The 72089-nt window shown below is 40.5% G+C and overlaps 1 protein-coding gene across 1 annotated transcript; it reads left to right on the top strand.

Moving 5' to 3' along the window:
• The first annotated feature begins 12466 nt into the window (after positions 1 to 12466).
• Positions 12467 to 39519, top strand: CBLN4 (cerebellin 4 precursor). Its single transcript, XM_070748797.1, has 3 exons — positions 12467 to 12757; positions 25463 to 25579; positions 39322 to 39519. The coding sequence occupies exons 1-3, from the start codon at positions 12467 to 12469 to the stop codon at positions 39517 to 39519; spliced, it is 606 nt and encodes a 201-aa protein (XP_070604898.1).
• Positions 39520 to 72089: the final 32570 nt, after the last annotated feature.

Here is a 72089-nt window from a genome sequence, read left to right on the forward strand (position 1 = left end):
TGATGGCATGCGGAAAAAAACCCTGTTCTTGTGTCTAGTTGGCTTGGTGTGCAGTGCTCTATACCGTCATTTTGAGGGTAGAAGTTGAATGTCCAGGATGTGAGGTGTCCGTAAATATTTTCACAGCCCTCTTTTTGACTTGTGCAATATACCTGTACGGATCCTGAATGGAAGTTAGGAACTTTGGATAGAGGTGAGGTGTGTTTCCTTTAATCCTTAGTGAAAGAGGTTTTAAATTCAAGTTCAAAAATGTATTTTTTTCTGGAATAAAGAGCAAAAGGTTGATTATAAAATCATATAAAAGTTACAAACAGACTAAGGTTCCATATAAATCTGAGATATTTTTTTTTAAATTAGCTCAGAGATGGGCTTCACATAATTTAACAATTGGGTTTCCTAGTGCAGAACTAAAAACGTGAGCACATGGCTACAAAAACAAGGTAATTTCATGCACATGGATTCCAGCACATCTTTTTGCTGTGAGTAGAGCATGCGATGTGGAAGTCAGTTGGCTGCATGAGCGGGGCGAGTGAGCCAAAGGGTGAGATATATAGGACAGGATAGCGCTGGGGCAAGTGTGCAGGCCCAGCCGATGGTCAGAACTACCGGTTTGCCTGAACTGGTCCGAACTGGCAGCAGCCCACCTCTCAATTAGCTTAAAAGAATACTTCCCTTGAGAAAAATGCATTTGCTTTGAATTAGTTTAAAAAATAAGATTAGACTTTAAACATTAGAGATTAGACTTTAAACACTCCGTGGCCTGCACTGGCTGCCTATCAGTTTCCGGTCACAATTCAAAGTATTGGTTATGACATTTAAAGCCCTACATGTCATTGGACCAGAGTACCTCCGGAACCGCCTGCTACTGCATGAATCCCAGCGACCGATAAGGTCCCACAGAGTTGGCCTTCTCCGGGTCCCGTCGACTAAACAATGTCATTTGGCAGGCCCCAGGGGAAGAGCCTTCTCTGTAGCAGCCCCGGCCCTCTGGAATCAAATCCCCCTGGAGATTAGAACTGCCCCCACCCTCCTTTTGTAAATTACTGAAGACCCACCTATATCGCCAGGCATGGGGGAACTGAGACACCTCCCCCAGGCTTTTATATTTTATGTTTGGTATGTATGTGTTGTTTGGTTTCAAATGATGGGGAGATATATATATATATATATATATATATATATATATATATATATATATATATATATATATATGTATGTGTGTGTATATATATATATATATATATATATATATATATATATATATATGTATATATATATGTGTGTGTGTGTGTGTGTGTGTGTGTGTGTGTTTTTGTAGATTTTCACGGGTACAAGTATGATGTTCTTGGCATATTTGGGTTTCTTCCCATGTAGGATTTAGAAATTTCTGGCGATGTTTCCACAAGCTCGAAAAAAGAAAAAACCTCCTCCCTTTTCCAACACTTCAAAACTACAGGACATGAAATTGATTTTGACAGTACTAAATTAATTTCCAAAACAGAACACTACAGCAAAAGAATAATCATGGAAGCCATCAAGATAGAAAAACATCCCAAAAATATGAACAAGCGGGATGATACCTCCCGCCTACCAGACATCTCATCATCTTCAGGCTGGTGTTTCTGTATATATATTCTCTTTTAATATTAGATTTGTTCTACTGTAACATTATTTTTATTATTGTTGTGAGCCGCCCCGAGTCTTCGGAGAGGGATGGCATACAAATCTAATAAACTATTATTATTATTATTATTATTATTATTATTATTATTATTATTATTATTATTTATTACAATTTTAAAGATTACAGTTAAATGAGAGGAATGCTCAAACTTGACTTGCCAAAATGAAGCAAAATATTTTAAAATTGAACACAGTGAAATTTTTTTTTTGAACAGTGAGCTCAGAAATTAATTTTAAGAGTGTCTGCTTCTAGAGATAGACTGTGTTTAAAAGTTGCTATGGAGGAGCTACAAGTATTACCTTAAATGACTTGAAATTGATTTGTGGATTTAAAGTGGATTTAAAAATAATAGGCTACAAGAATGATATGGAAGGATGTTGCAATGGACATACAAAAGACACCATATGTTACCAATTAAAAATAGTATACAGATAACAGAACAAAATAGTGACCTGGATAATATTCCTATATTGGATCTACAAAAGAGGCTTTATTTGAAGAATTTTATGAACAAGAAAAAAATATATAAAGTTGATTTATTTAATCAAGCTTAGAATAGATGTGTTGTTATCTCTGTTAAGCCTGGAAGGACTTTGGCTGACATCAAGGCTGAAATGACGATGGTTTCTTTATTTGTTTATAGATAAGATATAGAAAATAGAGATCATTTGTTGCACTTGACAGAATGATAAACTACTAAAATTGTTTATAAGGGAAGGAGGAAGTCACTTTTTTATATATTTATTTTCTTCACTGTATTCTTGTTTTTTCTTGTTCTCTAATTTATTTTCTGCACATTCTTTTTTCTTTTCTTTCTTTGCATTGGTTTTTATTATTGCAAATTGTAATGTTAACTAAAATTTCTATTAGAAAGAGAGAAATTAATAGCATGCCTTTTTAGTTTGTTTTCATGCTGATGCTTTCTTAAGAGTTGAAACAAAAGACATTAGCATGAAGAGAGAGAGAGAGGAAAAAAAATGCACAAATGCTCCTGCCTACTATAATTTCCTGATTCTTGCATTTTTCAACAGCTCTTTAATGCTATTCATATGGATGAAAAGCTCATATATGCATATATTATTTCCTTGGCACTAAATGTTTTAATCACCAAACCCCCTGGCATTTTATTAATATTCAGCATCAGAAATATTCCAATCTATAATGGCTGTCAGGATTAGTGCGTTTTGGAAAATCTTGCACCATATTTCACCAAATGAGCCACTTTCTTCTTGATTCACATCCCTAGCTATTTTCCTATCCCATAAGCCTAAAATTATATTACTATTATTAGGCAGAAATTATCACTGAAAACAATAAGAGGTAAAATTTAGCATAGCAGTGGATGCTAAAAGGCACCTTCCTGATCTTTGCAAACTGCTGAATACAGCTTAGACACCTTAGGGGAAAAGGTTTCTCTGTATTTATTGGGCGTAGCCTGCTGCTTATGTCAAAAAAGAAAGAATAAAATCACAGCCTTATTGCTAAACTTTATATTAATTCAGCTGCAGTCACTTGCTCGATAACAGCAGGCCCTGATGGGGCGATGGATCTCCATCTGCATCAGAGTCTTCAGCAAATTGGTTTAATAATGATAACCTGAGTGTAATAAACTGACTGCAGAGTTGCCTCACAGATTGACATTTATTGTCATAATAGATGAATAGAGAAAACTGTCCTGATTGCATGAAATACAACATTAAACACATGATACAATGCAAGCTGTCTATTGCTGGGCGAAACCTCTGGTGTCTCTGGCCATCTTTATTATCAATTTTAGTAGAGTTTCTGTCCAGTCCCTTAGATCTCTATCTAAGAACACTGTCATTCTGGTGGAGAGGGGGCCTTGGTGCAGGGGCAGGCTACTCCCAGGATGGGTGTGTGTGTGCTGTTCCAGTAGCGGAAATGGAGCTGGTGGTCGGGCACGTACGCCAGGCACAAGATTTGCTTCCTGCGTAAGCACAGAAATCAAAATCTGACATGAGGACGTGCACAGCCATGAAATTTTGGTGATTTTCACCAATTTTTTTACTACTGCTCATGTGCAGAAGCAAAAAAACAGCAAAAATCGACAAATTCTCATGTTCGCGCACACCCACACATGAGATTTTACTTCCTGCCCATGCTCAGGAAGCAAATCTTGCACCAGAAGCACATGCCCGACCCCCACCTGCATGCCCGCAAGTGCCCACAAGTAGTGATGGGCAAACCCAACGGTGTTCGGGTTCGGCAAGTTCGGACGAACTTTACGCAAAATTCAGCCAAACCAGAACCAAACCCGAACCCGAACGGGGAATCCCACCAAGAGATTCTGGGGGTGGAGCTTTGATGTCACGTATACCGGCAGGTTGCTAAGGACACCAAGGTGATCACTTCCTGGATTCCATGGAATCCAGGAAGTGATCACCTTGGCGTCCTTAGCAACCTGCCGGTGACGTCAAGGCTCCGCCCCCGGAATCTCTTCATGGGAGGGATTCCCCAGCTCCTTCAAAGGGAGGTCTTCATGTAAAAATAAACATTGTTATTTTTACGAAAAAGGACACCACAGTGACGCTGCAAGCAAAGGGCAGTCCTTTCATGTAAAAATAAACCTTTCCCTTTGGGGGAAAGATCAGAAGCAACATGAGAAAATATTATTTTACTGAAAGAGTAGTAGATGCTTGGAACAAACTTCCAGCAGACCTGGTAGGTAAATCCACTGTAACTGAATTTAAACATGCCTGGGATAAACATATATCCATCCTAAGATAAAATACAAGAAATAGTGTAAGGACAGACTAGATGGACCATGAGGTCTTTTTCTGCTGTCAATCTTCCACGTTTCTATGTTTCTAGAGCCACGATGAGGATAGAGGATCATTTATAGGGTTGATTACTGCTTTAAAAAACACTTTAAAACAACACTGTGAAGATGATGATCAATTAAGAAAGGTTTAACGTGATTGCCATTTGATTCAGCTTCTCAGTTGCATCAGCATGCATATTTCTCCATCTTGGGATATTTATGCACAAAAATACTACGGGGAAAAACTGAACTGGAAAACAGTAACTATAAAATTTAATTTCTTAATTGGTTTGCAACTTGCTCCCCAAAAGAAAATATAGAGTCAGGAATTTAAACACGTTAGCACACGTCTATTGATCTTACAGTTTGTGTGTAATGAAAATGGGAAATTCAGAATGGATCACATAAACTGATTAGGCATGTTGTCTCTTTAATTAATCCAAAAACATTATTCAATTCTTCCAATGAAGCAGTTGTATTCACACCATTTTTCTTCTCTGGTCTAAAGTTTGTATGTTATTTCCTAAACCTGATAAATGCATTGCCTCAAATGGACGTTGGGTTTTTATCATTGCCGATGCATCTGCTTTTGCATTTGCAATTCTAAACATTAGTATGGGTGCATAGATGTGAATTTAAACACATAAGTTCATATTTTTTTTCTCCCTTGCATTTTAGATACATTCAGCTGTATCTATTTGACTAGAAAGGTGATGTAGAAATTAAATTTAAAAAATTAATTTAAATGCTCTGTCAAATCTTCTGTCCTGGGGTTAATTATAAAGTAATAAAGGCAGGATAAAAATCAAATAAAAAATTAAATTAGTGCTGTTTGCCTTCCAGGTCAGTACTTACACATCTTGCCCATAGACATTCATTGTTTTATTCTCTGGGAAACTATAAACAACTGTAGAACTAAGATTTTGAAAGTTCACTTGGGGCTACATTAAGAACGTGGTTTGGGTGCAGTTAACAAACTGACATTTTTTTCTAAAGTCAACCTTTATTTTCTCTTCATATGACAGCAAGGGATAAATTTATTTTATGGCATTGCTGACACACAAGACACTTAAGAGGAAATCAATGCTCTTTTTGAATATAATGATATAATAACATTGCTTTCTCCTTTTACAAATACAGCTTGGGGCATTCTAAAATCCACAATCCTGTGAATTTTAAGCCGAAAATATTGTTTATGGTGATGATCTCATCTGCAAAGTTCAAGAATAAAAGGCTGTGCTAGCTAATTGGACTGTATTATATATAAGCAGTTAAAGGAATAGAGAACCAACACTTTCATGGAAATTCATTGCAGCCATATTTTATTATATGAAGATGAGCCATATTTTATTATATGAAGATGAGCCACATTTTATTATATGAAGATGAGCCAGGTTGGGAGAATAAAGGAAGAGCTGCAGTGACAACTGATGCTGCGTCAGAGAAGAGAAGACAAGAGGACAAAGAGGATTGGCAATGACATCATTATACACTGCTCAGAAAAATAAAGGAAACACTTCAACAACACAATATAACTCCAAGTAAATCAAACTTCTGTGAAGTCAAACTGTCCACTTAGAAAGCAACACTGACAATCAATTTCACATGCTGTTGTGCACATTCAACTTTGTACAGAACAAAGTATTCAATGAGAATATTTCATTCATTCAGATCTAGGATGTGTTATATGAGTGTTCCCTTTATTTTTTTGAGCAGTGTATATTAGTGATGCTAAGGTCCTTGGTAATAGCTAAAGTCACATCCCATCATGCAACGGGCAGCTCTAATGCACTGAACTTTAACTCTGCAAATAAACAGAGGTATTTCAAATAACTACCTATAGAAGAAGGATAATTAGAAAAGGGAAGGAGAATGAACTAAAATCAATTTGATCTGTATTCCCACAACACATCTCAACTGGTTATTGACTTGGGCTTATTTTCTGGCTTTGTCCAATGGTTTGATTAAATTAACCAAGTAGGATGAATTAACATAGAATTCTAAACTATCACAGTCTCACCAAAATAACCCAAACACATAATTTTAATGTGTAGGGCAAATGCAGACAAGAGATGTTTTCCTGGCCTGGTTAAGTATGTTGTGTGCATATAGGGTACCTAGCATATAAAGGGGAAAACCAACCTCAAGGAGTCCTTGACTTATGACCAGTTGATTGATGACTGTTTGACATTACAATGTCCAGGCCCCTCTTGCATAACTGTATTTTGGGTGTTGAGCAATTGACCTGCATTTATGGCCATTCACAGCACTCTGTAATCACATTACTGTAATCTATGATGTTTTTGCAAGAAATAGATATTTACTTCCAGTTTTGGACAAAATGTCCCCATAGTGAACATTGAGTTTCTTTGTGAGAGCTCCAACAAATGAGACTTTCAAGAGAAAATTGGACTGTCATTTGTCAGTAATTATGTAGGGTCTCCTGCTTGAGTGTCTCTCTGTGTGTGTGTGTGTGTGCTGTGTGTTGGACTAGATGACCTCCAAGGTCCCTTCCAATTCTTTTACTCTGTTACAAGAAGAATAAACCTCTCCTCCAAGAAGCTTTGGGTATAACAGGATGCATGTACGCATGTTTGACTCTGTGTGAAAACATCATATTTCTTTGCAATCTTTTAAATTTTAAATATATATATATATATATATATATATATATATATATATATATATATATATTTAAAAAATCATTACAGAGATGAATATAGCTGTTTATCAGCTCCTTACATAGGAAAATATGAGAAACAGGTCAGAGAAATTAGACTTCCAACTGAGAAATCAGCTGCTTCCAAAACTGAATTGATTAGATAGTCATCCCAAGAACAACCAGCCAATGCATACAGCAGCCACAAAGTACTGAACATTAAACCAGGGCTAAATGTAGAGTTAAGAGTCAATAAAGCCAGTAACATAATGCCCATTTCATGTAGAAAAAGACTGATCTGACCCAACTCATGATGCTGCATTGCAGATACTGAGCCTATCTATATTGAGAGCCGTTTTATTTGTCCTTTACTCCTTCCAAACTACAGGAATCACACTGCATGTTGAATAATGGACAGTTTGAACAGTTTTTATTGTTAGGTTAATTCCAAAGAGGTAAGTATGTCACTCCACTGTAATTATAATACACTGGCACATTTATTGAGGCAGAAATAAAATAGGAGCTCCTCCTTATTTCTAGGTTGAATCTCTCCTTGTTCAGTTTCCATCCATTATTCCTCTTCTGGCCTTTAGGTGCTTTGGAAAATAGCTTTGCACACAGTCACTCAGGCCCTCCTCACCTCCCATCTTGATTATGACAATGTGCTCTACATGGGGCTACCCTTGAAGAGTGTTCGGGGACTGCAGACAGTCCAGAATGCAGCTGCACCCATATAACATTGATGTTATATGGGTGTAACTAGGTACACCCATATGCTCCGTGTGTTGCATTGGCTATTGATTAGTCTCTGGTCACAATTCAATGTGTTGACTGTTCATCCTTGGCTCTGGTGGGTGGGGGGGAGAGAAATTGTCACCCTCAGAAGGGGCCAGCAATTTGGGTGTCCTCCTAAACATATAGCTAAGATTAGGCCAACATCTAACAGCTGTGGCTAGGGGTACCTTTGCACTGGTTCATCTGGAGGCTATTCTCACAGTCACTCATGCCCTCATCATCTCATGATTGGATTATTGCAACATACTCTACCTCGGGTAACCCCTGAAGAGTGTTTGGAGACTACAATTGGTCCAGAATGCAGGTGAGCGAGCGGTTGTGGGTGCACCTAGGTACACCCACATTACAACAATCCTCCTGTACTGGCTCCCTATTGGTCTCTGGGTTCAATTCAAGGTGTTGGTTATTACCTTTAAAGCTCTACATGGCTCAAGGCAAGGTTATCTTCAAGACTGCCTTTTACCACATAGTTCCCTGTGAATGGTAAGATTCCACAAAGTTGGTCTTCTCCAGGTCCCATCAGCTAAACAGTGTCGACTGCTGGGCCCGCGGGGGAGAGCCTTCTCTGTGGGTGCCCCGGCTCTCTGGAACCTGAGATCTGGACTGCTTCCACTCTACTGTATTGGCCTTTTGGAAAGCATTGAAGACCTAGCTTTTCCAGCAGGCTTGGGGCCATTGATCTCACAATTTGTGAGGTCTGACCTGAATGATAGGTATGTATGTGATTTTTAAACTGTTTTTTCATCTTTTATGATATTTTAAAATGTATTTTCTATATCTTTTTGTAAGCCGCCCAGAGTCCTTCAGGTATTGGGTGGCATATAAATACCATTTAATAAATTAAATTTAATAAATTAAATTAAATTAAAAGCAGTCTTCCAATATCTCAGGGGTTGCCACAAAGAAGAGGGAGCCAAGCTATTCTCCAAAGCACCTGAGGATATAACAAGAAGCAATGGGTGGAAACTAAACAAGGAGAGAAGCAACTTAGAACTAAAGAGAAATTTCTTGACAGAACAATTAATCAGTGGAACAGCTTGTTTCCAGAAGTTGTAAATGCTCCATCAGCTTTTAAGAAAAGATTGGATAACAATTTCTCTGAAATGGTATAGGGTTTCCTGTCTAAGCAGAGGATTGGTCTAGAAGACCTCCAAGATCCATTCCAACTCTATTATTCTATATTCTACTTGGATCATGTGAATACAATAATTACTCAGTCTTGCGGGAAACACAATGTTTTTCATGACAGTGAGATTTAAGTAATAATAATAATAATAATAATAATAATAATAATAATAATATATTATTATTATTATTATTATTATTATTATTATTATTATTATTATTATTATTAATTAGATTCGTATGCCGCCCCTCTCCAAAGACTCGGGGCAGCTCACAACAATAATAAAAGCAATCAAACAGTGGAACAAATCTAATATTAAAAGAAAAAAATATATAAACCCCCAACAATTAAAACCATACAACACATACATACCAATTATCTCAATCTTTAATTAGTAAGCATATTTTTCACATCCAGCCTAAGTCCTTCTGCTTAGATATGATGAATAATAATGCTGATAATGGGAAGGAATGGAAGGAAGGAAGGAAGGAAGGAAGGAATGGAAGGAATGGAAGGAAGGAAGGAAGGAAATGTATTATTTTTGTTTATTAAATAGAATTGCCCAGCCTAACTTTAATTATTACTGAAGGTTGAACATTGCTAGTTTAGAAAAGTTTGGAATAAATGTTAAAATAGCAACAATATAAAACAGTACCTTGTTTCTAAATTGTTATCAGTTTTATCAATAAACAAAATTAAGAACTTGTCAAAACTTATGTTGCTGTACTACTCAAAACCATACGATCTCAACTTGACATTATTAGAATATAACACCTTTGCTCCGCGAGCTGAAAGGGCTTCCTATTAGTCTCCAGACACAATTCAAGGTGTTGGTTATTACCTATAAAGCTCTATATGTCTCAGAGCCAGGCTATTTACGGGACTGCCTCTTGCCGCATACCTCCCTGAGACCAATAAGAGCTCACAGAGTTGGCCTCCTCTGGGTCCCATTGACTAAGCAATGCAGGTTGGCAGGACCATGGGGGAGGGCCTTCTCTGTGGCTGCTCCAGCTCTTTGGAACCAGCTTCCACCTGATATCCGTACTGCTCCCACCCTGCTGACCTTTCATAAGGCCACAAAGACCTGGCTGTACCGGCAGGCTTGGGGGCCATAAATTTTACATTCTAGATGGCTAATTTTATGAATGGTGTGCATGTGTATGACGGTGCCTTTTTTAAATATATCTTTATGGGGTTTCATTTTACAATGTTTTAGTTTAGAAATGTTTGACTTCTTTTATTTTTGAATCTATTTTATTGTATTTTTATCACTGTTGTAAGCTGCCCTAAGTCCTTCAGGATTGGGCAGCACAGAAGTCGAATTAATAAATAAAATAAATAAATAAATTTGCTTTCAGTCCTGCCTTGATCAAAACTGATAGTGGTATCAATAAGAAGCAAGGATTTGTAGTGGTGACCCGTCACCTTTGGAAAATTGATTGCCATTAAGCTATTGCAAAAAAATGTCCTTTTATTTGCTGTTACAGGCTCTGTATAGAGTTTTTGTGTAAGAAGGAAAACGATTGTGTAGTTTTGATGATTAGAAAGAATAGATATTATAGGTTATGAAAAGAAGGAAAATATAATGAAATCTTAGAGTGAAAAGTTTGATTAAAATTATATGTATAACAGAGAAAATGTATAACTGAGAAGAAAATTGGAGTATTATGTTTTTGTTATATTATTCAAAATATATTTAGGGACCTTAAATTTTTTTTTAGCTATAAATGTTTTAGTAAATGAAACATTTCAAAGTCTTTAACAAATATGAACTTTATTTGTGTCCCTTACTGGAAGGAAGATGCAAAGAATGAATAACCTAGGCAAGACAGAGAAAACGGTCTTGAAATGCTATTGTGCACAATTATATGGCTATTGTTATTTTTCTTCAAGATATCCTGCTTTCTGTTGTGCAGCATAAATAATTTAATGGAAACATTTTCAAAAAGAACCACTAGGCAGTGCACTAGAATACAAACCCACCAATCTCAACATGAAAGTGGGACAAACTATTACTTTTATTTCAGTTTAAAATCTGTCGTGTTGTTTCTTCAAGAAACTGAAGCATTTAATATATATGACGGCGTTTAGCCACGTCATGAATATTAAAAAGGGTTTTAATCAGAGGTTTTTGTGCACCGGTATTAAAACTATTGAAAACATTCTACTCTTATGACTGGGTGCAGGGTAGCGTATCCCAAATTTTGGGATAATGGTTGGTCAGTGACTTTCATACACCTCCTGCAGGTTGATATTTCCATAAACATTTTAAATGAAACTCGAAGCTTCAAATCTGTAAGGGAAAAAAAAAAGTGCCACCCGATTCCTTAAACTTGTGCTCGGAAACAAATCTCGCTGTTTCAGTGGGGTTTTTTTGCTTCCTCGAATTCACGTCGATGGTTGTCGTCTAAATACCGCATTGCAAGAAGCGTGTTGACTGACGATCCATCAATAGTTAAACCTGCAAAGGCGAGCGGAAAGGCCAACCGCTAGTTACCCCGGCGGAGAAAGAAATTGCTCCAACACGCGAGCCTTAAAACAACCGACAAAGTTATGCTCGGAATGAGTCGCCTCGGAGAATGCAACCGCCTGCATTGCTGCTAGACGCTCCGTTTAAAGAAGATTATAGCAAGCGAGCCGGAGCGAGAGGGGGGGGGGGCGAGCGAGAGCTGGGCGTGCTTTTGTATGCCATGACGCTGGGGGGAACTGTGGTAAAGAGCGAGGGAACTTCGCTTTTTTTCCCCAAAAGCATCCTGTCAAGCGAGCTCAACCACAGTAGCTGAGCCAGTTTGGAAAGCAAGTCTCCTGCTATCAATAGTTGAGCGAATCGGCGAAATCCCTGCAGGGCAAAGAACGGGGAAGCAAGATGAGACGACTCGTGGCTACGTCAACTGCTTTTATTTCTTTCTGATCTCGCTCTCGTTTTCTTTCGTCAATAATTCACCTTAGGGCTCCCTACTCCACCCCTCTCTCTCCCGCCATAGCTTTCTCCTCCCGGATTCTGGGAGGAATCAATGGCAAAGAACGAGGCGCCGGGAAGAGCTGATTTGGTCCAGGAGGTGTTTGGAAGCACATTGCCCATGGCTTTTTAAAGGATCCTTCCCTTCAAAAACAAACAGGGGGGGAAACAGACTTTTCCCCCTCTCTCCTCCCCATCCCTCGCTGGAAATGTTGAAAAATTTCAGGAGAAGCTTCTTCTACTGCTGCTGCGGTGCTAGTAGCAAGCGGCGTGCGTGTGCTTGTGTGCCTCTGTCTGTGTAAGAGTGGTGGTTTTTTTCACCCCCTCCGCTGCTGGTAGGGCTTGCTGCTAGAGCTGGCTTTTGTGGCGCGGTCTGTGTAAGCGTGGCGAGAGGTGGAAGGAGAGCAACGTTGGGGCGCTCCGCGCAAGGCTTCGCTGTCCGCCGCTCTTTGGTGCTGAACATGGGCGCTTTAAGCAGGGCGCTGTCCATGGTGCCCACCATCCTCCTAACGCTGGCTCTCTCCGCTTTCCCCGTCTGGGCGCAGAACGACACCGAACCCATCGTACTCGAAGGGAAATGCTTGGTAGTTTGCGATTCCAACCCAGCGACCGATTCCAAGGGATCCTCTTCTTCTCCTCTGGGGATCTCTGTACGGGCTGCTAATTCTAAGGTGGCTTTCTCGGCAGTCAGGAGTACCAACCATGAGCCTTCCGAGATGAGCAACAAAACCAGGATCATCTATTTCGATCAGGTAAAAGGAACATAAATGGGTGTAATAAGTGGAAAGACATTCTAATCGTTTCCTACCCATACGAGGAGCGTGGGGTTGGAGTGGGGAAGTTGGTTTTGCCCGAGTTTTGTTTAAGGCAGGAAAGAGGGTTTTTTTTTTTTAAAGTGCTTTCACCCCTGGGAAAGGGACTAGGTTAAAAGTGGAGGGGGGTGGGTGGAGGCAGCTGCTTACAGTACTGAGATGAGATAGGATAAGGACAGTAGGTGGGAATCAACAGGTGGAGTTGATTTGCAAACTCTTTAATCCTCCTTGGAAAGGAGTGGGTTGAATCTTAGGAATTGCAGACAGAAGCTTTTGATCCATTCATTCAGTCTGCTCAATTCATAGGTTTTCTTTTGCCTCTTAAGATGGATAGCAATTTCACACATGCTTTCCTCTGAGAATGAAGTTATTTTTTCCCTCTATTACTTATTGATTTCAGTTTCTACATTTCCACTTTACGTTTGAAGGCACACGGAGGGTTAAATAAGTTCCGGCAGTTAAGACTTCACAGAATAATAATAAAAAAAGAATCTGTCACACATTATGACATAAGTAACAATTTTACTATTCTTGGTGTGCTGGAATAAATGAGGTAATACCAGACATGATTTAATGCTTCAAAGAGGTTAATACTGAGGGAAGACTGCAAAAATCAAGTTACTTATGTATTATTGCACTTTATTCTTGAGAATGTTTACTTAAAAATAAGATTTTGGCATTTTAATTTTACCTTGATATCCTGAAGGGAAAAAAAAGCTGGAAATTTGTTAAAGGCTTCAAAGTGGAGGGTGGAGAGATAAAGCGAAGATATATATAAAGAAAACCTCCAAATCTCCAGAAGCTTTTCAGTTGATTAGCAATCAGATTTCCCAGCAGCTTAAATCTTTTATGAGTTTTGAAAATCATTCAGATCTTTCAATCTTAAATCTTTCAAATCTTGTATGAGGTTTCTGCACCCTACCGAACCCTTATCCTACACCGGACTTACTCTGTAGTTAAATTGGCATCTATTTGGCATGGATCTAGATAGTGTACTAATGAAACAGACTTGGATCTCACTAGTAAAATATGGAGGCACTCCTTTGGAAAATTCACTGCACCTTAGTAGCATCACTGCAGAATTTTGCAACCTTGGAAGGACTTTCTCCTCCCTTCTTCCAAATCCACTCCTGAAATAGACAATAATAATTCCTTTACCTATATCTTCTGGAAAAATAAGGGGGAAAAGTGTTCCTCTTACTTTTTAAAATAACATATTACATGTCCAGTTTTGATCTAATGTGTCTTAATATTATCAATCTGTTTCAATAGGACAATTAAACAAATGTGTCAGTTTCCCTGCTGAAAATGATGCCCTTTACAGGATGCGATTTTTGGACTGGCAAAGATCCATCTTTTGAAGGAGAAGACAGAAAGGCATTGGAGTTATATCATGCCAATGGTGGTTTAAAATCCATGTACTATATCTAATATCCTACCATCAGCTGTTTGTGCACTGTGTGTGCTTATAGAGCTGTAGATACAGCAGATTCTTGCAAATATTAGCTGAAGGGTTTAATTAAGCCCACAAGTTATTTTTTTTCCCAAGGGATATTCTTTGACAGTCTGACAGATCTGTGTTTCTTGCCAGTGCTAAGGATTCCTAGGAATCTTGTAACCAACTCAGTTACATTGTCATTAACCTTTTCAAGGGATCAGAAGTCAGGTGTATGTGTAGTGTAAGATACATAGAGATGGTGGAATCCCATGACAGCTACCTGTTTCTCAGGGGAAGAAATAGAAGGCAAAAGATTGGTATTTTCCACTTCTATCCAGATGCAAGATATAGAAGAGATTACTTTTAAAAGTATATGCTTCAAATATATTCTTCTCCCCTCTGCTAGGTCGGTACCACTTAAAAATGCCTCACTCTTTCTGCAAAGTTTTAACTTCCTGTTTTCCTATGAGATATCATCCACGTCTTGCCTTCATACTGTATGTTTCATTCACATCTTCACTTTCGTTACTGGACGCATTAGCCAGCATATGTTACTTATTATATGCAAAATATATTGCTTCTGGAATTGTCATGACAACTGAAGTATGTCCCTACCCTGACTGATCCCAAAACATATTGCTAAGGTACACTCTAATCCTATACATGTTTATTGAGAAGAAAGTCCCATTGAATGGTTTTTATTCTTCTTACAGCTCACAGAAATGTATTTAGGCAAGAGGTCAAATAGATGGGATGAAGTGGATCTATAATTTTCACTGATGTGGTTTGTTGCTGACATTAAGGCACAGGAGAAGGATTACAACTTGCCTTATAACAATGACCCAAGTAGAACTTTTACAATTTCCATTCTTCAGACCAAAGGAAAATATGAAGCTATTCTTCCTGTTACTGGTAGTAGCATATTTTTGGATAGTACAGTCAGAGAGAATGCAATATTACATTTCATTACTTTTAAGATAATATATCATTGTTTTTAAATAATATGCTTATGTAGTTTTTATTATAATACAATGATTTATCATTTAGTTGTTTGTAAAGTCTACTCTTGCATTGGATCTATAGCTTTGTGTTATTTGTTTTAATTTCCTAGTTATCTTTAAAGAAAATATTTTAGACAGGAGCATTGATAAATTTATGGTATAATATTCATTCAGGGACAGGACACACACACACACACACACACACACACACAGAAACACACACATTTTTTACTGATAAAGAAATAAAGAGAGACTAGATCTATTTCAAGCTATTTAGCTCTTATCAGCTAGCCATACCCTTCTGGGATTCAAACCTGGGCTGCTTGCCTTGTCAGGCAGCTGCTTAATCTCTAAGCCACAAGTTCTCCCTGTATCAGCTTTGTGTGTACACACACACACACACACAAACACACAAACTTGGGGATTATCTAGTTCACAAGACACAATCCTTTCCAATCTTTTGCAAATGATCGAAGAGTGTTTTCTGTTTCTCTGTCTTCTAGATACATTTTTTGTCAGTCCTTTTTAGTATGATTAGAGGTCAGAGTTTAATGGGTGTTATGGCCAGAAACTTTCAAGGGCATCACATTGAGAAAGGCTGTTGAAGAAAATAGGCCTTATATGCAAAGCACATGTTAGGTGGCTGTTATTCCATCAAAGTTTATTGAGAACTTCAGAGGGTGACCTGTTTATATGTAAGAAAGATTCGCGACCGTGTGGAATTTATTTGAAAGGCAAACTAAAATGTACAATATGCAAAACGGATATTTCACAGCACGTTACATTTATTTTGAACAGTGCCCTCTGGTAAAAGATAACAGGGCAGAGTTAGAGGCAGGCACATACAAAGCAGAATAAAATAATAAAGCAATTTTCAAGGCAACAAATTATGAAAAGGCAAATGATATTTTAAAAGGTCCAAAGCACATTGTTAATACATCTCTGGGGCTAGGAGAAGCTGGGAAAGGCATATTATGTTAGATTCTCTGATAAATTTGTGGCAGAGATGAGAACTGCATGAGCCATAGCTCAGGTTTTTATAAATTCCTCTGTATTATCTAGAAAGCCTTGGGATTCTACACTTTTATTTTTTTAAAAAGTGATTTAATTAAGTGGGGCTCATTCCTCAGTTAATGGATAGAGGATTGCAAAACTAGCCAGGCAGGTAATAACAATAATAATAAACTGTCAACATTAGGCACACTGAAGTCTAGAAGAAGGTTAGAATAGAATAGAAAATTGAAAAAAGATTTTAAGGTCCAAAATCAGTGGTGCAAATACTACCAAGGTGATTAATACCTGGGTAATTCCAATCATGAAATATATACAACTGGAATAGTAGATTTGACTCAAACTGAACTAGACGTCCTGGATAGGAAGTCCCCAAAAATAATCACAACAAATTATGTGCTTCATCCATGCATTGATCTTGATAGAATCTACTTACCAAGGAGCATAGGTAGGCATGGAATGATGCAAGTATACCGGACAATCGAAGAAGAAAAAAAGGACATTGGAAAAATATCTGAAGAACAGTGAAGAGGATGCAATGAAGCTAGGATATCTTGAAGGCTTACTGAACACCAAAGAGACCAAACTGACCCATATAAAAGTCCAAATGAGTAATAGAAAACAGATATGGCATGATAATAAGACTGGAAAGAAACCAAAGGGTTGAATCTGGCTTCACAAAACCATACCTCAAGAACAAATGCATATAAAGCCAGAATTGAGAAGCCAACAACAGATAGCAAATGTCATTTCTGCCAAGAAGCTTAATAAACAATGGACCACCTAGTTAAGTGTTGTAAGAAGATCTCATAGAATGATTACCAACAATGACATGACATCTAGAGCAGTGTTTCCCAATCTTGGCAACTTGAAGATATTTGGACTTCAACTCCCAGAATTCCCCAGCCACCGGATGCTGGCTGGGGAATTCTGGGAGTTGAAGTCCAAATTTCTTCAAGTTGCCAAGGTTGGGAAACACTGATCTAGAGCAGCACTGGAAGGCCAGTAAATCTGAATCTGACTGGATACTATTAAGAGCTTTTATTAGGACTTACCTAGCAGCGATACGGGGGGGGGGGCAAAATGTTTGCATTTTCCCACACTTATTGCATCTACAGAATCACACCTAGCTGCCCTTTTTAGGGTGACCCGCTCCCTTCTTAATGTGAAGGGAGCGGTTGAGCCTTTATAGGGTAGAGCTGAAGAATTTGACCAATTTCTTGGGGATAAAGTCGCTCAAATTCAGATGGATCTGGACTCCGATTAGGCAATATCAATCAAGATGATAGGGACAAGTCTTAGTCCAGTTGTGTAGGATGAGCTTGACCTGGTAACACCTGATGAAGTGGACAAGGCCAAAGGAGCAATGAGCTCCTCCACTTGCTTATTAGACCTGTGCCCCTCCTGGCTGATTTTGGCCAGTAGGGGGTTAACACAAGGCTGGAACAAGGTGTTGATCAATGCTTCCTTGAGTGAGTCGTCCTTTCCGCAGCCACTAAAGAAGGCTGTGATGAGGCCGCTCTTCAAGAACCCTCCCTGGACCCAGCCAATTTAAAAATCTATTGTCCAGTCATGACCTTTTATAACTAAGGTAGTTGACCTTTTATAAGTAAGGTTGTTGAGAAAGTGGAGGCCCTCCAGCTCCTATTGGTCATTGGAGGAAACTGATTACCTAGACCCTTACCTAGACCCTGGGTTTGAGGCCTGGCTAAAGCACAGTGTGCTTTGGTCACACTGATGGATGATCTCTGATGAGCCCAAGATGGTGGGTACTCCACCATCTTGGTGCCCCTTGACCTCTCAGTGGCTTTAGCTACTATTTACCATTGTATCTTTCTGTGAATGCTGGAGGGAGTGGGAGGCACCATATTGTTGTGGTTCTCCTCCTATCTCTCCAGTCAATGGCAGTCAATGTTGGTGGGGGGACAGAGATTGACCACTAGGCCTCTTTTTTGTGGGGTGCTTAAGGGTTTGGTTCTCTCCCCCTTCCTAATTAACATCTACATGAAACTGCTGGGTGGGATCATCCAATGACACAGGGTGAGGTATCAGCAGTATGTTGATGATACTCAGCTTTACATCTCCATCCCGTGTCAATTCAGTGAAGTATGGACGTGATGTGCTGGTGCCTGGAGTCTGTGAGGGTTTGGATGGGAGTTAATAGACTCAAATTCAATCCCAACAAAACTGAATGGCTATGGGCCATCCAAAGGACCAGCCCATCTGTCCACCCTTGGTCCTGAGGTGGAACATCAACCCCTCTCAGGCCAAACATTGACCCCCTCTTGTGGGTCCACAATCTGGTCATCCTCTCAGATCCGCAGCTGAAATTGGAACAACATCTCTCAGCTGTGGCTGGGGGGCTTTTGAGCAGGTTCGCCTGGTGCACCAGTTATTATCCTATTTGAACCAGGAGTCTCTTCTCACAGTCACTCACACCCTTATCACCTCACACCTTGACTATTGCAACATGCCCTATATGCGGCTACCCTTGAAAAGCATTCAGAGACTACAATTGTTCCAGAACACAGCCGTGCAAGTATCATGGGTGTACCTAGGTACACCCACATCACACCAACACTTCACAAGCTGCACTGGCTCCCAATGAGTCTCCAAACTCAATTCAAGGTGTTGGTAAAGCCCTACATTGCTTAGGGCCAGACTATTTACAGGACCATCTTCTGTTGCATACCTCCCAGTGACCGATTAGGGCCCACAGGGTTGGCTTTCTCAGGGTCCCATTGGCCAGACAATGTTGGTTGGAAAAGATATGTGGGATGGCCTTCCCTGTGGTGGCTCCAGCTCTCTGGAACCAACTGCCCCCAGAGATCCTCACTGTCCCAACCCTCCTGGTCTTCCGAAAGGCTGTGAAAACTTGGGTTTGCTGACAGGTCTGGGACCAATGAACTATACTATCTAGTTCCAGCTAAGGATATGAGTGGTTTATTTGGGTGAGTTTAAATTGTTATTAGATTGTTTTAAACTGTTATACAGTGCCCATAGTCTGGAAGGAGTTGGGCGGCTTATAAATCAATTAAATTAAATTAAATTAAATTGGATAGTTTGTCAGGGTTTTATAAGGGGTGGTGGTGGTTATTGTCTTTATTAACTAATATTTGACTTTTGTTATATTGTACCATTTCATTTATTGTTGTAAGGTGCCCTGAGTCCCACTAGAATTGGGCGGCATAGAAAAATCAAATCAAATCAAATTAAAGTATCAATAATGGTGCATATACTTGACTGCAAGCAAGAACTGGTAGGACCATAGAATAGAATCTTTTCTTCTATTCTTTTCTTTATTTATATTACTACATATCTATTCTCTTCAATGTGTATTATGTATTGGGCTAACTAACTAACTAACTAACTAACTAACTAACTAACTAACTAACTAACTAACTAACTAACTAACTAACTGTTCTGTCTGGGTTCCCCCAGACCTCAACACCAACTGGAAAAAACAGCCAGACACTCTGGTAAAAGCCAAAAGTATTTTATAACTGGAAAAAATAAGCAGAGAGGAAAACCTGTTCTTCCCAACAGACAGGCTATAATACGTTACAGCAGGGTCCTGATGTCCAGACAATACAGCAAGCTTCTTGCTGGCACACCCCACCACAGTTTCAATAGTCAAAGGCACAAACCAGGATTCCAAGACGCCAAAGTTCACAGCCAGGTCCCACGACTCTCAAAGATAAAACTCCACAAGCCAGGAAGGGTGGGTCTGCCTTTTAGCCTTTCCCAAGAGCACCACACCCAAACCCAGCTGTTGCCTCTTTAATGCTGAAAGTACTTAGCCAATTGATTTCGTCTCTGAGTAGCTCTTCTTTGTCGCAGATCAATTATGGCTTGTGCATTTTCCTCTAAGGAATCCAGGCTGCTTGCTGGGGAGAGCTCCCCTGGTGGGACTCTGGCTGTCCTCCCTCTTCTTCAGCCTGGGATTCCTCCTCCTCGTCTGTCTGCACCTCCTGTTCCTCAGCCTCTCCCTCTGAGCTGGAAACCGACAGAAGATCAGCCGTTCCCTGAGGGGCCTCAGACGGAACCACAACACTAACTAACTAACTAACTAACTAACTAACTAACTAACTAAATAAATAAATAAATAAATAAATAAAAAAAAATAAATAAATAAAAATAAATAGACAGAAAAAGATGACGCTAAAGCACTCTAATATTTCAATATGCACACAACACTCTAGATTTAACAATTATTCAATAAGACAAAAATGTCTGAATAGTGGACATTGCAATATCTGGAGAAAGACGAATAGAAGAAAGGGAATGGGGGTGGGAAGGAATCACAAACTATAAGGACCTGCAAATTTAAATTAGAACAACCCTGGAAAAGTTAATAGTAATAGGTGCTGTGGATACAATCTCAATACCTCTGGAGTATTATGTGAACACCAACGGCGTTAACAAAATTAGACAATTGCAAAAGGCAGATTTACCTGGAACAGCTTACAGCCTGTAACAATACCGTTACCAACAGCAAACAGCAACATCTATCTATCCCAGATCCTTGGGAAGGACTCTTTGGGTGGATAAAAAATCATATGCAGTCTAAACATCTATGTGACAAACAGTGGCACCTTGGATGGAATTCTAAAGCAACTTGAGCAACAGTTGAACACAATTGGCATTGACAAAATCAACCTCATTCAATTGCAAAAGGCAGCCTTAGTTGGAACAGATTTCAGCCTGCACCAATACCTTTAACAAAAAAACATCATATGTCTATATGCGGTACAGGTCCTTGGTAAGGACCTTATAGAGGGATCAAAATGTCAAATCTATGCATCTAGCTGTATAATAACAACAGCAACAGCAACAACAGCAACAACAACACAAAACTGGGATACCAAATATCAAGCCAACATGGCATGATAAACCATCTACTCTACATGGATAACTTAAAAATGTGTGCAAAAAGCCCTAATGATCTGTCCTATATTATCAATGCAGAGAGGAAAAATGAAAAAAAAAAATAGAAGGAATAGAACTGGGAAATGGAAGCATAATGAAAGCATTAGCAAAGGATGATGGTTACAAATACCTAGGCATATTGGAAGCAGATAACATACTGAATGGAAAAGTCAAAGAGTCAATACAAAAGGAATACATCAGGAGGGTTTGCAAAATATGAAAATCAAAGCTGAATGCTGGAAACATATTTAAATCCATTAATACATGGGCAGTGTATGGATGATGATTGAATAGATGGATGACAGATTAAATAGATGGAAAACCAAAGCTTCGCATGGACAACACTTGAAAAACATTGAAGGAAATTGTGATGACAACCCAACATGGGCATGGCTTAAAATGGGATCCATCAAGAAAGAAATGGAAGGTTTAATACTCACTGCTCAAGAACAAGCACTACAAACTAATGCCGTGAAAGCAAAGATAGAAAAATCCATTGACAATCCAAACTACCAATTTTGCAATGAGAAAGTTTAAATTGTTTCACACTTTATAAGTGAGTGCAGCAAAATCACACAAACTGATTGCAAAGTTAGACATTATCGAGTTGCTAAATTAGTCCACTGGTCATTATGTAAAAAACAGGACATACCTGTATCCAAAAAGTCATGGGAGCACAAAGTGGAAAAAGTTACTGAAAATGAGACAGTGAAAATCTTGAGGGGCTTTCAAATACAGACAGATCATCATTTTGAACACAACATACTAGATATCACAGTTGTTAAAGGCCGAAGAGTACAGTTTATCGATATCCCTGTACCAGGAGATGCCAGAGTTGAAGAAAAAGAACTGGAAAAAAATATGAAATATTGAGACCTGGCCATTGAAACTATATAGCAATGGATGAAATATGTAACAGTGATACTCAATGTCATTGACGCCCTTGCTACCATGTCCAAGAATTTTACAAACCACATCAAGAAATTGCAGCTTCCTGCAATAACACCAGTGGAACTGCAAAAAAATTTACTACTTGGAAAATCATACACTGCTCAAAAAAATAAAGGGAACACTCAAATAACATATTCCAGATCTGAATGAATAAAATATTCTCATTGAATATTTTGTTCTGTACAAAATTGAATGTGCTGACAACAAAATGAAATTGATTGTCCATCAGTGTTGCTTCTTAAGTGGATAGTTTGATTTCACAGAAGTTTGATTTACTTGGAGTTATATTCTGTTGTTTAAGTGTTCCCTTTATTTTTTTGAGCAGTATATATTTTAAGAAGATAGGTGGTTGATACCTAGGATGCTGGCAGCAACCCGTATCAACCATTAACACCAGTCAGAGGTATTTGTGACACTTTTTTCAATATTCAGTTGATGGAGTTTCATGTTTGTTGTGGTTGTGAGACACGCCGGCAGAACAATGTTTAATGAATAAAAGAGATAATAGTAATAGAGTTAGGGAGGAGAGATTGGCTCAAGGGTAGCAAAGAACAGAAATGCATGTTTCTCTTATGAAATCAGCTATCATTTTTGTAAGCAATAAGGATTATGTGATTAAGCACAAGTTTAGTGGGGAAAATTGGGTTTATGTTAAGGTCATAAAGAATAGACAGATAAATGATATTGCTCAGGAAATGAACATAAGAATTCTAAATAGTTATACTACTAAACTACAGATTTTCCTCAAAAATAGATTTAATTCAAGAATTTTAATATTGATTTAAAAAAGTCAGGATAATTACCCATTGCTTTCTTGCATTAAAAGTAAGAAATTTTTATAGACCTGGGAGAAGAAACATTATCCTTTCTATTTAGAAAACACCCCTGTAAACATGGGTCTTTTAAACAGAAATGTTACATGTGTACAACTTCAGGCTATCTGATGTCCACTCTCAATTTGTGTGGAATATTTAGTCTGCATTCCAAAATGAGTAGGATTACCGTGAATGTTTCAGTAATCCTAAGGGGGGTATGGTTGGTTTAAATTTATCTGCAAGGCATAAGGTGCCTCCTAATCTGCCAAATTTTCCAAATGCAAGAAGAGAAAAAATAAATAAATTTCATTTCATTTATTTGATTTATATGCCATCCAATCCCATTGGACTCAGGGATTGGGCCACTTAATAACCAAATCAGCTGACATGTCAAGCTTTTATTTAATATTCTACCAATTTTGGAAAAGTAGATGAATGGAGAGTCTGTTTCCAGTTGTGGACAACCATAAGAACATTGAGGCTCATATAGTTCAGGACATGTGATCTGCCTCCTTAGGGATAACTTCATGTCATGACCACATCCTGAATCTATATGCATGAAGAAAGAAGAGTGCAAAAAATTGTGGAAGAGGTGGAAATAAGGCATGAATGCACAATGCTAATTGTGTCTATCAGTTGCCATCTCTCTCTCCCTCCTCCCTCCCTCCCTCTCCATCCCTACCTACCTACCTACCTACCTATCATCTATCTATCTATCTATCTATCTATCTATCTATCTATCTATCTATCTATCTATCTATCATCTATTTATCTATCATAAACCTAAAAATTCCCTTCTTATTCCTATAGAAACATAGAAACATAGAAGTCTGACGGCAGAAAAAGACCTCATGGTCCATCTAGTCTGCCCTTATACTATTTTCTGTATTTATCTTAGGATGAATATATGTTTATCCCAGGGATGTTTAAATTCAGTTACTGTGGATTTATTTACCACGTCTGCTGGAAGTTTGTTTCAAGGATGTACTACTCTTTCAGTAAAATAATATTTTCTCGTGTTGCTTTTGATCTGCCCCCAACTAACTTCAGATTGTGTCCCCTTGTTCTTGTGTTCACTTTCCTATTAAAAACACTTCCCTCCTGGACCTTATTTAACCCTTTAACATATTTTAATGTTTCGATCATGTTCCCCCTTTTCCTTCTGTCCTCCAGACTATACAGATTGAGTTCATTAAGTCTTTCCTGATACGTTTTATGCTTAAGACCTTCCACCATTCTTGTAGCTCGTCTTTGGACCCGTTCAATTTTGTCAATATCTTTTTGTAGGTGAGGCCTCCAGAACTGAACACAGTATTCCAAATGTGGTCTCACCAGCACTCTATATAGCAGGATCATAATCTCCCTCTTTCTGCTTGTTATACCTCTAGCTATGCAGCCAAGCATCCTACTTGCTTTCCCTACCGCCTGACTGCACTATAGATGGTATAGGTCTTTCTCCATCTTGAGTCCTCTGTCAATGGCCTGGGAATTTGAGGATTCTAAACAATGTCTTAGCTGTTCCTAACTTAGCACACTTCTGAACAGAGCTTTGAGGTTCTTGGGATCAGTTGGAGTCACTCTACCATCTTAGGACTCACAGACCAGATGCTTGTACTACCACTGGGATCACTTTGATCTATACATTCTACTACCTCCTTCAGCTGGTACTCCTCCAGCTTCTCATACTCCTCCTTCCTAAGGTTGCTGTTACTTGGCACTGCTACATTCTGAGTGGTTGGCTTTACAGCCATAGTTGTAGGCAGCTGTACTTATTGGGAACCATGGATTTGGTTCTGAGCATGTTTCAGATGGAGCGTAGCAAATGCCTTGCATTGCACCATCAATAGCTGAAGGAAGCTCTGTACTGTTCTTATTCATTGGCCGAGTAATCTTGAAGGTTCAGAAGTGTTGTAAAGCTTGATGCACTTGCTTGTGTAACAGAAGTTTGCGGGCAGCTGTTTATTCAACAGTTGGCATTCAGTGTGCTTCTGTTTGTATCTGCCTGGCTTCTTTGGTGAGGCTTACAGAACTAAGCAACTTGAAAAGTTTGTGCTACAAATGTTTTCAGCTGTCCAAGTAATCCAATTCCATGTGATGAGATGACTCACCTGTTTGAAACCCAGCAGGAACCATAGTGGAACTTAGTAGCCTCTCAGCTGGTTGTACAAAAATATGTAACGTGACTCTAAGTATACTCAGAAATAGTTTTCTGTTGCTTTCAATAATACTGACTCTCAACTAAGCATGTGGATAAGTTAAAGAATGCGAGGAAGGAATTTCTATACCTTTAATTGAAAATAAGTGGGTTTTATTCAAATAATTACATCTTATTATGAGAGTGTTGGAAGTAAAATCATATTATTTGCATACACTTCAGTGTCAGATGAACAATGTGCAAAACCTGCAATTAAACTTGGATTCATTCACAATAATCATTTCATTGTTTTCCAGAACTTGGAATGCTTCCATTAATTACTGGTTTCTTTCCTTTTATTTATAGATCCTAGTAAATGTGGGCAATTTCTTTACATTGGAGTCTGTGTTTGTAGCACCGAGAAAAGGAATATACAGTTTTAATTTTCATGTAATTAAAGTCTACCAGAGCCAAACAATTCAGGTATGTTGAATTAAAAAATAATCTCTGAGGCTAACATTGTTAATGTCTCTGTCTTTCCTTCTTTCCTTCTTTTTTCCCTTCTTCCTTCCCTTCCTACCCCCACCCTATAATACTTGTATTGGATATTAGCTTTAGACTAAAAGCATAATGTTGCAAGTTATTAAAAAGTATAACATATCAAAAGAATGCAATATGAACATGAATGAAACCATAGGGATAGATACTGTTAAGAAAGGCTAATAGATTTTAACAGAAAAATCAGATTAAAGTCTTACAAGCCCACTCTAGAAATGGCAGCTTGTCCAAAATGACCAAGTTGAGTTCCAAATCACAATTTCTTCATAACTCACTCATCAAAGACAAACCTGCAGTTCAGAAAATGTACTTCTGATTTGTCGTTGGGCTGTGTTTTGCACTCTGGAGGGTTCAGGGCAATGATGGGCTCCTATGGGAATGATCAGGAACACAGTTCCGGTAACCAAATTTGGAGCTCCACACCAAAGCACCCAATTTGCACTGAAAGATGTTGAAACAAAATAATAAATCCCCTTTCTATCAAGCTACATTCAATCTTGGCAAAAACAGAGAAATTATTTTCTTCCAAATCTAAGATGTTCCCCTATTCACCCAGGTCCAGTTTAATAATAATAATAATAATAATAATAATAATAATAATAATAATAATAATAATTAATAATTTATTAGATTTGTATGCCGCCCCTCTCTGAAGACTCGGGGCGGCTCACAACATTAACAAAAACAATATAATAGTAATACAAATCTAATATTTAAAATAGTATATATAAAACCCCAACAATTAAAACCATACAACACATGCATACCAAACATAAAATATAAAAGCCTGGGGGAGGTGTCTCAGTTCCCCTATGCCTGGTGATAAAGGTGGGTCTTGAGTAATTTGCGAAAGACAAGGAGGGTGGGGGCTGTTCTAATCTCCAGGGGGAGTTGATTCCAGAGGGCCACAGAGAAGGCTCTTTTCCTGGGACCCGCCAAACAACATTGTTTTGTCGATGGGACCCAGAGAAGGCCAACTCTGTGGGACCTAATCGGCCGCTGGGATTTGTGCGGTAGAAGGCGGTTCCAGAGGTATTCTGGTCCACTGCCATGTAGGGCTTTAAAGGTCATTACCAACACTTTGAATTGTGACCGGAAACTGATCGGCAGCCAATGCAGGCCACGGAGTGTTGTAGAAATGTGGGCGAATCTGGGAAGCCCCACGATAGCTCTCGCGGCCGCATTCTGCATGATCTGAAGTTTCTGAACACTTTTCAAAGGTAGCCCCATGTAGAGAGTGTTGCAGTAATCGAACCTCAAGGTGATGAGGTCATGACGACTGTGAGCAATGACTCCCTGTCCAAGTAGGGCCACAACTGGTGCACCAGGCGAACCTGGGCAAAAATGCATAAGCGACGCCCACGGTGTGGTAGTAAAAATTTTGGTAGCCCATCACTGGTTCAGGGAAGCTTCCTGAAGCCCCAGAGTGCAAAACAACAGCACAACAGGCAAACCAAAGTTCAAAAAATATACTTCCAGTTTGCTTGTTGTGTTGTTGTTTGCAACAGGGCTTCAGGAAACTTCCCTGAACCCTCTAGAGTGCAAAAAACACTAAAATGGCAAACCTGAAGTTTGTTTTTCCAAACTTCTGATTTGCCCGTTTGGCCATTTTTTTACATCCTAGCTTGGGGGGGGGGGATTGTCTGCAGGGGTAGCATGGGTGTGTGTGCATGGGGGGTGGAGGGAAGGGGTGTGGAGAGCTGTACTCTTGCTAGCGCATCCACACGCCCCCTTTTGGCATGTGAACCAAAAAAAAAGGTTTGCCATCACTGGTATAAGTTTTCCTGCTTGAGCAAGGGTTTGGATTAGAAGACCTCCAAGGTAGGGGTGAAATTTTTATTTTTTATTTATTTATTTATTTTATCCAATACACAATAATACACAATGAAGGTAATAGAGGACACCTTCGAGGAAATAGAATTAGAGAAAGAATAGAAGAGAGAGTATAGACTAAAATAATCAATGAGAGAACAGAAGAAAGCTATAGGGATAGAAGAGAAGATATAGGAGATATAGGAGAGACAATAGGACAGGGGCCGGAAGGCACTCTAGTGCACTAATGCACGCCCCTTACTGACCTCTTAGGAATCTGGAGAGGTCAACCGTGGACAGTCTAAGGGTAAAAAGTTGGGGGTTAGGGGATGATATTACGGAGTCCGGTAATGAATTCCACGCTTCAACAACTCTATTACTAAAGTCGTAGTCAAGTTTGGAGCAGTTAATATTGAGCTTGAATCTGTTATGTGCTCTTGTGTTGTTGTGGTTGAAGCTAAAGTAGTCGTTGACAGACAGGACATTGCAGCATATAATCTTGTGGGCAATACTTAGATCACGTTTAAGGCGTCTTAGTTCTAAGCTTTCTTGGCCCAGGATTGTAAGTCTAGTTTCATACGGTATTCTGTTACGGGAGGAGGAATGCAGGGCTCTTCTGGTGAAGTATCTCTGGACATTTTCGAGGGTGTTAATGTCTGAGATGCAGCATGGGTTCCAAACAGATGAGCTGTATTCTGGAGAACCAGCAGGGGAAATTCTGAATAGTTCAGAAAACCAGCAAATACCACCTCTGGCTGGCCCCAGAGTGCAATGGGAATGGCAATTTTGCAGTAGCCTTCCCCTGGAACACTCACCAAGCCATGCCTACAGAACCTGTAAGAAATTTGCGTTGAATTCTACCCCTTGTTCCAAGGTACCTTTCAACTCTGTTTGTTCATTCATTCATTCATTCATTCATTCATTCATTCATTCATATGCTGCCCCATCATGTAGGACTCTGTCTGTTGTTCTGTTGGCTACTCATGTGTAATCCATTGTTTCCCAGGAGCCAAGAAGTTATAAAAGCAGTGATTAGACTTTGAAGGATTGCTAAAAGTTTTCTGTCTGATGGTAGTTTAAAAGCCTCTTTCATTCCTACTTCAGAATCATTGCAGATGATAAACATCATGGTGAAAGACATACTAAATACTAGTTGTGGGCTTTACTTTTAAACTCTTTATATTTCTGCAGCCAATTGCCTCTTTTTTTTTTTTAAGGCAAGATGAGCTATGATAAGGAGGTGGATTGGCATCTGGGGAAATGAATGGTCAACAGAGCATGCCTCTCCTAGGCTTATAACGCCTATCTTCATTTCCCAGAATATATTACTGCAATAGCTTGAGAGCAATTTCGTTGTAATCTGTTCCTGCATTGCCTTAGCTCATGAGTCTAAAACCTCTGCCTCAGAAATGGTGAGAGTTGAAGTTAGCAAGGCATGAAGCCTGGAAATAGAGAATTCCTTTATGAAAAGCATTAGGCAGGTGGCCATAACGGCCAATTTTGAGAAAAGAGTGGCTTCCATCCTCTGCAATGGGAGAAAGAAAATCAGTTTTTTTTAATCCTGCATATACAGATACCATAGTTTTTGGAGTATAAAACTCACCGGAGTATAAGACGCACCTTAGTTTTGGGGGAGGAAAGCAAGGAAAAAATTCTGCCTCTGCCTCCCAGAAATTTGCCTCCTAGGACAGATGATATAAACAGTTTGCTGTGTATTTCTGTGCATGTGAAATAACAAAGAATTGGAAAAAAATTATATTATGGCAGTATATTAATGCCATAAATTTTCTTAAACGATGAGTCCTGGCAGACACCATGTGTTGTGGTTCAGCCTGAGCAAGATCAAAGACCAGCTGCGTCTTTGCTGGCTCCATGCCCGGGGGAGGCTGAGAGCGAAGAGGAGAGTTCTTGGCAGCCAGACTGGGGAGATAACAATCTAGAAAGTGACGAGGAAGAGGGGCCTGGGAGCCCTGGGGAGGGGCTCTCTCAAGCAAGTAGCTTGGAGTCTCTGGAGTCATTGGATGATGAGGCACAAGCTATCATTAATATGCGACAGAGATGCATAGATCAAAGGAGGCAGCAACTGAATAGATATTATCAGCGTTGAATGAGGAACACCAGGGCTTGGGTGTGGTCCTCATTAGCAGGGAAGGGTTTATAAGGCATGAGAACCATTCCAGCAGCATGGTGTGTTATCACAGTGGAGTTGGAGTTATCTGGCTTTTCTCTCAGTGTTTTGTTCCTGGCACGTGGCCCAGCAGTCTTGAAGACCAGTGGGAGGTTTGTGCCTGTTAGCAACAGCCTCGTTTGTCATCAAGGATCCTGTGTTTATGTATGAACAATTGCCTTCATGTATCTATTTGGAGTTCCAGTGCTTTCCTGACTTGTAAGGACATTTTCTGTTGGCTTCTTTTCTCTTTACCATTATAAAACTGTGTTTGGATTCAACCGGTGTGTCTGGCTTATCTTTTTGGGTTGGTCCTAGCTTCAGGAGTGACCCAGACAGAACACCATGTTGGGTACGGATCCTGTTGAGACTTGACCAATTCTGGTGATGATGGTCATACCTGGCCCCTTATGTAGGGTCATCTCTGTAACTGCCTGTATCTGGGCATTCCACAGCCCATTTGGCTTTCCACTGTGTGTTGATGTCAAAGTTGTTGACAGCTGTAGACAGCTGTTGAGTGAATGCCAGAGGTGGCTTTCTGGGTTTAAGCCTTTAGGGGTAAAGGGGTTAAACAGCATTTCCTATCCTTTCTTTAGTTCAAACAGAGAAACTTAATGGAATGTAATATTTAATTTGGGACTCAGCATCGTCAGTATAGAAGCCATTTTAACATATGTAGGATGCAATGGGATTTGTTAATTTTCCAGATGATTATCTGATGATTGAATAAATATGTATTTAAAAGATCAATTAGCATATCATACAGATGCTCGCGTTTCCCCTCAGCTTCAGAAAAATTGCAGTCCAATTCTAACTATTCTCCTTGGGCCTAACATTGTGTTGTTATTGGTCACAGCTAAGAGATGTAAATAGTTCTTTGCACATGAGGATTTCATTCAGGAAAGCAATAGCAAACAAGCAAATTCCTTACAATTATTAATATTCTCTCACTTTACGCAACCTGCAGATTAGCTCTCATTTGGAAACTCATATGAATCTTTAAATATTTATACCATACTATTCATGAGGGTGGTTTTTTCAATGATTGCTAAATTATGTAGTTCTCTCTCTCTCTCTCAATATAAATAAATAAATAATATTTATTTTTATTGTTTAAAAATTTGTGTTAGTTGCCCAGAATCATGTTAGTGACAGGGGGAGTCACATCAATCAATCAATCAATCAATCAATCAATCAATCAGAGACCCTACGGTTAGTTACCACCAATTTTAATTCTGAATGTGACAAATCAGAACATGATTAAAATAAGAAAAGTCACATGAATAATATTTAATTTCACTGAATACAGTTCAGCCTTTTTGTAGCCCCATTCACTTCTTCACACTGGGCTATACAGTACTTATACAGGACTATACAGTACCTCTACCTAAGAACGCCTCTACATATGAATTTTTCTAGATAAGAACCGGGTGTTCAAGTTTTTTTTTTTGCCTCTTCTCAAGAACCATTTTCCACTTACAAATCCGAGCCTCCAAAACTGTAACTGGAAAAGGCAGGAAGTAGCCTCTGTGGGGCCTCTCTAGGAATCTCCTGGGAGGAAACAGGGTCAGAAAAGGTGGGGAGAAGGCTCCCTGGGGCCTCTCTAGGAATCTCCTGGGAGGAAACAGGGCTGCAAAAGGTGGGGAGAAGCCTCCATAGGGCCTCTCTAGGAATCTCCTGGGAGGAAATAGGGCCTCCACCCTCCCTGTGGTTTCCCCAATCGCAAGCATTATTTGCTTTTACATTGATTCCTATGGGAAAAATTGCTTCTTTTTACAAACCTTTCTACTTAAGAACCTGGTCACAGAACGAATTAAGTTTGTAACTAGAGGTACCACTGTATATTGTTTCTCAGCATTACATCCAAAAACTATGCATGCCATTGGCTTCATCTTTCTTTCCAGCAATATCTGGAAAATTACTGCACCTAACCTTTTAGAAAAGGAAATAATATGGATGGAATATATTGATTCCGAGGATCAACTCACTTCCCCCCCACACACACATATGCCTATACAGATACATAGCAATATCAATAGCACTTAGACTTCTTTACCACTTCACAGTGCTTTACAGCCCTTCTGAGTGGTTTACAGAGTCAGCATATTGCCCCCAACAATTTGGGTTCACATTTCACCCACCTCAGAAGGATGGAAAGCTTAGTCAACCTAAGAGATTTGAACTGTCAAATTGCAGTCAGCTGGCAGTCAGCAGAAGTAGCCTGCAGTAACATGCATTCTAATTCACTTAATGCTTTGGCTGTGTTTTAATTTTTGTAATTATTTTTCTTACAAAAAATAATTACATTATTAAAAATATAGTTGTAGCAGACAAATATGCTGCAGGCAGTGGCCACCAGAGATATCGAGATATGGAAATTTGGCTACATGAAGATCTGTAAATATTGCCTTCCCTGCTGTACTTCACATCAAAATCATGGAATGATATATGAAGTTACGTGATGAATTGCAACTTTATTAACTATAGATGCATCTGCTAAAGTATGCACAATTAAGAGCAACTAGCATTAGTCAAGGATTGGTAATTCCTTGAGATCCCACTGTGTGATTCTCTCTAAAGGTAGTCCTTGATTTATGAGCACAATTGGGATCAAAACTTCTGTTGCTAAATGATATGGTTGCTCATCCCAGCGACCAGTTAGGTCCCACAGAGTGGGTCTTCTCCGGGTCCTGTCAACCAAACAATGTCGCTTGGCGGGACCCAGGGGAAGAGCCTTCTCTGTGGCGGCCCCGGCCCTCTGGAACCAACTCCCCCCAGAGATTAGAATTGCCCCCACCCTCCTTGCCTTTCGTAAGCTGCTTAAAACCCACCTCTGCCACCAGGCATGGGGGAATTGAGATACACTTTCCCCCTAGGCCTTTACAATTTTATGCATGGTATGTCTGTATGTATGATTGGTTTTTATATAATGGGTTTTTAACTGTTTTTAGTATTGGATTATTGTCATATACTGTTTTATTACGGTTGTTAGCCGCCCCGAGTCTGCAGAGAGGGGTGGCATACAAATCCAATCAATCAATCAATCAATCAATCAATCAATCAATAAACAAACTAACAAACAAATAAACAAACAAACAAACAAACAAGTGAATCACATCTGATTTTAAGACCTCTTTTTCTGCAGTCTTAAATGAGACACATAGTCATTAAAGTAAACTGCCTTCTTCAATTGACTTTGCTTAGCAGAGGCCCTCTGGGATGGTTACAAATGTTTGATGGCAAATATTGGAGGCCCTATCTGCAGATGATTTTATACACTGGATAAGAAGACTGAGAAAAAGTTTTCCAGACTCATCAGTATGCTGGTTGCAACCCATAAAGTTCTTCTTGGCATAGAATTTCACTATCTGACAACCTATCTATTTCTGCTCATCCTGTACAATCAGATAGAATGGTCCAGATCCTGTTGATCAAACAATGTCACCCAAGAGGTCCAAGGATGTCTTGGTCATCATGCCTTCCCTTTGGTGTCTCCATAGAGCATCACCCCAGAGACTGCCATGGCCTCAACTCTGATTATTTTAAATATGCTTTTATTTATTTATTATTTATTAATTGGACCTTATGCCACCCCGTTTCCTCCAGACACTGCATAAAGGTGAATATAAACCCCTTTAAGTTTCAGATGAATGTTTTCTTTTAGGATGTTCTCAATTTTGCTTGGTTTCCATTGCTTTTAATGCTGTAACACAACCCAAAGTGTTCTGAAGTTGGGTGGACCTCTATTAAATAAATATGAGAGGGTGACACAGATGTTTCTGAGTCCTTTTCATGTTTTTATTTTGGGATATGTTACTGAGACTGCTTTTGTGTGTCATAAATGGCTTGTTCTGGAGACTGAGCTTTATTCATTCGCTTGGATATTTTTGCCATAGTTGACCATGGTACCCTTCCAGGCCTTCAGAGTTGGGCTTTGGATGTTCAGTATCACAATAGTGTTAGTTCTTAATGTCAAGATGTGCTTAGGAAGAGATATTGGAACCATGGAAAAACATCAAAGCCCTTGAACACCTCCTCCTCCTCCTTCTCCTCCTCCTCTCCTTCTCCTCCTTCTCCTTCCTTAAATTTTGAAGCCATGATGTTCTTTTTCTGCCTGGACTTTGTTTGCCTTCAATCTTTCCTTGTACACTGCCTAATCTTAATAATAGGCAAGATAAGGATAAATAAATTGCAATTAAACCTAGATATGATAGAGATTTGGTGGATAAGGAGAAAAATCACACACTCCCCAGTAAGGGGAGGCTTACATCTAGAAATGATCCTTGATGACCAACTGTCATTGGATATGCAGGTGATGGCTATGATGAGAAGCACTTTTGCATCATTTCTGCTAATTATGCCAGTGTGCTACTTCTTGAACTGATTGGATATAGCAACAGTTAACCATGTCTTGATTATATTCTATCTTGTCTAATGCAGGGTGTTTTCTGGAAATTTACCATTGTCTGGAAATTGCAATTGGTGCAAAAGTGCAGCAAACAAGCTTCTGCTTGTTGATTGATGCAAGATACTGGAATCCTATGATATCTTTTACTAAAATGTCTCCTGGCTACCATTTACTCACCATGCTCAGTTTAAATGATGGTATTGACCTTTCAAGCTCTAAATGACTTTGGACATGTTTATTTATGGGGTTACTTCTCCCTGATATTCTTTTGAATATGCCATCCTTACCAGAATCTTGGCTACTTAGTTTACAGACAGGGGGTTTCTTTTGGGTGACTCTCAGTTTTAAGGAAATGCAGTTGCCTCTCACTTTCTCCCAATGTTTAAGAAATGGCAAAATGTTTTGTTTAGCTTTGATTTACTCTTCTAACAATTATTTCTCACATTGGTTTGGCTTTCAATTTTATTTTCGCATTTTGTAGTCTGATTCTTTTATGGTAGTGAATTTCCCCGAGAGTTGGAATAAACAGAAAGGTGGGATACACATCCAGGCAGAAAGGAGACAAAGCTTTGGAGGATTAGGTACACATTTGTATGCAATTAAGAACATAAGAACATAAGAAGAGCCATGCTGAATCAGGCCAAAGCCCATCGAGTCCAGCATTCTGTGTCACACAGTGGCCCACCAATTGTACATGGGGATTTTGAGTAGAAAGAGAAGGCAAAATCCTCCCTTTCCCTTGAGCCCCAACAAATAGTACTCAAGGGATTTCTGCCTGCCCCAACCAACATAGGGGTGGCACATGGACATCCGTTTCAATAACCAACAATACATTTGGCATCCATGAATTTGTCTAATCCTGCCTTGAAGCTATCAAGACTGACCACTGTCATGACCTCTTTTGGAAGTGAATTTCATAAACCAACGACCCTCTGGGTGAAGAAATATTTCAATTCAATTCAATTCAATTTATTAGATTTGTATGCCGCCCCTCTCCGAAGACTCGGGGCGGCTCACAACAATAATTAAAACAATATAACAGTAACAAATCTAATATTAAAGAAAAGATATATAAAACCCCAACAATTAAAACCATACAACACATACATACCAAACATAAAATATAAAAGCCTGGGGGAGGTGTCTCAGTTCCCCCATTCCTGGCGATATAGGTGGGTCTTGAGTAATTTGCGAAAGACAAGGAGGGTGGGGGCTGTTCTAATCTCCGGGGGAGTTGATTCCAGAGGGCTGGGGCCACCACAGAGAAGGCTCTTCCCCTGGGGCCCACCAAACGACATTGTTTAGTCGACGGGACCCGGAGAAAGCCAACTCTGTGGGACCTTATCGGTCGCTGGGATTTGTGCGGTAGCAGGCGGTTCCAGAGGTTCCCTTTATTTGTCCTCACTTTCTTACCTATGAGCTTAGGGAGTGCCCCCTTGTCCTAGTATTGTGTGATAGAGAAAAGACCATGCATGATTTTATACACTTCGATCAAGTCAGCCCTTAAACACCGTCTTTCAAGGCTGAAGAGACCAAGGCGTTGCAACCTGGTTTCATAAGGGAGGTGCCCCATTTCCTTGATCATACTTGTTGCCCTTTTTTTGCACCTTTTCCATTGATCTTCAGTTGCTGAACAGTTTCCATCAGATAAATGGGAATGGACCAATTCTATGCTCTTTTGCATTCCTGCTCCCTCTTCTTAAAATGTGCTTGGAAGTTTACCCTTCCCCTGCAGATTCCAAAACTACTACAGAGGTGGGTTCCTGTCGGTTCAAACCGATTCTATAGAACCAGTAGTAACTTGGAGGCCTGGGTCACTAGAACTGGCAGTGACCCAGGCCTGCCACACCCCTCTCGCTTTTGCATATGTGCATAAGATGTGTTTTTGCTTCTGTGCATGTGCAGAAGTTGTGTTTTAAGCACTTCATGCCACTGAGCAAACTAGCAGTGAAGAAAAACAGAACCTACCCCTGTACTACTTCCATCATCTATAAAATCGCTTAAAAAAATCATCTTGCCTTCTGTTACTTACCGCTTTGCTTTCAAGAATTAGGTATTCATTATTTAGTTTCATTGTCATTTTTCATCCCTAATCCTGATGATGAAATTAGATTCTTTATAGAGAATAGAATTCTTTATTGGCCAAGTGTGATTGGAATTTGTCTTTGGTGCATATGGTCTCATATACATTTGTCAAGAATCATGAGGTAAACACTTAACGATTGACATAGGGGGCAAATAAGCAGTGAGAAACAATCAATATTAATAACAATCTTAAGGATACAAGCAACAGGTTACAGTCATGCAGTCATAAGTGGGAGGAAATGGGTGATAGGAATGATGATTAAAAATAGTAGTAATAGTAGTGCAGACTTAGTAAATAGTTTGACAGTGTTGAGGAAATTATTTGTTTAGCGGAGTGATGGCATTCGGAAAAAAACTATTCTTGTGTCTAGTTGTCTTGGTGTGCAGGGCTCTGTAGCGATGTTTTGAGGGTAGGAGTTGAAACAGTTTAGGTCCAGGATGTGAGGGGTCAGTAAATATTTTCACCACCCTCTTTTTGACTCTTGCAGTATACAGGTCCTCAATGGAAGGCAGGTTGGCAGCAATTGTTTTTTCTGCAATTCTGATTATCCTCTGAAGTCTGTGTTGGTCTTGTTGGGTTGCAGAACCAAAGTTGACAATTATAGAGGTGCAGGTGACAGACTCAATGATTCCTCTGTAGAACTGTATCCTTCGGCAGTTTGAGTTTCCTGAGTTGTTTCTGTTATTATTAGTTTGGATATCATGGATATTGGCTCTTCTGATTCTTTTTTTATTTATCCTACCAATGGTGCATATTATGTTACTTGGTTTAATGGTTTATTTTCACGTTTTTCCACTTTGTAAAATAAAGCTTTCTTACCTTTTATATTTTCCTTTTTTTATTGGCATCATTTCTAAATTGTTTATGCCTTTTCTAGTCTGTATTGTGTATTTCATTTCAACTCCTGTTACATTTAAAATAATTTCTAAGCTCCCTGAAGCAGTCTTACACTTCTGTCAGTTCCTTTTATATTCTATCTAGTTAAACTTCTCCTTTTAAAGAAAAAAAAAGCTTCCATTTGAAATTAAATATGATTCTTTTGAACTTTCTGGGCTATTTTCCAATTCCCTAGGATGTTGCGTTTGCTACTATTTCACTACTTCATGGAAATTCAGTCATGCTTACAACTTGTCTCCAATTTGGAAATAATTTAAGATTATATCAAGAGCCATCTTCTCTGCTGCGCTTGCTGCTCACTTATTTATCAGTTTGTCCACCGAACCAAGTGAGACTTATTTCTAGGAAATAAATGCAGAAGCTTGTAAAATCAGTATTGCAAGGCACAACAATTCATCAAATCTACAACAGTTGGGAAGTGTCCAGTCCAATGCTAGGCATGTGTATGCCTGCTGCTCTACCTTCGAGGAGTGATATAAATTTGTATTTGGCCAGTTAGTATGAGACTCACTAAGATAATTGAGTCTTAAAATATTTTCAGTTTATCTACCTTTGGTAATTTGGAACAGAAGAAACTGGTTGATATCAAGTCTATCAGTTCAATTAATTGCTGACAGACTTCAGTACCCCAGTATCCTAGTACTAAGCAGGGAGCAGGGATAGATCTAGTTAGATCTCTTTCTCTATCTCCATCATCAATCTATCATCTATCATCTCCCTCCCCTCCCCTCCCCTCCCCATCATCAATCTATCATCTATCATCTTCTTTCCCTTCCCTTCCCTTCCCTTCCCTCCCCTCCCCTTCCCTTCTCTCCCCTCCCCTCCCCTCCCCTCCCCATCATCAATCTATCATCTATCATCTCCCTTCCATCCCCTCCCCATCATCAATCTATCATCTATCATCTTCTTTCCCTTCCCTTCCCTTCCCTCCCCTCCCCTCCCCTCTCCTCCCCTCCTATGCTTCCCAGAGGCCTTCTGGAGGCCAACACTGGCCTATTTCCAAACTTCTGGTTGTCCCAGTAGGCTTGTCTTTTGCGCTCCCCAGTCTCCAAAGGCTTCCCTGGAGCCAGGGGAGGGTACAAATGCCCTCCCACATTCCCCCAGAGGCTGTCTGGAAGCCAAAAACACCCACCCAGAGCCTCTGTGCTAGCCAAAAATCAGCTGGCTGGCACACAAATGCATCTTGGAACTGAGCTAGGGCAACGGCTTGTGTGCCAGCAGATATAACTCCGTGTGCCACCTGTGGCACCCGTGCCATAGGTTCGCAATCACTGACCTATGACAATTTGCCGACAGGCCCAGGGGGCCATAAATTCACAGCTTGATGGCCAACTGCCAGAATGTTATGTATGTATATGAGAGTGTTTTTTCTTTTTTTATAATAATGGTTTTTTAGTTTGTTATGTTTTAACCTCACGTAACTATTTGATTTCTTTTACTGTTTTGTATTTATTCTTATATTTGTACCGCTGTTGTAAGCCGCCCTGAGTCCTTCGGGATTGGGCGGCATAAAAGTCAGATAGATAGGTAGGTAGACAGACAGACAGACAGACAGACAGACAGACAGACAGACAGACAGACAGATAGATAGATAGTTTATGGCCATATATATTTTCTAATGTTTAAATTTTTTTTATTTATTTATTTATTTACTTACTTACTTACTTACTTACTTACTTACTTACTTACTTACTTACTTACTTATTTATTTATTTATTAGATTTGTATGCCGCCCCTCTCCGCAGACTCAGGCGGCTAACAACAATAGTGAAACAACGTATAACAAATCTAATATTTAAAATAATTTTAAAAACCCTAATTTAAAAAACCAAACATACACACAAACATACCATGCACAAATTGCATAGGCCTAGGGGGAAGAACATATCTCAGTTCCCCCATGCCTGACGACACAGGGGGGTTTAAGGAGCTTGCGAAAGGCGAGGAGGGTGGGGAAAATTCTGAAATCTGGGGGGAGTTGGTTCCAGAGAGTCGGGGCCTCCACAGAGAAGGCTCACTCCACCCAGAGTCACTTCTTGAGATGGCTGACTATGGAAATCAAATATTCTTTCACTCCTACAACCAGTTTGCTGTCTGTCTTTCTACTTCCATCCCTCCCACATTCAATTTACCAAACTGTTTATTCCTGCTACTTCTGAAAAGATGTTGAAATTGGCAAAACGTGTCTAGGCTGCACTCGCCTTCTAAGGACCCTCCCCGTTAACCTTAGTAGTATTGGATGCCTATGTCTTTACTTGAGTCTTTTCAGCATTTTAAAATTGTTATTATTTTTGCAGGTGAACTTGATGCTTAATGGGAAACCAGTCATTTCAGCTTTTGCTGGGGACAAAGATGTCACTCGTGAAGCTGCCACAAATGGAGTCCTACTCTACCTAGACAAGGAAGATAAGGTTTACCTTAAACTGGAGAAAGGTAACCTGGTTGGAGGATGGCAGTATTCCACGTTTTCTGGCTTCTTGGTCTTTCCCCTGTAAAAAAATCAACCGCCTTGTGACTTTCACCTAGGTGTGGACCAATCATTGCTTCTGTTCTCTGAAGACCATCTTCTCATCCTCTGGATTGATTTTCCTTTCCTGGTTTCTCATGGGTGAAATCTGGATTCTATTGTATGGCATTTTGACCCTCTTTGAATTCATCCTGAGATTTCAACCAATTTTGTGTGTTTAAATACGGGACATTGGAAGCAAGACTTTAAAAAGCAGACAATACGTATCTATGCTTAATGTTACAGAATTGAAGCTGCCTGCAAGATTCATTCCAAGTTCCTTAACAGGACCTATTGGATTTGTGGGAGAAGTCAATAATTATCGTTGCCTCTTCCCTCCCATCCCCCGATTCCATTTTTAAAAAGACTGGCAACCAGGTCTATAATTTAAGAATTTCTGAATCAAAACTTCAATCAAGATTAACACATAGCTGCCAAAGAACTGTTCATTAATATATGAATTATATCTTTGTTCCCCTTGTGCTAAAATTAACATGAATTCATGCTGCTCGGTTGCAAAGGAAGAGTTACTGATAAGCATTCGACTTCATTAATATTTGTGTATTCTGTTTCTAGAAGAGCCACACATATGTTTTGCTTCAAAGAGTTAAACTGACAGACAACTGCCCTATCAAAATCTGTAGGTCAGAATCGGATGTTCTCTGAACGCTAAAGGAATTTGTGTACTATAGAAAGGATTTTCTAGTTCCAGAAAGAGTTTATTATGCTGAAAAAATTGCTTACCAGAGTTAAAGAGAATCATTTTGGCAAACCTCTGCAAAATAGCTGCGTTCCTAAAAAAAAAAATACACTCAAACTTTACTTTTAGTTCAATGATTGAGAGTAGCTACTTCTTAAAAAACAAAATCAGCTGAATGCATTCCTTAGATATAGTTAAATTTATCAGGTGCAGATGGAAATCCTTCCTTCTTATTTTTTAAATGATATCTATTTCTCAAGCCTCCTGTCCTTTTCAAAGTGTTATCTGGTTTTGCCTTAACTCCGTAAATGTATATACTGTAATGATGATAACTCTCAGGGGCATTACTTAGGCAAAGTTAAGCCCTGCCCAACGCAATCCTAGGCATATATACACAGAAGTATGTTGCTGAATTCAGTGGGAGACACTGTATATGTGTAAAGGATTGCAGCCTTAATGTCCCCTTGGTTTCAAGGAGAAAGATTCTAACTCCAAGTTAATTTTTTTCCCACTGAAATTAGAGGGACTTAAATGCGCTTAACTTTGGGTGCAGTGTCCCACTCTTTCTTTAGCAAATATTCAGTCCAAATAGCCAGTACCTAAACTTGGTGCAATATCTTTTCTGTCTTTTTGTAAAGGCCATATGACTTCATAAATTTATTTATTATGTTGCTGTTACATAATAAAAGTCAATCTATGTTACTGTATCTTGGTTTTACCTCTGGGATTCCTTCTTTAAAAATTGGGTATTAATGACCATTATTTTATGCAAATCCCTTTAAAAAAAAACCCCAGCAACAACTGTAAAAGACAGTCTGCGGATTCTCAATTACCGCAAAAGATCCAGGAAGCAATCCCGCATGAAGACAAGTAAATGACCAATTTCAATTCACAAAGCAACTTTAGACTGTGAAGGGTTTTACATCCTTCTAATTATATCTGCGTGCACAGCATTTCCTGTAAATTAAGTTACTCTGATTTCCTTTATACAGATTAGGAAATGAAACTGAATGGCTGTCACTTAGCCAAAACTGAGCAATAACTCTAAACAAAAAAGTGGAACTTATATGTGTACATTCTAGAGACTATTGGTGTCCAAATCTCTTTTTTCTTATCTGCAAATGGCCATGGCTTTTTTCACAGGTCACTGTCTAAAGGCTGTCTAACATCCAGTCATTAGAGCTTCTTTGGAGGTTACCTTTGCAGAAATTCTGGTTTAAGGACTTTCTCCCTGTTCCCTTAAGTGCTGTTGGTTGTGAAGTTGGCTTTGCTTTAATCATAGAAATGTCCCCTAGTATTTTAATGTTTCCGGTGATGGATGCTGAAGGTTTGAAGACTTATGAGAATGAAAAACCTTTGGAGGTGTGACTTTATCTTTTGCTGATGTGGCAGGCCTGAAGTCAAAAGAAATAGTAATTGTTTTATCCTTCTTGAAGTATTTGACAGCTACTGATTTTTTGTGGAGAGGAGGACTGGGAAATAATTGAAAGGTGAACATATTATGTACCTCAAGTAAAACAGACAGTATTTTAATTTTAAAAGGTAAGAAAAACCCCTATCCTTTTATGGATAATTTGCTATATCATTTATATCAAGGGTGAATGATTAATTTTCTTGAGTGGCCACTTGAGAAACTGGCTGTCAGTTTTCCAAATAACATCAGAGAAATAAATCAGAGTCCAAACCTTGGCCTTCTTCTAAGTTCCAATTTATTGACAGAGCCATGTTGGTTACGAACTGTAGTGAACCCGATACTAACTTTTCCTATAGTTCTCAAGGTTCATCCCTTGTCCCCCCACCCACAAGTTCATCATATGGACCACTCTGGTTCTCTCAGTGTCGATGATCCTTCCCTGTACATTATTATTATTATTATTATTATTATTATTATTATTATTATTATCATTATCATTATCATTATCATTATCATTATCATTATCATTATCATTATTATTATTATTTATTAGATTTGTATGCCGCCCCTCTCTGTAGACTCGGGGCGGGTACTTCCATCTGGTGCTGAACAAAGAATGACCATGAATCTTTTGGGAAGAATTTTTGGTGGCTACTACCTTTCCCTCTCATGAAACCACTCCCTCCCCAATTCCCACAGTACAATTCTACTTGTGGCAGGCCACGAGTCTCTAATGCAAAATGATGGCTTCGGCCTAACACTGCCACTCTGCTAACCCATCACTTGGTGCTTCCTAGCACACAATTGGGGAGCCTTTTTCAATTTACAACTCCTGCTCAATGAGTAGGAGTTAGCTGTGGCCCCAAAGGCCTTTAAACAGCTTCATATTTCCTAGATTGGGGTTCTCTTCTGATATCATTCACACTCTTGTAATCAGACTTCATCTAGTCCGTAATATAAGCAGTGATGAGCATGCCTCAATATGTCTATGAAACACATCTGCTTTGAGAGTTGCACTGGTGCCACTTGCTTGCAGGTAAGACTTAAGGTGTTGGTCATCACTTATAAAACCCTACATAGCATAAGCTTGACCAGTTTCCCATGGTATCAATCTGTCTAGTTGATCTGTCTGGCTGCATAGCTAGAGGTATAACAAGCAGGAAGAGGGAGATTGTAATCCCGCTGTATAGAGCGCTGGTGAGACCACATTTGGAATACTGTGTTCAGTTCTGGAGACCTCACCTACAAAAAGATATTGACAAAATTGAACGGGTCCAAAGACGTGCTACAAGAATGGTGGAAGGTCTTAAGCATAAAACGTATCAGGAAAGACTTCATGAACTCAATCTGTATAGTCTGGAGGACAGAAGGAAAAGGGGGGACATGATCGAAACATTTAAATATGTTAAAGGGGTAAATAAGGTCCAGGAGGGAAGTGTTTTTAATAGGAAAGTGAACACAAGAACAAGGGGACACAATCTGAAGTTAGTTGGGGGAAAGATCAGAAGCAACATGAGAAAATATTATTTTACTGAAAGAGTAGTAGATCCTTGGAACAAACTTCCAGCAGACGTGGTAGATAAATCCACAGTAACTGAATTTAAACATGCCTTGGATAAACATATATCCATCCTAAGATAAAATACAGAAAATAGTATAAGGGCAGATTAGATGGACCATGAGGTCTTTTTCTGCTGTCAGACTTCTATGTTTCTATGTTTCTATCTGGCAAGCTGGGCATACTCGTCAAATAAAAAATACCACTATTGGGATTACAGCCACATGCCTTCTCTGTAGTAGTGCCATCTGGAATGAAGTACCTCTCAAGATCTGAACACTATTGTTTCATAGAGTTTTGAAATACTGTATAGCTTTTTGTCCAGGTCTTTGGTAAGGATATCCCCTTTTTTTCCCCTTTCCCTTTTTCCCCAATCCAGGTTTATTTTCTTTGTCATCTCTGTACCTTTAGCTTGGGTGGTTTTTGTGTACTTTGTATTGTTCCTTTCTTTCAATGCTTTAAACAATCTAAAGTAGAGTCACGGGAAGTCAGCCAGCATACAAATTTAATATGGGTAGCATATACATTTAATATATTAAATAACAAACTCAATGGGCCAGAACAAAGGCAGACAATAAGAAAGAATATTTTTTTAAAAAACCTGATCTGCTCAACCCTGCCTGTTTTGAAGGCTCTGCTACTATAAATTGCGTCTTTGGTGAATTGGTTAACAATCTCTAAAGTTACCTTGAAAATTATGAATACTGCTGTTCTATCTTTTATTGCAAGCAGATAGCTACAAAAGGTCATGAAAACTCTGGAACGGCTTCTGATGTTCCTTCCAAATTTCTGCCAAATATGGTAGGTTTAGAAGTAGAAAGGAAAATCCTGATTAAATGTTTGAAATCAGCACTGACAAAAAGTATACTGCAATCATCCCTTTTTTCCTCTTTCTTTCTGTTTATCCTGGGCTTTTTCCTTATACTGTAGGAAGTGATGACTTTCCAAAGGTTTAAATTGGATTACTCCAAATTGGGGGTATCAAACTCAAGGCCTGCAGGCTGGGTCTGGCCCATGCAGTGCTTAGATCTGACCTGTAGAGCCCCTCTCTAAACCATTCTGGACGGGCCATGGTGAATCGGCCAGTGAAAACAGAGTTTTCCAAGCTCTGTTTTTGCTAGCAGAGGATTGCAGGAGGCTGTCACAGCCAGAAATGGAAGTCAAGAGCCCATTTTCTCTGCCAGTGCGATTGGACCAGCCCATGACATGAGTGACATAGAGCTTGCCATACCCACCCTGGCCCCCTGAGGTCAAACACATCCCTGATGAAATAGAGTTTGACACACCCATGCTCCAAACATAGGTATTAAACAGAACCACTCAGTATAGAATAGAATAGAATAGAATAGAATAGAATAGAATAGAATTTTATTGGCCAAATGTGATTGGACACACAAGGAACTTGTCTTGGTGCATATGCTCTCAGCGTACATAAAATAAAATATACATTTGTCATGAATCACGTGGTACAACACTTAATCATTGTCATAGGGGTCAAATAAGCAATGAAGAAGCAATATTAATAAAAATCTTAGGATATAAGCAACAAGTTACAGTCATACAGTCAACATGGGAGGCATTATGGGAAGATTATTAAATGGCACAGGAAGCAATCATATTGAGTCTGTTTACATTAGACATGTCGATTGGTTTGCTTATTACTTTATTGATTTATTACATTCAAGCTTTTTTTTTTAACCCACCTCTTCTTTCGTGGAAGACAATTTTTCTATTGACTGGGAGGGGGCATAGTTTTCATTGCTGTCTAAATTCTGCAGATAAAGTTTCACTCTGGTGGCCCAGTTCCTCACAACCATGGAGTTGTGCTGGTCCATGATCTGCTCTAGTATTTAAAGACTGCACATAATTAATCAAAACTGTTCCGTGAAGGCAGCCAAAAAATCACAAGGTGAAATTTGAAGTCTGAATAGGAATAATCTCAGATATAAATTTGAGGAGATCAATCATTTTTTCCTAGAAAAAATAGTGCATTGATAGGTAGTACTAATCGAATTTGAAGTGACTGACATATTTCTGAAAACAATAATAGCACCAATAGTAATATAGTAATTAAACACTTATAATTATTCCTAATCAAATTTTATTACCAAGTTTAAAAAGATACACATTAATTAAAGACGGATAAATGAGTGAAATATGACATGTGTCATGTTTTTTATTGCTATAAGAATTGATTTATAGCATTTCACATTCCAAACAAAAGGAGAAAAAATGAATAGCCTTTATTACACAGGTAAAAATAATTGGTGAAAAACCATACCTTGTGCAAAGTTTAAATCTGCAAACAAGAATTTTTTTTTTATACTTCACATTTCAAAGACTTATAAAGAACCACATCTAAATGTACATTACATTCCTTTGATTCTAAAGGATTTAGATTCTTAAATGTGGAATTAATTCCAAATACAGTAGTTTTGTAAATAAAACAAGTGCAGCTGGAACATTTCCTGTCCGTTACAGAGAAATTTGACAAAATATGTATTAATTGTTTGGAATTGATTGTAGTGCAGGCTAATTCTTACATTTTCTTTAAGCTGCACAAAATATTCTTCAGTTTTGACATCCAAGCTACAAATAAAGACTGTACCTATCTAATGGATGGAGATATTTTCCCCAAACCCTTTTTAATAAGTGTCACCATTTATTGATTTTTTAAAATGGTGTTGTTTGTACCACTTTCCCCCCTAGTACTTTACAGCTCTTTGGGTCACTCACAAGGAATCTGGGAGCCTCCAGTGAGTTAAAAAGTGCCAAGATTAATTTCATGAATCTGGCCACTTTTCTTTAAATTGAATGCAATACTTCCTACTTCAAATGCTTGGGGTCACATAGTTAAAATGCCGAAAGAGAGGCCACTGAGCAAGAACATGGATTTAGAGACTAAGCATGCTATTTCATAGAAAGCACGTTTTATGCAGGGTGGGGAGGAAGGTTAGCAGAATAGAGTCCTTTATTTGAAGATGTTTTGGTTTTATAAGACTGCAAGTTTGCACTGAAAATATAGAACCAGAAGAGACCAGATCTTGAAGTCAATACTTAGGAGGTGAAATCTGTGGTGACTAGTGTTCTGCCGGGCCAACCACAACAAGTAGACATGTAAGTTTCCCATTGTTGGGAGAGGTATTGTATTTTGGTTAACTTTCTGGTTATTTTCATGTATCTATTTTATATACACTGCTCGAAAAAATAAAGGGAACACTCAAACAACATCTGAATGAATGAAATATTCTCATTGAATACTTTGTTCTGTACAAAGGTGAATGTGCTGACAACAAAATGAAATTGATTGTCAATCAGTGTTGCTTCCTAAGTGGACAGTTTGATTTCACAGAAGTTTGAATTACTTGGAGTTATATTCTGTTGTTTAAGTGTTCCCTTTACTTTTTTTTGAGCAGTATATATATTCACAATGTATGCAAATCTTTTGTTTTTATTCTTTCTCTCTCTCTCCCTCCTTCCCTCCCTCCCTCCCTCCCTCCCTCTCCCTCCCTCCCCCTCCCTCCCTGCTCCACTGGAAGAATTATCTTGACAAACAACAGCCAACCAGAATGACAAAAGAACACGGGGAGAAAAATATTTTTTTTCCAACACCATAAAATATATATTTATAAAATACCCTGCAGGATTTCTTCCCAGAACTAGTATTAGAGAGAAGTTCACAGTGATTCCCAAAAGCTTTAGCTGGCCTAACACCTGACATTTTGATATTGAAATTTTTATTAAGTTTATCAAGATATAAAATACAAAATAAAAACAGGAAGGGAAAGAAGTGTAAAGAGGGGAAAAGAAAAAAAACCATTGACTTTCAATTCTTTTTAGTGCAGTAATATAACATAAGAACATTGCAGTCTCAACCTTTTTACTTTTATATGCTAATTATATTAGCCATTTCTAATCTATCTAATCTGCAAACCCCAAAGTCAAAGTTTCATTTTTCTTCCATTTAAAATACAAAATCCAGAAGTGGTTTCAAAGAAGAAGAGTGGAGGTGTTCTTTTCTTTGATTGAGGCAATCAATTTAGCCATCTCCACTAGTTCCATCAGTTCTTCCAGCCAATCATCCATTGTGGAAATTAAAGTATCTTTCCATTGGCCTAAGGCTTGATTTGAAGCATCTCTACAAATGAAAATTCAGCCTCTTGCAACCAGTCCCATCCTGTATATAGAAACATAGAAACATAGAAGTCTGATGGCAGAAAAAGACCTCATGGACCATCTAGTCTGCCCTTATACTATTTTCTGTATTTTATCTTAGGATGGATATATGTTTATCCCAGGCATGTTTAAATTCAGTTACTGTGGATTTATCTACCACGTCTGCTGGAAGTTTGTTCCAAGGATCTACTACTCTTTCAGTAAAATAATATTTTCTCATGTTGCTTTTGATCTTTCCCACAACTAACTTCAGATTGTGTCCCCTTGTTCTTGTGTTCACTTTCCTATTAAAAACACTTCCCTCCTGGACCTTATTTAACCCTTTAGCATATTTAAATGTTTTGATCATGTCCCCCCTTTTCCTTCTGTCCTCCAGACTATACAGATTGAGTTCATTAAGTCTTTCCTGATACGTTTTATGCTTAAGACCTTCCACCATTCTTGTAGCCCGCCTTTGGACCTGTTCAATTTTGTCAATATCTTTTTGTAGGTGAGGTCTCCAGAACTGAACACAGTATTCCAAATATGCTCACTGCCTTTGGAAATCCATCATGGATTCCTGTTTTTCAGCTGCCCTTGTTTATCCCTCTCAAATATTTGGTCCAGAAGATACATTTTTTTTAGCCAAAGCACAGTGCAAAGCAATATGATTCATGCTAGAAATGAGTCTGAATCAATCCTACAGTGGATGCTGCAGCAGTATATTTATACAATGTTATCCAGGCACAAAGGGTTCCTTGGAGAAAAGATACTGTCTCAGCTACGGAACTAAGATGTAATTTATCTATTATCCCTTAAGCATTAAGGGGAAAGGATTACAAAGCAGAATGATAAAATCAGATCCTCTTACATAAGCAATGATGAAGACAATAAAAGGACAACTGGATGGATCATTCTGTTTGAATGAAAAAGTTGTGATCTCTGACATTTGAGAAAAGAATCTTTGTTGTACCCCTTTGGAAAGAGGGGAAAAAAACCAGGCAATTTTTTTCTCTCCTTTAGATTCTTATTTTAATCTCTCTCTTGTGGTTCAGCTGAAGGTTTTTTTTTAAAAAAAAACCAACCCAGGAATCAAACCAATCTTCAGAAAGACACATTATTTAAATTTACTTGAAATGAATATTTTTCTCTTTTTATCTGATGAGGTAAAAAGTGACTTTTAGTGAGTGGGGAGAAATAAAAGCTTTAGTTCTCCTGAGAAATGTATTAACTGAAGGTTTATTAGTTACTGGTTATAAGTAGGGCAGGCAGATTCTACTAGCCTGCTCATAAATTGCTTTTATAATTTGCATCTGAATCTCTCATTATTGGGTGCATCGGTGCTCTGGATAGGACAACTAGTCTAGAACAGTGATGGCGAACCTTTTTTCCCTCGGGGGCCAAAAGAGTGTGCGTGCGTGCTATCGTGTATAATTTAAATGCTTGGGGAGGGCAAAAAAAAGCTTCCCCCACCCCCTGGAGGCACTCTGGGGGCTGGAAAGGACCTGTTTCCCAACTTCTGGTGGGCCCAGTAGGCTCGTGTTTCACCCTCCCTGTTCTGTCGAGCTCTCTGATAGAATCCTCCCGAAAATTCACAGATACAAATTTCACACACACACACGTTTGAAAATTCAAAACAATGTTCTTTATACCGAAAATTCAAATAAACTAAGCACTCTTTTTTGTATAGCAAAGAGCACTTGTCTCCAAACAAACTGGTAATTTGTACAAGTCCTTTATCAGTTCTGTGATACTTAGCTTGCAGCTGTGAGGCAATTCACAGTCCTTCTTCTTTCACAAAGTGAAACTCACTTTGCTCTGGTTTAGTTTCAAAGCGGGGGGAAAATCAGCACACAAAGGTCAAAGTCAGCAAAGCAGGCATGAAACACAATGATCAGATAATCCTCCACAATGGCCAAACCCACAGGCTGCTATTTATAGCAGCCTCACTAATTACCACAGCTCCACCCAACCACAGGTGGCCTCATTTTCTTTGATAATAATCTCTCAGTTGTTGCTGCCTATTTATCGCTCTCCACATGTGTGGCTGTATCATTAACTCTTGTTCCGAATCCAAAGAGGAGCTAGATAATTGAGCTCCTTCTCAGCTGTCTGCCACACTCTCCTCCTCCCTGTCACTCATGTCTTCTTGTTCAGAGGAGCCTTCATCATCAGATTCCACCAGGAGCAAAACAGGCCTGCAGCATGTGGATGACTCCCCCACATCCACAGTCCTTGGGGCAGGAGCTGGGCCAGAGCTAACCACAACACTCCCTAAGAGGAATTGAAAACTTTATGGAGTCACTCCATCATGTTCTCTCCAGCAGCCTGAAAAAAACAACAACAACAGGAGCAATAGGAGCATGGATTAAAATCCACAGGTAGTAGAGGACATACTAGACAGGATCTTCAGCACTTTTTGGGATTCTACTGGTTAAATGAAGTCCAGGATAAGCATTGTCAAAAGTCATTTGCTATATTGGATTCAAATCATAACGCATAAGGAATATGGTGAAACTTAGCAACATCATCAGCAAAATATTGAATTAAAAATTTAGATTCATTAGTTTTAGATTCATCCCACCATGATTATTTCTGCAGACTGATTTTCCCCTGAAGATTTTGCCCATGTGTAAATGGCTCCATTAGACTGACATGATTTAAATGGAATGTGTGGATGTGTTGAAGACAAGAGAGGGAGGAGACGGAAGTCACCTAACAGTTAGAGGGGAAAAAAAACAACTTAGGAAGGACCAGCCTGAATTAATCAGATGGTTAAAAGTGATGGCAGGAGATTTTTACCTTCAAACTTGCAAGAGCCTTGGTGGTGCAGTGGTTAGAGTGTGGTACTGCAGTCTACTTTTGTTATCACCAGCTGCCAGCAGTTTGGCAGTTCAAATCTCACCAGGCTAGAAGTTGACTCAGTCTTTCATCCCTGGTAAAATGAGGACCCAGGTTTTTGGGGGCAGAATGTTGACTCTGTGAAACTGCTTAGAGAGGGATATACAGTGGTACCTCTACCTACAAATGCCTCTACTTATGAACTTTTCTAAATAAAAATTGGGTGTTCAAGATTTTTTTGCCTCTTCTCAAGAACCATTTTCCACTTACAAACCTGACCCTCCAAAACTGTAACCACAAAAGGCAAGGAGAAGCCTCCGCGGGACCTCTCTAGAAATCTCCTGGGAGGAAACAGGGCCAGAAAAGGCAGGGAGAAGCCTCCGCGGGACCTCTCTAGGAATCTCCTGGGAGGAAACAGGGCCTCCACCCAGGGGTGGGCTGCTGCCTAGACATTGGGGGAGGAACGCAGTGGGCTAGCAAAAATGGAACTCCACCACAGAGCACCCAATTTGCACTAAAAGAAGTTGAAAGAAAATACAGGGTATTTTGCATAAGCCACACCTACAGTGTGGTAGTAAAAGTTTTGGTAGCCCTTCACTGCCTCCACCCTCCCTGTGGTTTCCCCAATAGCACACATTATTTGCTTTTACATTGATCCCTATGGGAAAAATTGCTTCTTCTTACAAACGTTTCTACTTAGGCACTTGGTCACGGAATGAATTAAGTTCGTAAGTAGAGGTACCACTGTATAGCTATATATATCTTATCATTTCTACCTCTATTTAACATTTAAATATGTTAAAGGGTTAAATAAGGTCCAGGAGGGAAGTGTTTTTAATAGGAAAGTGAACACAAGAACAAGGGGACACAATCTGAAGTTAGTTGTGGGAAAGATCAAAAGCAACATGAGAAAATATTATTTTACTGAAAGAGTAGTAGATCCTTGGAACAAACTTCCAGCAGACGTGGTAGATAAATCCACAGTAACTGAATTTAAACATGCCTGGGATAAACATATATCCATCCTAAGATAAAATACAGAAAATGGTATAAGGGCAGACTAGATGGACCATGAGGTCTTTTTCTGCTATCAGACTTCTATGTTTCTATTTCTACCTCTACCTCTATCTCTCTATATATCTGTGTATCACTCTCTATCTACATCTACATCTACCTCTCTATATATTTACATCCATAACTATATGTATTACCTTAAGTTACTTATAAATAAAAAAGGTGAAATGAAAATCAAATAAATCAAATAATGTTCATAACTACAGCTGAGCATAATATTTCCCAAGGATTCTAATCTTAATTTGTGCTGCGTGATTTCCTTTTATTTCTTCAGTCATGGTTTCTTAGCAGAATATGTATATTTTTCTTTTACTTAGATAGATGTTCCTGCTTTGGACATTGTGCCATTGCAGCTGCTGCTGCCTACAAGATCATCTTGTCAATGTCTGGCCAGTTGCCAGGGCCAGCAATATCACCTGCCTTTGTTTCTCTTTGAGTGTGCATAGACATTGATTTAGTCATTGATTTAACTACCCATACTGCCAAGATAGCAATGTTAATTTAAAGAATAGAGGTCTGGCTGCACAGTTTGCTTGGCGTGCTACTTTGGCAGCCAAGTCAGCTTACATTGGCTCACTGGCAAAGAGAAATCCTAGCCCATGAGATTCTTATAGCAACTTCTAAGGACACTGCAACATCTCTGGTTTTGCATCATTTTGGGAACAAGTCTAGAGCTGGCTATCTCTCATTGCATTGCTTTTGGGGAGAAACTGAGTTCAAATTATTTTTTCTTCTTATCCATTTGGTCTGAAACTAAAGTACATTTCAATTTCCATTGAATAGATATGACTCTGCAGATCTTGTAGGATGTCTATTTCTCTAATGGCAGGAACCTTTCTTTGACACACCCCCTCCCGGTTCGTCAATTTAAAGTCAGCCACTATTTGGTCTTTCCAAAATAAAGTATCCCATTTATGGAACTTGTATTTTCCTAGGCACATTACGTAAACTCAGGGGTGGGCTGCTGGGGGTTCACAGGGGTTTGGCAGACTCTCTAGCCACGATTTTGTGCAATTCAGGGAACCCACAAATCCCACTTTGGTCTGCCCACCATCCGGCCCCTCCCCTCCCAGGAGTCCCCATGTGGCCCATTTTGGATACAGGTAGCTGCAGGGTGCGCATGGAGGCTTGGGGAAGGTGAAGAACAGCTTCCAGAGGGCCTCCTGAGCCTGGAGAAACAATTTTTGCCCTCCTAGAGACTCAAGAGCCCTGGGAAAGCAAAAAATACCCACCCTTGGCCATGATAGAGGAAGCCTAGGCCACGCCCATCCAGAACCAGGCAGAGAAATTTTAAAGCCCAACCCAGCTTAAACTTCCTTCTCTATCTTATTTATTTATTTATTAGATTTGTATGCCACCCCCTCCGTACACTCGGGGCGGCTCACAGCAACAATAAAACAATGTACAACAAATCTAATAATTTAAAAAACACTAAAAACCCCATTATTAAAAGCAAACATACACACAACTATAGATATTGAAGTCTCTCTCTCTCTCTCTCTCTCTCTCTCTCTCTCTCTCTCTCTCTCTCTCTGTGTGTGTGTGTGTGTGTGTGTAAGAGAGAGAAGGCTGGCTGCAAGAGCCTTGGTGGTGCAGTGGTTAGAGTGCAGTACTGCAAGCTACTTCTGCTGATCACCGGCTGCTAGCAGTTGGCAGATCGAATCTCAGTAGGCTCAAGGTTGACTCAGCCTCCCATCCTTCCAAGGTCGGTAAAATGAAGACCCAGATTGTTGGGGTCTGTAAACTGCTTAGAGAGGGCTGTAAAGCACTGGGAAGTGGTATATAAGTCTAAATGTTATTGCTATTGCTAAGATAACTGACATTCACATTTCAATTTCTTAGCTGTTAGGTATTCCCCAAGGTGCTTTTTCAGCTGCATCTTGAAAAAGCACCTTTGGGACCACCGTTACCTGGATGACCGAGAATCTCCATAGACATTCAGTTTTTAGGTACTTCATCTCTTCAAAAGAACATTTATTTATTAATTTATTAATTTATTCATTCATTTGTTCATTCATTCATTCATTCATTCATTCATTCATTCATTCATTTATTTATTTATTTATTTATTTATTTATTTATTTATTTATTTATATGTTACTTATTTATTTACTTACTTATCAATTGACTTTCCTTTGCTGAGCTTCCATTATACAGTAGTGATCCTGTACACATCCTTTTTTTTTTTTAAAAAAAAAAAGGTTAAATCACCAGATGGGACAAATATGAATATTGGGGGGGGGGGGGGAGAAAGAACAGGGGACAGAAGTTAGCAATATCTGTTCCTTTCCTTTTATATGTGTGTGCATGTAAGGAGTGGCTTAAGATGTTTCTTTTGCTTTATTTCACTGCGTTATTAGTAAAAATGAGAGGTTAGGATTATGCTTCGATGACAGGTCTTGCAAATTTGTTGTTGGTCAATTGGAACAAAAGACATTTGGACACAGATGAAATCATGTAGCGTTCTTTGTATGTTCTCTGCAATTTTAGGTGAACGGAAATAATAATAAAATAAAAAGAGTTATGAGTAAATTGCAAACTGCTTGCGAAAAGATTGGCGATGCCAGGAGAAATGCTGGTGATGCAGAAGTGCTATAAAGTGCTTCCTTCATTGTTCAGGGAGTTTGTTGCAGTGTTACTGCTGTAAAGACCATCTTCAACTCAGTTTTTCCTTCCTTTCTGTTTTTGGCAGGAATAATTCATCCATCTAGGCTCCACAAATATTTGCAGTTGCCCCGAGCTTAAATTACTGAAAGGCTGGGACAATATTTGGAAGGCAGACTTTCTAAAAACCCAAATCCTAATGGTAGCAAAAAGTTAGCAACAAAACAACAAAATGATGCACGGTGCAGAATTAAATGGCTCACCATTTTTCAAAATCATTTCTATGCTTTACGGATCTATATCTGGGGAGGAGATGGCCTGGATGTGTCACTGGCTGTGGACAAGCATGGGCCGAACGGCAATCGAATGGGGATGGCCTTAATTAGTATTCTTACGTCGGATCTGATGACCTAAATGACCCTTCAAACTCCATAGTGCTCAGAGTTTACACACACACATCCGTAGAGAGTTACATGTAGATGATGAGCAAATGTGCATAAGAATGCCTGCAAGGGAAAATAATAATAATAATTCGATGACAAAGCACATGTGTTGCCTGTAAAAACCTAGGTTTAATACTGGAAGAGCCTGTGCCCGAACTATTCTAAAGCAGAGATTGGGAACTTGTCGATCTCTACAATTTGCTGAACTACTGATCTTACAGCCACAACAGAGCCCAACATTTATGTTGTTAAGTCAGAAATTTGTTGAGCCAGGTTTGCCCCATTTTACGATTTTTCTCGCCACATTCCTTAAATGAATCACTGCAGTTCTCAAATTGCTAACACAGTGGTTAAGTGATAACCAGTCATTTCATTATCTTTTTTTTTGTCTTAGTAGGAATACATTGGGAGATTTTCAAATGTACGTTAGCCTTTTAAGTCTATTTAAATACCCCTATTATAAAAGATAACAGGGTAACAAAATAACAGAACAGAAGAACAGAATGATAACAGAGTTGGAAGGGACCTTGGAGGTCTTCTAGTCCAACCCACTGCTCAACAGAAAACCAAAGGAGGACCAGAGCAGACATGATAGCAGTCTACAAGTATACGAGGGGATGTCACAGAGAGGAAGGGATCACTTTATTCTTCAGGGCACCAGAGGGCCGGACGAGGAACAACGGCTGGAAGCTGACCAAGGAGAGATTCAACATGAAGATAAGGAGGAACTTCCTGACGGTCAGAGCGATCAACCAATGGAACAACCTACCAGCAGACGTTGTGAACTCCAACACTCTCGACATTTTTAAGAGAAGATTGAACTTCCACTTGACTGGTGTACTATAGGGTTCCTGCTTGGGCAGGGGGTTGAACTCGATGGCCTTCATGGTCCCTTTCAACGCTAACAATAAATGAATGAATGAATGAATGAATGAATGAATGAAGAAATAATTAAAAAAACAAACAAACAAATAAATAAATAAATAAACAAACAAACAAACAAATAAATAAATAAATAAATAAACCCTACATACCATTTCAGGCAAATGGTTGTCCATTGTCTTCTTAAAAACCACCAATGTTGAAGCACCCGCAAGGTTTGGAGGGAAGTCATTTCATTATAATGATATTATTATTATTATTATTATTATTATTATTATTATTATTATTATTAATAATAATAATAATAATAATAATAATAATAATAATAATAATAATAATAATTAGATTTGTATGCCACCCCTCTCCGAAGACTCGGAGCAGCTCACAACAGACCATATACAGAGTACAAATCCAATATTAAAAACAGTATTTAAAACCCTTATAGTGAAAAAGAATCATACAACCCAAATAGAACATACATAAATCATAATAGCTGAGGGGTATATCAATTTCCCCATGCCTGGTGACATAGGTGGGATATAATATATAACTTCTTCTACTATCAGTGATATAATGAAAACAAATCTGTGAAATATATTGTGTAAACCTGGGTAACATTACACATTTTTCTATGGCACCCATGAGTCCTTCGGGATTGGGCGGTATAAAAGTCGAATAAATAAAAATCATTTTTAGCCAATTTTGGGTAACATACACAGGTTTATAAAACACTGGAATATGTACAAAAACACATTTTAAAGGATATTTGCTAGGAAAAACTGATTTCTGTCTTTTCCAAATACTAACCATTTTCTTGCCCGTGTAAGGATTTGATATATCTCACACTACTCACAAGAGCCTACAAAACTTTTGCCAGACCCATCCTAGACTACTGCTCATCTGTCTGGAACCCATACCACATCTCAGACATTAACACCCTTGAAAACATCCAAAGATATTTCAGCAGAAGAGCCCTTCACTACTCCACTCGAAACAGAATATCCTACAAAAATAGACTAACAATCCTGGGCCTAGAAAGCTTAGAACTACGGCGCCTAAAACACGATTTAAGTATTGCCCACAACATCATATGCTGCAATGTCCTACCAGTCAATGACTACTTCAGCTTCAACTGCAACAACACAAGAGGACGAAACAGATTCAAACTTAATACGAACCGCTCCAAACTTGACTGTAAAAAATATGACTTTAACAATCGAGTTGTTGAAGCGTGGAACTCATTACCAGACTCAATAGTGTCAACCCCAAACCCCCAACATTTCTACCTTAGACTATCCACAATTGACCTCTCCAAGTTCCTAAGAGGCCAGTAAGGGGCGTCCATAAGTGCACTGGTGTGCCTTTCGTCCCCTGTCCAATTGTCTTTCCTTTCTCTCACATATCGTATATATTTTCTTCCTTTCATATATCTTCTCCTCTAAGTTCACTTTTACCCTTACATATATTACTACATGTCTATTTTTCTTCCTATGTATTTGTGTATTGCACAAATGAATAAATAAAAATAAAATAAAAATAAATAAATAAATGGGCAGTTTTAATCACTGCTAATCTCTGGGGGCCAAACTCATTGAAAATCAAGCCCTCTTTAGCTGGCATCTTTTCGAAACTGTCCCAACCTCTTGCCCCAGGGCCTCACTCTGAACTATCCTTCTTGCTCATAAAAAGAATCCAGGGAAATAAGTCTTTAATTTTGAAGGTTTTTTAAAAAAATATTGACTCAGCAAACAGTGCTTTGATGCTACCCACTTGTATGGGGATATTCCATTATTAACTTAGAATAATGGTTTTATATATATAATCAAATGGTCATCTATTTATAATAAGCTGGAGGGCCATTAAAGGCAAGGTGTTGCATACATTATAGATATGTTATGTATATATAATGAGTAATTTCTTAAAATAAATTTTGGAGAGCAGGATTTTCTGTAAACAGGCCGGCTAAATTTCTTTCCTTTTAAGAACATGCAATTAAATAGAGAGCGGTCTGCCAATAAAAAAAGAAATAAGGGGGGTGGGGGGAAGGAGCAGGGACATATGAAAATGCACCTTCACTTTTTCTGTATATTTAAACACAAGGCAATTCAATTGATTCTGGCATGTTTCCTACATTATTCCGAATGACACAAAGCAAGCTTTCAGCCACTTATCATGGCCTATTTTCTCTCTCTTATGCTTTGGTGCAAGTAGGATCTACAGCTATCTATTGTGTAGCATCCAGTTCCTTTTTAAACACTGTTTTCGAAAGGAGGAGGATTAAATCTATAGAGCTGGAACTTAATTTTGACCTGAAGGGCAACTGCCTCATTGCGTTCACTCTCTTAAGGCGAAATCTAGTAACCGAGAAGCAATGCCAATCCATCATGATAGAGACAAGGCTTCTTTTGAAGGATATGTCCTGAGCTGTCAGAAAAGCGGTAAAGACCTGACTTTTCCGACAGGCCTGGGACCATTGACCTCGGGGAGAAGATTAGTGAGGTCTGCCCATGAATGCATGGATGACTAATGCATGGATGATTCTAAATTGAAATATTGATCTATACCTGTTTTTTTGTTATGAGCTGCCCTGAGTCCCTAGGGAGTTGGGCGGCATAGGAATTTAAATAAATAAATAAATGATGAACTCCAGGTAACTTCCAGGGTGGGACTGAGTTTAGTATAGCAAGTCTCTCTCCTCTCCCTCTCATTCTGTATGTGAGCGTAAGAAAAAGAGGGGGAGAGAGAGGGAGGGAGGGAGAGAGGGAAGGGAGGCAGGGAGGGAGAGAGGAAGGGAGGGATGGATGGAGGGAGGGAGGGAGGAAGGGAAAGGAAGAAAGGGAAGCGAAGCAAAGGGAAGGGAGAGAGGGAGGGAGGGAAGGGAAGAAGGAAGGGAAGGGAGGGAAAGAGGAAGGAAGCAAGGAAAGAGAGGGAGGGAGGGAAGGGAAGAAGGAAGGGAAGGGAGGGAGAGTGGCAGGGAGGGAGGGAGAGAGGAAGGAAGGGAGGAGAAGGAGATAAGGAATGGAAGGAAGGAGGGAGGGAGGGAGGGAAGGAAGGAGAAGGGAAGGGAAATGAGGGAGGGAGGGGAAGAAATGGAGGGAGGGAGGGAGGGAGGGAGGGAGAGGAGGGGGTACCACTGATTAAGGTCTGCTTCTGGTGCTATCAAAAGAAAAGTCCTCTGTGCAGATCTTCCATCTTTTTCTCCATAATTAGTGTGTATGAGAGAGAGAAAGAGAAAAAAGTAGAAAGAGGGAGAGCGAATGTGTGAAGAGGAACAAATAAGAGCATCCGATATTAGAAGGCATTGTTATCTGAATTAGCCTTGATCCAGCCATAAAATTTCTTGTGTGGGTTGATTGCACAAGATACAATCCATTGCTTTGTATCAAACTAGAGTTCTGCACTAGCCAGAAAGTTATATCTGGCTCCAATTCTGTGTCTTTTGAAAATAGCTTGATTCTGTCTACACTGAGTCAGAAGCCCACCTACTTCAAAGGACGTTCTTAGTTTCCTTTTTTTAAAAAGAAAGAAGGAGCATCTGAAATGCTGCTGCTTTTGTTCAAGTAACTGTATATGTCAATTGCAGGCTTAGTTATCCTTCCTTTGAAACTAAATACAGATGCAAACAGACATGAATGGCACCGGACCAGATTATCTCAGGGACCGCCTTCTGCTGCATGAATCCTAGCGACCAGTTAGGTCCCACAGAGTGGGTCTTCTCCAGGTCCCGTCAACTAAACAATGTCGCTTGGCGGGATCCAGGGGAAGAGCCTTCTCTGTGGCGGCACCGGCCCTCTGGAACCAACTACCCCCAGAGATTAGAATTGCCCCCACCCTCCTTGCCTTTCGTAAGCTGCTTAAAACCCACCTCTGCCACCAGGCATGGGGGAATTGAGATACTCTTTCCCCTAGGCCTCTACAATTTTATGCATGGTATGTCTGTATGTATGTTTGGTTTTTATAATAATGGGTTTTTAACTGTTTTTAGTATTGGATTATTGTTATATGCTGTTTTGTTACTGTTGTTAGCCGCCCCGAGTCTACGGAGAGGGGCGGCATATAAATCCAAAAATAAGTAAGTAAGTAAGTAAGTAAGTAAGTAAGTAAGTAAGTAAGTAAGTAAGTAAGTAAGTAAGTAAATAAGTAAATAAATCCACAAATAAATAAATAAGTAAATAAATAAGTAAGTAAGTAAGTAAGTAAGTAAGTAAGTAAGTAAGTAAGTAAACAAACAAACAAACAAACAAACAAACAAATAAATAAATAAAATGAATGCACACACTTTTTCATTACCTTTGCATGCAGAGTATCTCTATGAATCTGGGGTAAAATATGGCGATTCCATAGAGACACTATGATTTGATGGGTAATGTCTATGAAAATGGAAAAAATACTACATAGATGCTACACAAAGAACCAATTTTGTTCAAGATGCCAGGCTAGAAAGCAGGGGATTGTGAATTCTAGTCCCACTTTAGGTATGACAGTTGGCTAGGTGACTCAGCCACTCTGAGTTATTTATCAAAATAATAAAAGTGAGAAATAAACAAATTGACACGATTTTTTTAAAAAAAGAATTTGGCAAATAATCTAGTAAAGCAGGAAGTGAAATCGAGCCCCTGCTAACTCTAATTTTTTTTTGAAGAGGGAAGGTTCTAAAATATTTGTTCTTTTAGAGAAAATCTGATGGCTTTTACCAAAAGTGAAGGACTTCCCTAAATGTCATGATTAGAGAACCCTCACTACATCATCCCCTTGGTGATTAGGAGGTGGACCTTTCAGTCACTCCTCTCCACTTATTTTCCTTCTATCTTCTTCATTTTGGCATTTTACAAAGAAATGCAAATTGAAAGTGACTATTTTTTCCCGTTTTTCAGCAGCGTTTTTCCAAGAAGAGACGTTTTAGAACAGCAGCCCTTAGAGGTGCTGATCTGTACCTAAAAGTCCTCTTGTCAAGCTTGATTTTGGTTTTTGTAGGAGTTGTTATTTAGCTCAAAGACTCACAAAAACCACTTTAGCAGTGGAGTTTGGATTAAATATAAGGAGGTTTTACTAAAAGAGACCTTGGAAGGCTTGATGGAGATCCTCTAATTGATTTCTAACATCAGTGGGGGGAAAAAGAACTTTAAAGGGTTTTCAGGAAATTCTGGTGAAAAATAACAGATCCCACCTTCTCCCTCTACTCTGCCTCCCTCTCCCATGTATGTTTTGGGTTTTAATATTTGTTTTTAACTTTCTGTGTTTTAGATAAAAAGAATTCTGGCAAGAGTTACCCTTTGGTAAAATGCACAGCCAATTAATTTGATAGATGGATAGATGGATAGATGGATAGATGGATAGATAGATAGATAGATAGATAGATAGATAGATAGATAGATAGATAGATAGACAGACAGACAGACAGACAGACAGATATTTTTTTATTTATTCAATTTTTTATATAATATAATATAATATAATATAATGTAATGTAATGTAGTGTAGTGTAGTGTAGTGTAGTGTAGTGTAGTGTAGTGTAGTGTAGTGTAATGTAGTGTAATGTAATGTAATAATACAATACAATACAATACAATACAATATAATATAATATAATAAAGAGAGAGAGAGAAAGAATGATGATGATGATGATGATGATGATGATGATGATGATGGATGGATGGATAGAGATAAATAGATAGATAGATAGGTAGGTAGGTAGGTAGGTAGGTAGATAATGATGATGATGATGATGATGATGATGATGATGATGATAGATGGAGATAGATAGACAGACAGACAGACAGACAGACAATGATGATGATGGATGGATGAATGGATAGAGATAGATAGATAGATAGATAGATAAATAAATAGATAGATAATGATGTATGTATGTATGTATGTATGTATGTATGTATGTATGTATGTATGTATTGATAGATAGATAGACAGACAGACAGACAGGCAGGCAGATAGATAATGATGGATGGATGGATGGATGGATGGATGGATAGATAGATAGATAGATAGATAGATAGATAATGATGATAGATGGACGGGTGGATGGATCAATTGATCATTCCACTTGCAGCATGTAGTCTGGGCAACTGAATGGAGCTGAGTGTCTTCTGGTCAGATGCCCTTCCTGTTGCCAACACTGAGGGTTATTTTTCCCCCAGTAGATATATTCTCAGTGTCCTCAGAGAGCAAAATATTTGCCTCTACCTAGGATCAGACTTTGATTGTGAGATGAGAGCTCTACCCTAAACCATCACACCACACAGACAGGCAGACAGACAGACAGACAGACAGATAAATAGATAATTAGGTAGCTAGGTAGGAAGGAAGGTAGGAAGAGAGAGGAGGGGCAGGCAGGCACTCTTTTAAAGAACCAAGTGTTTGTAAAACCATTTCTGGGGCTTAGAATTTTTGATAGCATAGCTCTAATTCTTTACAAGTATTGTGCGAATCCAGAACATTGGGTGCCATATAGACTAGCCTCCTTGTGATGCAGCCCAGGCAGTTCGACTCTGTCATGGCTAAATAACATGTTTTGGCAGCTGGACCTCACAATTGTCTCCCAGCAAGACGCAGAAGTATTAATAAAAACAGTAGTTAACACTGTATTCCATTACATCATATGAAATAAATAAAAAAAAGGTTAAGCCAGTAAATCATTATCCGCTTGTGTCTTCTGGTTCCGGAGTCTTACCAGCCAAAAATTACCTCCAGAACCACCTGCTACCACACGAATCCCAGCGACCGATAAGGTCCCACAGAGTTGGCCTTCTCCAGGTCCCGTCGACTAAACAATGTCGTTTGGCGGGCCCCAGGGGAAGAGCTTTCTCTGTGGCAGCCCCGACCCTCTGGAACCAACTCCCCCCGGAGATTAGAACTGCCCCCACCCTCCCTGTCTTTCGTAAACTGCTCAAGACTCATTTATACCACCAGGCATGGGGGAGTTGAGATAGCTCTTCCCCCTAGGCCATTACAAGTTATGCATGGTATGTTTGTGTGTATGTTTGGTTTTATAATAGGGGTTTTTAGTTGTTTTTTATTATTGGATTGTACATGTTGTGTTTATTATTGTTGTTAGCCGCCCAGAGTCTGCAGAGAGGGGCGGCATACAAATCCAATAAATTATTATTATTATTATTATTATTATTATTATTATTATTATTATTATTAATAGCTGGGCTGAAGAAGAGGTTTCTACTCTCATCCTTCCATCTTTCCTCTGAACAATTTTTCTTCATACGTTTTATTTCAACTTAGAGTTAACTTTTATTCAGGTTCTTGGGCCTCCATTGTTGACCCCTGGAATGTCGACATAGCATTTCCTTCTCCCTTAAACTGTGGTTTGGGAATTGGATTGTGCAAGAATTCTGCTGAACATTTCCCAGTTTACAGTTTCTTTCCCCTCTGTAAATAAAACTAGCAACAATGCAGTGCGTCCTTTTAGACTGATGGGCATAATGGATCAATTTTCCTCCCCATCCCTGGGAAATCCAATAAAATATTGGAAAATGCATTTCTTGGTTGTAAATGAAAAACAGATATACCTTTAGCATTATTCAAACTATTTTTCAAAGGAAGTGGTTAACCCAGTATAATCCTTTTAGCTCTGACACAGAGTAAATGGTTAAAGCAAACAGGAACTTATTAGAAATCAATGTCTTGTTCCTAAACAGGGCTGAGACGGCAAAACTAACACTCAGCCTCGTGCTTACATTCTCTCTCTTTCTTTCTCTCCCTCCCTCCTTGCTTTACCTTTAAAACTAGTCTCTGAGTCTCCACAGTAGTTTGTAGTTTTAAACTACAATACTAATTAATAAAGAGTATGCAATAACGATACTTCCCACATTAGAAGCACACAACAGATTTAAACTTAATATTAACCGCTCCAAACTTGACCGTAAAAAATACGACTTCAGTAACCGAGTTGTCGAAGCGTGGAACTCATTACCGGACTCCATAGTGTCATCCCCAAACCCCCAAAACTTTACCCTTAGATTATCTATGGTTGACCTCTCCAGATTCCTAAGAGGTCAGTAAGGGGCGAGTACAAGTGCACTAGAGTGCCTTCCGTCCCTTGTCCTATTGCTCTCCTATATCTCCTATACCTTTTTTCTATTCCTATATCTCTCCTTCTATTCTTTCATAGATATGTTCTATTCCTATAACCTCTCTTCTATTCTTTCTTAGATATATTTTACTATGAGTATATCCTCTATAACCTTCATTATGTATTTTACTATGTGTATACCCAATAAAACCCTCATTGTATATTGAACTAAATCAAACAATCAATAAATAAAAACAATGTGCAAACAGGAAGTCTGCTTTTCTGAACTTCTGGTTTGGCTATTTTTCACCATCCCAGGCTTCAGTGAAGCCTGTGTGTGTGTGTGGAGGCAGGGGGGTTGTGCACAGGGGCAGGGAGCAGTGCAGAGTGTGTGTGGGCATGTGTCAGTGAGGGAATGGGTGTGGGCATACACAAGCTTTTGGCACACAAATTAAAAAAGGTTCACCATCACTGGCGTAGATCATCCTTAGAAGCTAAACAATTACAGCGGTACCTCTACTTATGAACTTAATTCGTTCCTTGACCAGGTTCCTAAGTAGAAAAGTTTGTAAGAAGAAGCAATTTTTCCCATAGGAATCAATGTAAAAGCAAATAATGCGTGCAATTGGGAAAATCACAGGGAGAGTGGAGAGTGGCCTGTTTCCTCCCAGGAGATTCCTAGAGAGGCCCCAGAGAGGCTTCTCCCCATCTTTTCCAGCCCTGTTTCCTCCCAGGAGATTCCTAGAGAGGCCCCACAGAGGCTTCTCCCCACCTTTTCCAGCCCTGTTTCCTTCCAGGAGATTCCTAGGGAGGCCCCATGAAGGCTTCTCCCTGGCTTTTCCGGTTACAGTTTTGGAGGCTCAGGTTGTAAGTGGAAAATGGTTCTTGAGAAGAAGCAAAAAAATCTTGAACATCTAGAAAAGTTCGTAAGTAGAGGCGTTCTTAGGTAGAGGTGCCACTGTATGTTTATAAAGTGGATCATTAGATGGCACAGTAGTTGCCCATTTTACCCCATTGTATGGTAATATAACTCAGCTTATTTATTTTTAAATTTTGTTTGTTTATAAATAAAGAGCCATGGTGGTGCAGTGGTTAGAATACAGTACCACAGGTTATTTCTGCTGTCTGCCAGCTACCTGCAGTTTGGCAATTCAGGCTAAAGGTTGACTCAGCCTTCCATCCTTCTGAGGTTGGTAAAATGAGGACCCAGATGGTTGGGACCAATATGATAACTCCGTAAGTTGCTTAAAGAGGGCTGTAAAGAAATATGAAGTGGTATAGAATCGAATAGAATAGAATAGAATAGAATTTTTATTGGCCAAGTGTGATTGGACACACAAGGAATTTGTCTTGGTGCATATGCTCTCAACGTACATAAAATAAAATATACATTTGTCAAGAATCATGTGGTACAACACTTAATGATTGTCATAGGGGTCAAATAAGCAATGAAGAAGCAATATTAATAAAAATCTTAGGATATACGCAACAAGTTACAGTCATACAGTCAACATGGGAGGAAATGGGTGATAGGAATGATGAGAAAAACTAGTAGAATAGAAGTGCAGATTTAGTAGAAAGTCTGACAGTGTTGAGGGAATTATTTGTTTAGTAGAGTGATGGCGTTCGGGAAAAAACTGTTCTTGTGTCTAGTTGTCTTGGTGTGCAGTGCTCTGTAGCGACGTTTTGAGGGTAGGAGTTGAAACAATTTGTGTCCAGGATGTGAGGGATCAGTAAATATTTTACCCGCCCTCTTTTTGACTTGTGCAGTATACAGGTTCTCAATGGAAGGCAGATTGGCAGCAATTGTTTTTTCTGCAATTCTAATTATCCTCTGAAGTCTGTGTCGGTCCTGTTGGGTTGCAGCACCAAACCAGACAGTTATAGAGGTGCAGATGACAAACTCAATGATTCCTCTGTAGAACTGAATCAGCAGCTCCTTGGGCAGTTTGAGCTTCCTGAGCTGGCGCAGAAAGAACATTCTTTGCTGTGCTTTTTTGATGATGTTTTTGATGTTAGGTGACCATTTTAGGTCTTGAGATATGATAGAACCTAGAAATATATATAGAAATATATAGAAATATAAGTCTAAGTGCTTTTGCTATATCCTACCTTTATTACGTTTACAAATAACTCAAGATGACAAACATATTCAACACGTTTCACTGTCTGTTCTCCTTGCCACAACAACCTTGTGAAGTCGGTTGGGCTGAGAGACATGGTGATTGGTTCAAAGTCACCCAGCTGCTTTCAGAGGTAAGGCAAGACTTAAACTTACAATCTCCCACTTTCTAGCCTAGCACTATTCAATGAAATGCAGTGATACATAATAGTGATCTATTTAACGGTCCTTCAGTGATATAGTTGATTTATTTTGGTTCAGGGCTCATTTCACATCTATATCGGTTTAGTCACATTGCAGGGGCAGATTTGTTATTAAAATAAAAAAGAGGCCAAATCTGGAAAGATATTGAGATTCAAAATGAGGTTTGAAGCTATACTTTTGGATAAATTAAACTATTTACCACCTAAGAAGCAGGCATTTGGTAGTATGATAGGAATATATGGAACCCTATTAATCTGGTTGATATCACTGCTATATCATGTTCCATTTTGCCCAATTTTTACAAAAACACTATGACACCATAAAAATGCAAGCCATATATTGATGTATCTTTCGTTTCTGTTCATTTTTTCCCAAATATGCATGCTTTCACCATGAAAATGAAATCCATTTGTATACATTTTGATTTTCATGGAGTTTCTTTGTTGAAAATGTTGAACTCAATACAACTCTACTGATGTTTTGCAAGTTATGAATAGTGATGGGTGAACCCAACGGTGTTCGGGTTCGGCAAGTTTGGACAAACTTCTCACAAAATTTGGCTGAACCCGAACCCGAATGGTTCGTGGCGCCAAAGCTCCGCCCCCCAGAATCTCATCATTTTTTATTTTTACGTATTTTTAATTTTTATTTATTTTTATTTTTACGAGAAAGGACACCGCAGCGGCGCCACCAGCAAATGGAGGTCCTTTCACGTGAAAATAAAACATTTATTTTTACATGAAAAGACCTCCCTTTGCTTGCAGCGCCGCTGCGGCGTTCTTTCTCGTAAATATATATAAAAAATTACACGAAAAGACCTCCCTATGAAGGAGCTGTGGAATCCCTCCCACGAAGAGATTTCAGGGGCGGAGCTTTGACGTCACTTATACTGGCAGGTTGCTAAGGATGCCAAGGTGACCATTTTCTGGATTCCATGGGAGGAAAAGGGAGGAGAAAGGAAGGGAGGAAATAAGGAAAGGAAAGGAAAGGAAAGGAGGAAGTGATTGGAACAGAGGAAAAGGAAGGGAAAGGAAAGAGAAGGAAAGGAAGGATAGATAGAGAGAGAGAGAGAGAGAAAGAAAGAAAGAAAGAGAAAAAGAAAGAAGAAAGAAGAAAGAAGAAAGAAAGAAGGAAGGAAGGAAGGAAGAAAGAAGAGAAAGAAAGAAAGAAAGAAAGAAAGAAAGAAAGAAAGAAAGAAAGAAAGAAAGGGGAAAAAAACTTATGACCACAATTGAACCCAAAATTTGGTTGCTAAGCAAGAACATTCTTGCTCCTGCATAGCAAGATTGAGATTCACCATATTTTATTCAATCCATGACATTTCCTAGCTCTAACAGTGATGTGCAAGCTAGGGAAGTACATCTGAAGGCATGTGTAATGTTCTAATGTACAGAGGTTATGGTTAAAGATGTGGCAGAAAGTGGACTCTGGGTATGTTTTTCCTATCACAGTAAATGAGGTTGAATGTGTATAATTTTAGAAAAGGTTTGTGTGTGTGTTTGTGTGTGTGTGTGCATACATATAGTAGATAATGTATATTTTTGAGTGCCTGTGTATTATCGCCGGCTGACTTACCGGCCCCACGGCGCTTTTGCGGAAGGGCCGGGCAGACTCGGACCCTTCCATGGCGGCCGCCATCTTGTTTTCGGCCGAAATCTCGCGAGGTGAGATTTCGGCCGGGAATGCCCTGCCCACGTGGCTGGGCATGACGTAGGGTCCGGGCGGGGCTTGCTGGCCCTATTTAAGGTCAGCAGGCCTCGAAGCAGGCCTTTTCGCCCCGGACCCAGCTCACGAGCAGACACATGGCTGTCTGCTCGTGAAATCCTTCGGCAGCCGCGTGGGCGGCCGCTGCTTGTGGAAGCCTCGTCGGAGGCTTGAGGAGGCTGCAGCTTAGCCCTTCCGAGGCCTGCGGTCTTCTCCTCTTCAGGCTAGGCTGGAGTCCGGCGTGAGCCCCCCCCCCGCTTCGTAAAAGGCGGCTGCGTGTTGCGGCCGCCATCTTGAGAGCCTCATCGGAGGCTCGTGGAGCGGTAATGGGCTTCGGGTCCGGTGGGGAGGCTGGGCCTGTGCCGTTTTCGGCTGTTGGCCCCTCTATTTCGTCCAGGGGGGGATCGTTCCGGTCGCCCCCTCGGGAATGGGGGGATCGGGCGGAGGGCTCGCGTGTGCGCCTCCCCCCCCGGTTCGTGGCCCCTGTTCAGAGGGCAGTTAGGCCCTTGGCGGCAGCTTCCTGCTGCTGCGCTGCCTGTTTGGGCAGAGGCCATTTGCTGCCCTCTTTTGGGGCCGGGCAGCCCCGGTTTCATTATTGTTAAAATAAGAACCATGGTGTAAAACAAAACATACATAATAATACTACTGATATTTATAGTTACTATTATTTAATTATTTATATAGAAACACTGAAGTCAGGAAAAGACCTATTGGTCCCTCTGGTCTGCCCTTATAATATTTACTGTATTTTATCTCAGGATGGCTATATGTTTATCCCAAACATGTTTAAATTCTGTTACTGTGGATTTATATACCAAGTCTGCTGGAAGTTTGTTCCAACGATCTACTACTCTTTCAGTAAAGTCGTAGTCAAACCAGTAAAACAGTTATAGTCAAACATTAATTATTTAAATAGTTAGTTGCCCCATGGTAGCTGTGCCTGGGAAGGTGATGAGGCCCTCGGCCAGGGTAGCCAGGAAGCCCCCCCCCCCGTGGGTCCTGCTGGGGGGGGGACTACGGTTGGTGGCCACCCGGTCCTAGTTTTTGGGGGTTTTCGGGGGGGGCACCTGTAATCAGGTTTGCCCCCCCCCCGCCGGCTCCTACTGCGGGGGCACGGGCCCCTGGGGCAGTTTTTTGCTATGGCCTGGTGTATCAGGGGCGGGGGGGTTCGGACCCCGCCAACGCGGGCCGTAGTGCCTCCGCCCCTTTTGAAGGCTTACCCGTCGGGACCAGGGGTATTAGGTACAGGGGCCACCACAGTGTGGGACCCGTTCGCTGCATGTCAGGGCTTTGCTGCAAGGGGGCTTGTTTTCGCCCCCTTTTGTAGGTACAGCCGTGCGTGCGGGAGGGCAGGGTGCCCATGCCGCTTCGGTGTGCCCCTGCCCCTAAAAGGGGACGGTTAAGAGGGGAGGGGAGTCCAGGGAACAAACCCCACCTACTGGGGGAAAATGGGCCCAGCCCAAGTATGTAAGCACGCTCGAGGGTTGGTTGAGGGACTACCACCCTCGCTCGAGAGCGGCTGCTCTCTTGCTAGGTTTCTCACAGGGATTCAGGATCCCTTGCAGGGGACGGGGCCCCTTTTTAGGGGTGGTCCCCTGAAAGGCGAGGGGTGAATTTAGGTTGATTCACCACTTGTCTTTTCCTAAAGGGGAGTCAGTGAATGATTTCATTCCTGACGAACTTTGTTCGGTGCGGTACGCATCATTTGATGCGGCCGTGCCACGGTTAGGAAGTGTGGGGTTGGAGCCCTTATGGGAAAATGCGAAATTGAGTCGGCATTCCGGCTCCTCCCCATACACCCAGACGGATTCGGGCTTCTGGGCTTCCATTGCGAAGGTGGGTTTTTTGTGGACAGGGCACTGCCAATGGGCTGCTCTGTCCCATGCTCTCTTTTTGAGAGTTTTAGCACCTTCTTGGAGTGGTCGCTCAGGAGGCGCAGCGGTCTGGGATCGGTCGTTCACTACCTCGATGGATTCTTGTTGGCGGGGCCTGCGCGTTCAGAGCATTGCTTTGCTCTAATGCTGGTCTTCGAAGCCCTTTGCGCTCTGTTGAGGGGGCCTTTAGCCTCTGAGGGGACCGAGGGCCCCGCCACCAGGATTACCTGTCTCGGTATTGAATTGGACTCGGAGGTGCAATCTTCCAGGTTGCCCCTAGAGAAGTTGCTTAGGATCAGAAGAAAGCTCGATGAGGTGCTGGGCTGCCGGAAGGTTACCCTACGGCAGCTTCAGGAATTGGCAGGCATTCTTAATTTTGCCTGTCGGGTGGTTGTTCCTGGTAGGGTTTTTTCCAGGAGGTTGTAAGACACGATGGAGGGGCTCCGTCTGCCCCATCATCGTACCCGCCTTTGCGCTGGGGTCAGGGCTGACCTCGGCGTGTGGCGGGATTTCTTGGTTAGGTTTAATGGTTTGTCTTTCTGGAGGCACGAGCTTCTTTTGGAAGCTGAGTTGCAGCTCTGCTCTGATGCCGCGGGGACTTGTGGTTTCGGGGTAGTGTTAGGTGACCAGTGGTGCTGGTCGGCATGGCCTCCGGAATGGAGTGCCTCTTCGTTGGTTAAGGACCTTACGTTCTTAGAGCTCTTCCCCTTAATAGTGGCCTTAGAGCTTTGGGGGGAGCAGTTTAGGGACAAGTCCGTGCACTTTTGGTGTGACAACCTGGCGGTGGTCCATGTGGTGAATGCCCTGTCCTCTATGAGTGACAGGGTCATGCGGCTTGTCCGTCATTTTGTGCACAGGTCCTTGTCCCTAAACGCATTGTTTTTGGCTAGGCATGTCCCCGGGGTGGATAACGGGGTCGCTGATGCCCTGTCCCATGGTCAGTTGTCCAGGTTTCGGACCCTGACCCCGTGGGCCCGGGAGTCGCCAGTGGCGTTCCCCGGTCACCTTTGGAGTCTGGGGGGTCTCCCGGGCGTAGGAGAGTACAGGTCTGCTGGGCTATGGCCCTCTTTGTGGTGCCTGCACTCTGGGGGATTCACAGCAGACAGGTGCAGAGTTCGGGGGGTTCAGGCAGGATACAGGTTACCCCTATAGCTGGCCTGCCCCAGTTGTGTACCTGGCCATATTTGTGTCCAGTTTAGGCAGTGTGGTCTTTCAGGTAGGACTTTGAGGTCCAGGTGGCCGGCCTCGCCTTTTGTCTAAGGCGGGGGCTGGTTTGTGGATTTATGGTGAGTTACGCATAGTGAAGATGCGGGACGGCTGGCCAGGGCCTTATCACTGGTTGCTAGGTCCTTTTGGCCTTCCATCTCAGTGCCTTAGTCGGGCGGGGTTTTGGAGTACAGGGTTTGGCTAGGCCAAGCGTGGATCCCACCGCTTGTGGGAACGCTCGTTCCGCAGTGGCGCCGCCTCTAGTACGGTGACGGGCGTTCTCGATACTGAGGATTCGGGGATGCCGACCGCTGGCGGTCGACGGCCTGTTTTAGGCTACAAACGGCCAGTTGAGGGTCCGGGGTAAGATCTTAGGCCAGGGCTCCCCTTTGGTCCCCTTCTATTCAACCCCGCCAGGATGGACCGACGGTCGTTGCTTTGGGTCATGAGTTGCTCCGGGACCACTCAGCAACACGGTGCCGTCGGGGGTGGGGACCCTGCCGTCGTGGCGGCTGGGTCCTTGTTGTCTGGCGGGGGAGACGGGTGTGTGCGGTAGGACGTGGCGTTTCTACCGCTATGCTGGGGTGGGCGGCCATCCCATTGCTGCGCCCAGATTGGTCCTGGGGAGGGCAGCATCCCATTGCTGCGCCCAGGGTGGTGCTGGGAGGGCGGCATCCCATTGCTGCGCCCAGTTGGTCCTGGGAGGGTGGCATCCCATTGCTGGCGCCCAGGTTTGGGTCCTGGGAGGGCGGCATCCCATTGCTGCGCCCAGTTGGTCCTGGGAGGGCGGCATCCCATTGCTGCGCCCAGGTGGTGCTGGGAGGGGCGGCATCCCATTGCTGCGCCCAGTTGGTCCTGGGAGGGCGCATCCCATTGCTGCGCCCAGGTGGGTCCTGGGAGGGCGGCATCCCATTGCTGCGCCCAGGTGGTGCTGGGAGGGGGCGGCATCCCATTGCTGTGCCCAGTTGGTCCTGGGGAGGGCGGCATCCCATTGCTGCGCCCAGTTGGTCCTGGAGGGCGTGCATCCCATTGCTGCGCCCAGTTTGGTCCTGGGAGAGAGCGGCATCCCATTGCTGCGCCCAGTTGGTCCCTGGGAGGGCGGCATCCCATTGCTGCGCCCAGTTGGTCCTGGGAGGGCGGCATCCCATTGCTGCGCCCAGTTGGTCCTGGGAGGTGCGGCATCCCATTGCTGCGCCCAGTTGGTCCTGGTGAGGGGGCGGCATCCCATTGCTGCGCCCAGGAGGTGCTGGGGAGGGGCGGCATCCCGTTGCTGCGCCCAGATTGGTCCTGGGTAGGCGGCATCCCATTGCTGCGCCCAGGTGGTTGCTGGGAGGGCGGCAATCCCTTTGCTGCGCCCAGTTAGTGCTGGGAGGGCGGCATCCCATTGCTGCGCCCAGTTGGTGCCGGTGGCAGCATTCCATTGCTGCACCTGGATGTGTGCTGGGAGGGCGGCATCCCATTGCTGCGCCCAGTTGGTGCCAGGGGCGGCATTTCATTGCTGCGCCTGGATGTGTGCTGGGAGGGCGGCATCCCATTGCTGCGCCCAGGCGGTGCTGGGCGGGTGGTCACATGGCTACGCCCAGTTGTTCGGGGGAGGGCGGCATCCCATTGCTGCGCCCCGGTCGCTGGTCTTGCTCTTGGGGGCAAGGACCAGTACGGCTTGGGGGTCGGCTGGGGACCCCGCCAGGCTTGCGGGAGCCTGCGGTGGCTTCACGCTGTGTGGCCCGCCATGTATGT

The sequence above is a fragment of the Erythrolamprus reginae genome, chromosome 3 (assembly GCF_031021105.1).
Source record: "Erythrolamprus reginae isolate rEryReg1 chromosome 3, rEryReg1.hap1, whole genome shotgun sequence".
Lineage (NCBI taxonomy): Eukaryota > Metazoa > Chordata > Lepidosauria > Squamata > Dipsadidae > Erythrolamprus > Erythrolamprus reginae.

Excerpts from the sequence above, each read along its gene's own strand:
- CBLN4 (XM_070748797.1), top strand. The coding sequence starts at position 12,467 with ATGGGCGCTTTAAGCAGGGCGCTGTCCATGGTGCCCACCATCCTCCTA. Across the intron at positions 12,758-25,462 it reads GGATCATCTATTTCGATCAG|ATCCTAGTAAATGTGGGCAA; the intron begins GTAAAAGGAACA and ends TTTTATTTATAG. Across the intron at positions 25,580-39,321 it reads ACCAGAGCCAAACAATTCAG|GTGAACTTGATGCTTAATGG; the intron begins GTATGTTGAATT and ends TTATTTTTGCAG.